The sequence below is a fragment of the Nerophis ophidion genome, linkage group LG08 (genome assembly GCF_033978795.1).
Source record: "Nerophis ophidion isolate RoL-2023_Sa linkage group LG08, RoL_Noph_v1.0, whole genome shotgun sequence".
Lineage (NCBI taxonomy): Eukaryota > Metazoa > Chordata > Actinopteri > Syngnathiformes > Syngnathidae > Nerophis > Nerophis ophidion.
In genome coordinates this window covers 30226347-30296200 of record NC_084618.1, presented here as the reverse complement: position 1 = coordinate 30296200, position 69854 = coordinate 30226347, and the positions used below count along the sequence as shown (strand labels likewise).

The window sequence follows — 69854 nt, the reverse complement described above, 5'->3', positions numbered from 1 at the left end:
AAGTCTTTTGAATTTATTTTAAAAATTTTGTTCTGGAAAATCTAGAAGAAATAATGATTTGTCTTTGTTAGAAATATAGCTTGGTCCTATTTGTTATATATTCTAACAAAATGCAAATTGGATTTTAACCTATTTAAAACATGTCATCAAAATTCTAAAATTAATCTCAATCAGGAAAAAATACTAATGATATTCCATAACTTCTTTTTTAAATTTTTTCAAAAAGATACGAATTAGCAAGTGTTTCGCTTCTTTTTTTTGGTTGAATTTTGAATTTTAAAGAGTCGAAATCGAAGATAAACTATGTTTCAAAATAAAATTTTCATTTTTTTTCTTGTTTTCTCCTCTTTTAAACCGTTCAATTAAGTGTTTTTTTCATCATTTATTCCCTACAAAAAACCTTCCGTAAAAGGAAAAAATGTACGACGGAATGACAGACAGAAATACCCATTTTATATATATATATATATATATATATATATATATATATATATATATATATATATATATATTAAAGGTAAATTGAGCAAATTGGCTATTTCTGGCAATTTATTTAAGTGTGTATCAAACTGGTAGCCCTTCACGTTAATCAGTACCCAAGAAGTAGCTCTTGGTTTTAAAAAGGTTGGTGACCCCTGGTCTGGACTATTCATTGTTTTTGTAGCTGTTGTTTTGAGAAATGTTAAAAAATAATAATAATAATGCACTTTGTGAAAGTCAAAGTATAGTATTTCCCATAGTTTTAAGAGGGATCAGGATTATCTCATGGAGAGCATGTCCCAAATTCCAAGGTGTTTTGAGGCATGTAAAAAAAAAAAAAGCACTTTGTGACTTCAATAATAAACATGGCAGAGCCATGTTGGCATTTTTTTCCGTAACTGGAGTTGAAGTTGCCTGTGATGAGGCGGCGACTTGTCCAGGGTGTATCCGCCTTCCGCCCGAATGCAGCTGAGATAGGCTCCAGTTGCACGTTTATAAAGCATACAGAGCCACGGTACTGCATCCTAGATGTAGCGCTGGGATTATGTCACCATAAAGTGTTGTTGCCACAGCGTCATGTTGTGTTGTGTTGTGCAGCGTTGCGTAGTCGCCCATACCTGCGGCACCTTTCCACGTCGGGATCCAGCCTGTGAAACTGCAGTCCTCCGTGTCTCAGTGCGTCCTCCGGGTTGGCGAAAGCCTTCCGCGACAAAAAACAAGAACATTGAGCGTTGCGTGTGCAAGTCCCGCATGTACTCTTGGGGTCCCACTCACCTTCTTTCGCAGCCGCACTTGTCCCGTGATGACGGCCATGGCGTACATCTTCAACACCAGCAGCACCGCGTAGAAAACAAAGCAGGAGAAAACGTCGTTCCTGATCATCGTGACTGCCGCTGTCCAAAAGTCAGAGAGAAGAAGTGGAAGAGTGAGCTCATAGGAGGGAGGGGAGCTGATATTTGTAGGCTGAGCCTCCACCCACTTGAGTCAAAAGGATGATGGCACCAAAGCGTTCATTCATAGTCTGCTTCTTCTCTCACATGTGAAATGTCCAAACACGCATCACTCGGGCCCTCTGGCTGAAGCTCGGCTCTTTAAAAAAAACTTTTTTTGCTTTGCTCAGCTGCCTTACACATCCTAAAGTCTGGACTTTTAGTCAGCATTACGGACGCCAAATACTCCCGATTGCCTTTCATTTCTTTCATTGAAGACTAGAAATTGTCTTCCCAAGACCTCAAGTTGCCCGAAATATTCGCAAAAACATTAATGGGGCCCTAATATGCACAACCAGCTTTTCTTACCTGTTGGTACCTGTTTTTGTGTACTTGGGATCTGCATAAGTAGGCTGACCATATTCTGAAATCCTAAAAAGAGGACACATATATGCGTGCCAAGGCGGGCAGCACGCCAAGGCCGGGACTAGGTGAAAATTTGCCAATGATACTTGAACTTGCTTTATAAATAATATATTTATTTAAATAAAGCATTTTTTCCTCCTCTGTTGACAGTATAACAAAATAAGTCACACTTATAATATGTAACATTCACAGAATTAGTAAAAGTACAGAGGTAGCAATATTCAAAATAACCTCTTGTATATAATATACACAAATAATGCCTCAAAACAGGTTAATTATATTTAAACAAAAAACAGGTAACAGTCCATTCTTTAAAATGTCTCTTCTCAGTTTAGTGGACCATTCTAATGTAAAAAAAATATAAATAATGCCTCAAAACATTTGAAACAAAAACAGATGTTCTCAGAGAATACACCATACACTTCTTAGTTTGTCTTGTATTTATTGCACAAGATGTATTTAAGTCACCCAACAGCTCCAATGTGCGTCTATTTCCTTTTCCCGGCAAAACTCGAACCAACACTTCCTGTCAACAGGAAGTCCCGCCCCCCAGCCAAAGCCATTGGCTAACACCCCATAGCCAGCCATTACAATATTTACAGCTAAAATTTACCAACTCGAGTAATATATATATACGGTAACTTAAACCTGGAAGTACATTGAAAATACACGCAACCCTAATTCCAAATGCCGGAGAATTGAGGCATTTAAAAAAAAACGCCCGGACACCCCTGCAAAAGAGGACATGTCCGGGGAAAAGAGGACGTATGGTCAGCCTAGCATAAGTCCCAAAAATGTGAATTCATTGCGGGGAAATGTATCAATCAATCAATGTTTACTTATATAGCCCTAAATCACTAGTGTCTCAAAGGGCTGCACAAACCACCACGACATCCTCGGTAGGCCCACGCAAGGAAAACTCACACCCAGTGGGACATCGGTGACAATAATGACCCAGTGGGACGTCGGTGACAATGATGACTATGAGAACCTTGGAGAGGAGGAAAGCAATGGATGTCGAGCGGGTCTAACATGATACTGTGAAAGTTCAATCCACAATGGATCCAACACAGTCGCGAGAGTCCAGTCCAAAGCGGATCCAACACAGCAGCGAGAGTCCCGTTCACAGCGGAGCCAGCAGGAAACCATCCCAAGCGGAGGCGGATCAGCATCGCAGAGATGTCCCCAGCCGATACACAGGCAAGCAGTACATGGCCACCGGATCGGACCGGACCCCCTCCACAAGGGAGAGTGGGACATAGAAGAAAAAGGAAAGAAACGGCAGATCAACTGGTCTAAAAAGGGAGTCTATTTAAAGGCTAGAGTATACAAATGAGTTTTAAGGTGAGACTTAAATGCTTCTACTGAGGTGGCATCTCGAACTGTATAAAACAATCTTGCCTTTCTTCTAACTTTCTCCAAACAGTCCGTTTGGAATTTTGTTAAAGTGTGACGTCGTCATCCATATATGGTAGACATTTACCCAAACATCTTTGCGCGAGTCTGTCTTTTTTTATTTATGTAAATACATCGTGATGCAAACCCAATGAAGGAAAAGGTTTCCTTGTTTGTTTTAACCAGAACAAGTCACACACACATTTTCAGCCTCAAATTAAGTAAAAAGTTATTTTACTTTAAATTTCTTATGATTCGTGTCAATGTGCCTTCAACTGTGAAGAAGTAGCAAACTTTCACAAAAAGATGGATTTTCTGGAAAAAAATACTTTTAATGGCAGAGTGACTATTTATGGCAATGGAGGTTATAAATGTGTGAATAATATGCTGGCAATGTTAACTCGTGTTGTTGCATAGCTAACTTATTTTACTGTAAGACAATAGAATCCCATCCTCTGGCAAAAATAAGAATGAACATGGGATTTGTGGAGGAAAAAACATTGTCTATGACGATAACATGAACATTTTGTCAACTGAAGACTTTAAATTGCCTTAAATGTTTGCAAAAACACTTTGGATATGTTCCGTACGGACTCCTAAATTGTTTGCGATGTTTGAAAAGACGTACGTAGACATGCACGGAATAGGTGCATCGGATATTTGTAGACTACACTGTCTTGACGTTGACAATAACATTCATGTCCATCCAACTGAAGACTGTATGTTGCAAAACTAAATTGTTTTTTGGGTGTTTAAAAAGACGTACTAGTGTACGAAACGGATACAAAGGAGTCATTAAAGAGACTACACTGCAACGTTTACGAAAAGACATATATTAGGTGGGTTGAATTGTCTCTGATGTTTGCGAAAATGAGGACAATATTTTCCCTGAAGACTTAAAAAACATACAGATATTAACAAAACAAGTACATTGGATTCGTAGAAGACGGCAAACTATCTTTGATATTTACAGAAACCCATTTATTATAATAATAATGATAATGGATTAGATATATACAGCACTTTTCTAGACATTCAGAGTTAGCAGAACTGTTTTTAATGTTTACGAAAACGAGTATGATATACTGACAGAAGACTTACAAAAACGTACAGCGGTTTACGAAACAAGTACATGGGATTCGTATTATTCGTAGAAATTTGCACTCGTATGTTTACGAAATGTTCACTAAAGATTGTTTCCGATGTTTAAAAACACGACACGTGATTAATTTAAGATGGCAAAACACAGTCTTTGATTTTTTTATGAAAATACGTACTAAAAGTTTTACAAAAACATACAGATGTTCATGAAACCAGTACATGGGATTTGTAAAAGACTGCGTGGTATCTTTGACATTTATGAAAACAGGTGCGAAGACTTTCCAAAAATAATAACATAAGAATTGTTAGAGACTCAGTATTTACAAAAGCACGTACACTCGGGTTGTTGAAGACTCTACATGTACGAAAACCCGTACAGTTACGTTCATGAAACACTAAATTGTCTTCAGTGTTTAGAAAAACACGTACGTTAGGTCTGTGAAAGACTAAATTGTCTTTACTGTTTACGAAAAAACGTATGTCACGTTCATAAGACTAAATTGTCTTTAATGTTTACGAAAACATGTACGTTAGGTTTGTGAAAGACTAAATTGTCTTTACTGTTTATGAAAACACGTACTTTACGTTCGATAAAGACTAAATTGTCTTTATTGTTTACGAAAATATGTATTTTAGGTTCGTGAAAGACTAAATTGTCTCTAATGTTTACGAAAACACGAACATTAGGCTCGTTAAAAACTAAATTGTCTTTACTGTTTACGAAAACAGGTACGTTAGGTTCGTGAAAGACTAAATTGTCTTTACTGTTTACGAAAATACATACGTTAGGTTTGTTAAAGACTAAATTGTCTTTAATATTTACGAAAACACGAACGTTATGCCGTGAAAGACTAAATTGTCTTTAATGTTTACGAAAACACGAACCTTAAGCTCATTAAAGACTAAATTGTCTTTACTGTTTCCGAAAACACGTACATTAGGTTCATTAAAGACTAAATTTTTTTAATATTTACGAAAACACATACTTTAGGTTAGTTAAATACTGAATTGTCTTTACTGTTTACGAAAACACATACGTTAAGTTCGTTAAAGATTTAATTGTCTTTACTGTTTACGAAAACACATACTTTAGGTTAGTTAAATACTGAAATGTCTTTACTGTTTACGAAAACACATACGTTAAGTTCATTAAAGATTGAATTGTATTTACTGTTTACGAAAATACGTACGTTAGTTTTCGCTAAAGTATACATTGTCTTTAATGTTTCCGAAAACATATACATTAGGTTCGTTAAAGACTATTGTCTTTAATGTTTATGAAAACACGTATGTTAGGGTCGTTGAAAACTAAATAGTCTTTAGTGTTTACGAAAACACGTACGTTAGGTTCGTTAAAGACTAAATTGTCTTTAATGTTTACAAAAACACAAATGTAAGATTCATTTAGGACTTCATCTGTGTGAGCACGAATCGTTTCTACGTCAATCTCCTGATTGACAGTTGATAAGTCCTGCCTCTAGCTCAAAGTCCCCTGGGATAAACTCCAGCATCTCATAATTCTAAGTAGGATAAATGTCGCTGTATCAAACAATGAATAAATTGTTCAAATTGCCGTGAAAATCTACTTATTTCATGAAGTTCGACAAACTTTCACTCTTGCATAATTTGACTCACATTGGAGGTGACTGTTTTGACTTCCGTTGCTTTTTTTTTTCAGCCTTTCGTTTGCCTCATTGGCAACATGATAGACTGCTGGCAAAATATGGGCGTTTGTGGTTTGTGTGTGTGTTTGTGGTTTGTGTGTGTATGCTGTTGCAACACCAAGAAATGTTCCACTGTGTTGACTTTACAAGCCAGTCATCTCTAAGTCATCACTTAAAAAAACGTCACATAAATGATTAAGACTATCTCTCATCTCCTCGTCTAGTGGATATATTGATTCAAAATGAATTGAAAACAAGTAACAACATGTAAACACAATTGTTAAAAAAAAAAAAAAATCCTTATGGTTTTATTTTGAAAAGGTTCTCAAAAAAGGAAGTGATATGTTGAAACACTCATTGAATCATGCTTGATGACTGCTGTTTGAAGGTGAGCAATATTTTGCACCGTTATACAATTTAATAAATCAGAAACTGCTAACATACTTCTTTATCTCTTTTTTTCAACCAAAAATGCTTTTCTCTGATTAGGGGGTACTTGAATTAAAAAAATGTTCACAGGGGGTAAATCACTGAAAAAAGGTTAAAAACCACTGCTCTAGAAGACCTGTATAAGAGACACTGCAGCAGGAGAGAACACAGCATCCTCAGGGACTCATCCCACCCAAGTCACCACTGGCTTAAACTTTTGCCCTCAGACAGGCGTTAAAAGACTATCAAAGCAAGGACAAATAGACTGAAAAAAAAGTTTCTATCCTAGAGCTGTTATTGTTCTAAACTCTGCACTTACCTGAACACTGACCATTTTATTAAAGGGGAACATTACCACCAGACCTATGTAAGCATCAATATATACTTTGATGTTGCAGAAAAAAGACCATATATTTTTTTAACCGATTTCCAAACTCTAAATGGGTGAATTTTGGTGAATTAAACGCCTTTCTGTTTATGCCTCTCTGAGCGATGACGTCAGACGTGACGTCACATCGGTATTCAAAGCCATTTTTCCCTACACATCAGACGCATCGAGTCAAATCAGCTCTGTATTTTTCCGTTTTTTCGACTGTTTTCTCGATATCTTGGAAACATCATGCCTCGTCGGTGATCAGGGACGGATTCAAGTTGATATATGTAGAATGTGCATCGATTAGCACGGCATGCTAATTGCATGTGGACTGGATCATTTCTCGTCTGAGAAAAAGCCCAAATTTGGACTTCGGAATGCAAAAGTGACAGCCCTATCCTTGACTCCATGTTTAATTTAAATCAGTTGTTTTTCGAGACACTTTCACATGAACATGTCCTTACCTGGTCAGGTTGTGTTGAACTGATAGTTTTGGCTTCTCAAGGACAGGATAGACACTTTTTTTTTTTAACTTGTAGTCCTCCAGGAACTGCAGTCCTGTATAATGACGCTCGCTTGCAATAAAGCAACTTTTTGTGAAACGATGCATCACCGATGTATCTTTTGATCCAGCCACACTGCCGTGTCACCCTTCTGTCTGAACTAGGATGACAAGACCCAAAATACACATCAGTACGTTGGCATACAAAAAATAAAATGTTTCCAGTGACTTTGAATGGACAGTAATTAAAGTCTGTAACCCTATGATAAGATGCTGAAATGGTCAGTTTTCAAATCCAATAGATTTCAGTAGTCCAAGAGGTGGGAAAAAGATGGTGATGCCATGTCAGAATGATGATTGCAAAAAAGCCATAAAGGTTAGAAACCAAGCTTTTAGAAACTGAAGGAAGCATTGTAACCAAGACAGAATATAATAAAAGATCAATGAAAGAAAATAATGAATTACGAGACCATTTGTCTCATGAATTGGTGAGGCGATACAACTAAGAAGTGTGCACAAAAAAAAGTTGGACTTACTCGGAAAAAAGGTTGCAGATATTCAAAACAGTGGTAGTCCTTGGGACCAAGCTCACAGCCAGCACAAAGAGGAAATACCAAGGAGTCAAGAAAAACCTAGAAAGTGAACTCCAGTCGATACAGATTTGACTGCATGAACCTCAAAAGAGATTTAAACACAAGTGGGTTTTCAGCACCAGCAACAGTTATGTTTTGCAACTACCTTAAAAGCATTGATTGTTGTACCTAACTGTTTTAATAAGATATGGAGTTAAGGAGAAATGCCGGCCTGTTGGAATAGCGCCCTGATTCAGGAAGCAGGGCAAAGACACAGCAGATGCAGGAAACTATCGACCAATAGCACTTCTCACTTAGACAAATGGATGGAAAAAGAAACTGTCAACCAACATAATTACTTGTGTAACCCACCTGGTTCAGACCAGGACTCAAACCTAGGTCTTCTGGCATGAAACGAGTGCACTATCAACCTGGTAACCAGCAGTGCTCTTTAAAGTTGTCAGAGAGTGAGGTATACCAACGTACCCATGGCCAAGCCATACCAGCTGGCATCCGTTACTCCCCCTCTCATACTTGCCAACCTTGACACCTCCGATTTCGGGAGGTGGGGGGTGGGTCAGAGGCGTGATTTGGGGGCGGGGTTGGGGCAGGGGGCCTGGTTAAGAGGAGAGTATATTTACAGCCAATTCACCAACTCGAGTATTTCATATATATATGACATACTTAACTTTCAGTGAATTCTAGCTATATATATTTATTTCATTATATATATATATATATAAAAGAAATTGTTGAATTTCAGACAGCACCTATCAAATACACAATAATAAAAAAAGTTGTTCTAACTGTACTGTGCTTGCTGGTTACTAAAAAAAAAACAACACTTACCTTTCACTATTTGAGTAACGTCACTTCCGAGTTTCCAGAAGATGGCGCCAGTATGTGTTTTGCCCTGCCGTCTCTCGCTGTCAGCTCTGTTGGTTTTTGTGTTGTTTGCGTTTATTTTCATCTCTGTCAGCTCACAGCTTGAGTATGACCGCCAAACACTGTTGGATCTTTGCCCTTTTCCCACTGATATGATCAACCTCGACGTTGGTTTTTCGACGTCCCAGTCAGCTTTTTCACCTGGCCAAATTCCTGCCTTCCTTTCCCTTCTCGTGGCTCCTCTCCCCCGCCACCAGCGAGCTGTGTGTCAGGCCCCACCTGGATTAGTTGCGACCTTGGACGTGCTGGCCCCCGCCAGGTTGGGTCTTGTGTACGCAAGATCTTTGACAAAATGGTTATCCTGAAGGATTTCTTCACTTCCCGCGGACTTGACTTCCTGTGTGTGACGGAAACATGGCTGAAAGCCGGTGAGTCCGCCCCTCTTATGGTGTCGTGGCTGCGCCATAATCAAATAATGATGGTGACAGAGGACACTTGATGAAATACCAAACCATTTAATCACCAGATACAAGAGGACATCCTGTTGACATTTCAAAATAAATGTGTGAAATAATGATTGACGGGACCTAAAGTGACAGCAGCTGCTCTCCACTATGCTAACGAGCATCTTTTGCTAATTATCAAGAATCAAACTATTAGATCTGTAAGCCTTTTCACAATATTGCTCGGGGGACATTTAAGATATGCTTTAATAAATTAAAGTTGTTGGACGTAATGTCGCTAAAGTCCAACGTTCTCATAAAGTGATCATAGTGGAGTGCTAATTCTAGTGTGCTAGCATCATGGATTTCACCTTTTGTGTCTCAATTTAAAATGCTACCTAGGTAGTGGTTCATTATTTAAAATGCTGCTAATCCGTACAACTACAGCTCATAAATATATTTAGACGGACAGTAGACCTATTATCAGCTTATTATGACTTGAAAACCTTTGACTTTGTTCTACCTATTTGCTTTGTAAACAATGCACTGTGTAGCTCTTGTGTTAACACTGAACGGACGGCGAACATACAGTAAGCTCGTATTCATCCAAAAAGTCTCCCTCGTGACGTTTTATCGTCATCCCGGGCAATGTTCCGTCCATACGCGCATATTCCAACAGGTTTTACGGCATAGCGGTGCCGTGGACCTCAACAGGAGTGACTCAGAAGTTGAAATCAGCCAATTCAAAGAAGCAAAGCCTGCGTTCATCCTGTTGGTGAAATGAGCAGCATGCTTTTTCTTTTCAACTGCGCGTGAAAATGCACACTCGCACGCATGCTTGGTGCTTTCTTATGCACTCGCGAGACATTCCAGACGTGGTGTGCATTTCAAGTTTTGGCTCCAGGTGTGCAGGCTGTGTTGTCGGAGCAGGTTGCTAGGCAGGCCAACAACAAGTAAGTTGTCTCTGGTAAGGAAAGGCGGACAGAGCGTCAGGTGACATCTACATAAAACACCAGCTTGAACTTCACTTCCATAACAAAAAAAGTGCCGGGTGGTCCAGTGGTTTGCAGAATACAGCGCTGCTCCATCCACTCACGGCCAAGAGGTGCAAATTCCTCAGCTGTCTGCGAGGGCAAACGGTGGAAAGGAGCTGCCAGGATAAGGGAGGAATTAAAGTTAGGAAGGAAAAGAGTTGCAGCTGTTTAAATAATACGAGCGAGCAGCCCCATTATTCTTTTTCTTATTCTTGGCCACATGTTTAAAGAACTGACGTCAACAATGGAAAGATTTTAAGACCAGGACTTCCAGTAAATGCTTTCCCACCAGCGGCTGGGAGGCCAACACACTGACGACTAAGTACACACGTACACTACTACTTAAGTTACCGAACTTTATTCTCTTAAGTCATACTTTTTTCTCAGAATGTTATTATTTTGTGGGTTTCCGCAACTTTAGTGTCATAAACCTAAATCATATGTTGTTTCTACAAAATGTATGGTTTTTTTCCTCACTGATCTTTATTCCATTGATTATATAAATATTCAACTTTATTCAGACGTTTTTCCTGCTAATATTGCAAATTCCAACCATCCATCCATTTTCTAGAGCTTAATTTAAACTGTTTTGTTCAATAAAACTTTGTCAAAATTACCTTTTTTGTCAAATGATTGATTTCTACAAAGTAATGAAAACTTACTTTTATTCTTTTATGTTATTCTTATATCATTATATTCTTGTATTATAATTTCCCCACAAAATTAAGGTTTTTTTTGTAAAACATTCTACTTTATTTTGGATCAAATCTGCTGCGGAACGGGGTGTGTCAGGACCAGCCTCGAAGACAGCGACAAGTGCGTAGATGGCCCAGGTGGGCCCTGTTATCTAATCACCTGTCACCCTTTATTGGCAGCAGCCAGGAGGAGGGGAGTAGTTGGAGTTGCTGCTGAGCAGACACAGAAAAGACTTGTTGCTGGAAAGCAAAAGTCTCGCACCTTGTGAAAATAAAAATAAAACAGTGTTATACTCTGAATTCCTGGCAGTGTGTGGTGTGAAGAACCCACTGGAGGGCAACCTCTACATTTGGCGCCCAACAAGTCAGACCAACCAAGGAGATGGAAGCAGAATCCCTGACGGCTTTTTCGAGCGTTCTCTCGGAGGTGACAGTGGCCAGCTGTCAATAGCTGGAGGCAGTCTGCCAACAAGTGGCCCAGCAGAAGCAAATCCTGCAGGCGCTGGCGGACCAGATCGGAGCAGCACCGCAAACATCAGCGGCCGTCTCCATGCAGCGCATGAGGGAAGAAGAGGACCCCCATGCCTTCATAGACATTTTTGTGGCCAGACCGGAGGCATGTGCAAGGCCGAAAGAGAAGTGAGGAGTGCGACTCTTGCCACTGCTGGCGGGGAAGGCGCAGCAACGGGCGCTTAGCCTACCGGCGGCCTCCCGCGTGAACTTCCCGGACCTGAGGAGGGCGGTGCTGGTCCGGACCGGTTGCACCGCTGAGGACCACCACAGAGGACTGCCCGTTCGTGCTCTGGCAGCAACTCCGAGACGCAGCGACACGTTGGCTGCAGCCAAGAGAGGGCGACGACCATGTGATGGAGCGGCTGGTCACGAAGCAGTTTTTGGAGGTGATCCTAGCACAGACGGCGGCCTGGGTCCATTACCCTATGTCCTGGCCGCAGCAGTGACCACCTGGCGGTGCAAGGGAGACGACCGTGGAGGCAGCAGAGTAGCCAGCACCAACACGAGCGAGAGCGCAGAGGGAGGAGGCGGGGCCGCAGGTTCCGCGGCGCAGCGCAACTGACTCTTTTGTGAGTGCTTCCTCACAGGTTCCAGCTTGTTGGGTGCCAAATGTTGCCCTCCGGTGGATACTTCAGACCACCACACACTGCCAGGAATTCAGGGTATATTACTGTTTTATTTTGTTCTCACAAGGTGGGAGACTTTTGCTCTCTAGCAACAAGTCTTTTCTGCCTCTGCTCAGCAGCACCTCCAACTCGAACTACTCCTCTCCTCCCGGCTGCTGCCAATAAAGGCCGACAGATAACAAGGCCTACCTGGGCCATCTACGCACCTGTCGCTGGACGATCCTGACACACCCCGTTCCGCGGCAGGCCTGCAGGCCACGCCCCCCCCTCCACACTGTTATTTTCATAAAATTTTAACTTTTTTTTTTTCTTAATATTTTAAAATTAGAAATATATTCAAAGATGACTTTATTCTCGTAAAACAACATTTTTCTTCTGGGTACAATTATGGATTTTTACAACTTTTTTCTCGTTATGTTCATACAATTTCAACAAAAGTGACATTTTATTTTCATTCACTTTTCTCATATTATTAATTTCTTCTGATGAAAATAATTATTATTCTTAGAAAGCTTTCAACTTTATTTAGATACAATTTAAAACATAAATAAATAAATGGGTTGTACTTATATAGCGCTTTTCTACCTTCAAGGTACTCAAAGCGCTTTGACACTACTTCCACATTTACCCATTCACACACTGATGGAGGGAGCTGCCATGCAAGGCGCCAACCAGCACCCATCAGGAGCAAGGGTGAAGTGTCTTGCTCAGGACACAACGGACGTGACGAGGTTGGTTCTAGGTGGGATTTGAACCAGTGACCCTCGGGTTGCGCACGGCCACTCTCCCACTGCACCACATCCTCCTTATATTACAATATAGTTGCATAAAATCCGAATATTGCCAAACTTTTTTCTCAATAAAGTTACAAATGTATTTTCCTAAAACGAAAAATCTATTGTAAAATTATGTATTTTTAAGTCTCGTAATATTTCTCAAGAAAACTGATTTTTTTATATATAAAAGTGAGATTGTTTTTTTCTAACATCAACATGTTCTTATTATATTTTTCCAATTTTTTTAAATCATTGTGGAGGGAGAGTGTGATCACCATGCCCGCAGGAGCAAAAGTCACCGCCGCTGTCAATGGTGTTGAGGGTGGAGCACCATCGGATAGGGGCATGTGCTGACGGCGAGACAGGTGATTAGATTTCACAGGTGGTATGTGGTAATCTAATCATCTGTTGTCTTTAACAGTGAGCAGCCAGGAGCAGAGAGGAAGAGCGGATACGGACGTGACTGAGAGGTCATGTTCTGCTGGAAAAAACTTTTGATTTAAAACTATATGTACATTAAAACCTTGTTAAACCTGCACGCTTGGCTCTTGTGCCGTGTCCACAGTGGAGCTGCAAGGAAGCGACTTCCACAGTCATGATTTCATACTTGTGTATGTAGCTTCATCCAATACTTTTTTCTTTACAATATTCCAACTTAATTACATTATTTCCTTTGATTTTTGATTTCAAAGGAAGGCAAAATTAGGGTTTTTGCATTTTCAGTTTTGTAATAATCATCTTAATTCATAAATTTCTTTAAGGGATTGTGATTTTGTTACTTTACTCGTGTATGATTTACATGTTGTTCTCATAAGTTATGACTTTCAAAAAATAAAATTCAATTCTTGACGTTAAGTTTTTTTCCACAATACATTTAACTTAATTCCTGTAATAGTTTTAGATTACTGTCATAAAAGCTGTTTATTTCCTCAGTAAAGCTCAATGGAATTTGTTCAACGGAAAAGTGTTTCTTCTAACCTTCTGTGATGTCAAAGCGCTCTGGTCTCAGCTTCTATTTTCCTCTCTCCATGAAGACTGTCGGGGTCGGGCAGGGCCACCGTTTGCCTGACAGCAATTTCAGGCCCTCCGCCGTAAATAGCTAACAAGTACTGCCAGGTCTCCTCTGAAATCTGACCGTAGTCTGCACCTGGTGGGGGATGCACACATTTTAAGGTCTTCTCTGTGGGTTGTGTGTCCATGAGGCTCACCTTGCTTGAGCTGAACGTGTCCTGCCTTCATGACGCCTATCTTACTATTGTCGATAGGACCAGGCGGCTCTGCGCGGACAAAAAGTGCGATGGTAGACAGCAAGGATGACACGGTGCGTTTGTGTGCGCCATCTTACCGCTGTCTTTGCCTTTGACAAAGCTCTCCCACTCGCGGAACCACTGCATGCTGATGCAGAGGATGACGGTGGGCGCCTCGTCGGCCTGGAACTCTTTGTTCAGCTGCGCACAAAAAGAACACCTGGAAAGTCACACTCGTTTCTCACACAAGCAAACCTACACTTTTACCTTAATGAATGTGTCTATTTCCGTTTTTCTGCGTTTAGCCAGCGCCTCGAGCTCCACCTGGCAGATGGCGCACATGTACAGGTGGTTGACTGCAGGCCCGCCTCCAAATCTGACAACACAAACCGTATGTAATGCTTTATATTGTAACTCAATATTTGAAGTAAAACCATGTGTAAAACCATTGTTAATGTGTTTGATAAATGAGAGGAATATTATAAGGTTAGAACAGGGGTCGGCAACCCAAAGTATTGAAAGAGCCATATTGGACCAAAAATACAAAAACTAATCTGTCTGGACCCGCAAAAAATGAAAAGCCCTATATACAGTACGTCTTATAATGACATGAGGCAAATGTCTATACTGACAATAATAGCCTACTATCAAAATTACAATGTGTCGCAGGCTGAACCAAATCTTCGTTGACAGAAAAGTTGAAATTTAATATTCATTCTACACATTTTTACAACTTTAAAACCCTTAGTAAATTACTGACTTTTTAACGGCTAAACTATAGATGTGTGTGTCCGAGTTCAGGCTGTCTTCTTCTAATGGATTTATTACAATCTTTGGCAAGCTAAGTAATGTTTGCTGTAGTCTGGAACAACATGGCACAAAAACAACTTTCTGAAATGCGGCCAATATTACATACAGATAATGTGTCATGGGACATGCAAATATAAATTATATACAAAGAGGATAAACGTAAAGGATATTAAATGAGCTATAATATACCTACACATGAGGCATAATGATGCATTATGTTCATACAGCTACCCTAAATAGCATGGATTGGCTTGTAGTCATGCACTAACCCAATAGGCCTGATTAGCACTCCCCACAAGTCAATAACGTCAACAGAGGTCACCTTTGTACATTCACGCACGGAATAAAATGTTTGGTGGACAAAATGAGAAAGATGGATTGGAAGATTTTGTCCTAAAAAAAAAAAAACATTCTAAAACAAAATAATTATTTTCCCCCATCATTTTCCATACTCAATCCTTTTTTAAAAATGCTCCAGGGAGCCACTAGGGTCGCACTAAAGAGCCGCGGGTTGCGGCTTGAGATTATTTAAAATAGAAATAGAACCTGTGAACCCTTCGGCCCCAAAACGGGCATTACATGTGTTCCTTATTTTTTAGTTTATTTTCAATAACATTTTATTGTAGTTTTAATTGCAGCATTGTTATTATTGGATACAAACAAAATATGCACACATTCTCATAAGGACTATTTTGGTACCATTGACTCGCAATATAGATGCTGATTTTTAACAGACAGTAATCCTGGTATATTACTATGCTTTTTCCATGAAAATGTAATGAATCTCATTCTTGCCAATTTAAAGTCAAGAAAAGCATGTTTTGGTGCTCCTTAACCACCAGATGGCACCAGAATACCATGAGCGTAATTCTCAGAGCTTTGATGAGCGCAAATGAGTTGAACGGCCATTAAAGGGGCCCTGTAATGCAAAAACAACTTTTCTTACCTATTGGTACCTGCTGTTGTGTGTTTGGGATCTCCATAAATCCCGATAATTTAAAATCAAACCGTGGTGGAGATATTTATGATAATTTTTTGCCTTATTTTATACTTCCTGTAAATGAGCCATTTGGAATTTTCTGTCCTGTGGCATTTTTCACACAGTGAAATCAGCGAGTTTTCCATATATGGTATAGATTTACCCAAAGTGCTTTGCATGACTCCGCTGTTGTAGTCTGTGTAGTAGTTAATAAGCTCCTATCTTTTTCTCTGTCCTCTTATTGTGAGGCAAACTGCCTCGTAAATGCACATGCATCCTGTTTCCACTTGTAATACAAAGTACCGTAAAGTTCTAATTTATATCTGTCAGTAGATTCGCTATGGAAGCACTAAAAACTGCAACAAAGATGAGAGAAGACGCTTACAAAGTGGAGCCACGTAATTAAGGCCACCACAAAACGGCACATTCTGAAGGGGGATGGTCAGAAAGCTGCTTGAAGATGGTCTGTAAAACATAATCTATGCAATACTTTGACCAAAGAACCACCATTACATGTTATGTAGACCACAAGTGTTTTAAATGTAGAAAAAAAAATAATATATTGACCCGTTTAAAATCACTGAAATACAATAAAATTATCTATATTAGCATGGCAGATGTGTATAAATAACTTATGTAAACTCAATAAGCTCGTACAAATAATATTTGTTGTCTACTTGTCCACTATATCAAAGTTAACTTTGTCATGAATTATTGACCTATTCTAGGCTGTCATTACCCAACAGCAAATATTACACTCTGTAGTTTATTTTTTTTAATATCGCAATTTAGCATTTTTCTATTACAGTATTTTTTTTTTTAAATTGGTAAAAACAAACAAACATAAAACAACCCATAAAAAATTATAACGTCATATCAGTTGATAGATCTAAACTTCTTAAAATATTTCAAGCGTGGAAAGTAAAAAATGTATATATATTGTTTATAGACTAATCACACTTTTAAGAGTGAATCTCTTTTAAATCCTAGGTATAAGTGTGTATAGTCGATCTTAAAGGGGAACTGCTGTTTTTTTGGAATTTGGCATATCGTTCACAATCATTATGAAAGACATGACAAAGGATGGATATTTTTAATGCATTCCAACTAGTAAATAAAAGTCCACTTACTGCGGAGCTAATTGGAGCTCACCCATAAAATTCAATAAACAACCATTTAAAAACTGCCATCAATACTCCATTTCCATTCTGTCATTTGAATATTAACCAAGTATTAGTGATATTGCTAGTTATAAGCGCTAATGCATACAAATTACTTTTGTGTGTCCCTATGTTTGCATCATCGAGTGGTCTGCTGCTTCCTTGCTCACTTTAAATTTATTGTAGATCATAAATCATGCTTCGCACCATTATGATTCTTTGTTTAAAAAGGAATATATGAACATCCTAGCAGTCGGCATCCTAATGACAGCAGACATTGTGCAGCAAGTGATGTTTTGTTATGTTGGTTGGCTCTCATGAAGTCTGCAGTGAGTAATAAGTGATGAAGAAAAACAAAAAAGCAAACCATGCGTAAATGTATGCTTAAAATTATCAGAATACGTAAATATCAAATGCTATTATTAATGTTACTACATTACATTTATACTTACATTATGTATATAAAACCTCAATTAAGGTGTTTGGATATTATTTTAAGGGCTTTATGGGCAGAAATGGACAGCTCCCATAAGCTCCATTGTAAGCAAACTTTTGATCACATTTATTTGATATATAGAATACAAAACAAATATATTACATCCGTCGTCATGCCTCTCATAATGATTATAAACGATGGGCAGAATTCTAAAAAAAAGTGCAGTTCCCCTTAAAGATTGCACAAGGGCATTTTACAGGTGTCGACTTTTTGCCATTCACAGAGATCCTGGAATATAAAATAGCAGGGATCTGCCTAATAGATGTAAACTTGGACTCTTTTACAGATTGTGATAGCGTTGAAGCGCGTTCAAATATTTACCTGTTGTAAAGGTACTCCCACACATTCTGGGGCACGATAACGACCAGGTCGTCAATGTAGTGGTATTTAGTTGGTGGGATGCCTGCAGAAAGAGAAGGAAATATGTGGAATGTGAGGGAGAACTGTTGAGAAATGACTTTCACCAGGTAGTTGGTGAACTATAGACTTCAACTCGATTAGGAAATATTTTTAAATGAGTCATGAAATGTGAATAGGACAATGTGTAACAAAAATCTAGGATGCTCCTGTTACCTCCATGGCGACAGAGGAAGGTGTGGTTGCTGATAGGGCCGGGCTCTGCGAAGGTGTTGAACTTGTTGAGCCATTCTCGGGAGATGTAAAACTGCAGCAGGCTGGGCTCCTTGGCGCTGGCCAAAGCTACCACCTTCTGCCGCTCTCTCACCGACTCCTCGCTGCTTTTCCTGCACAGAGTTCAAGAACTGATCATTTCTTTATCGTTTACAATCCTTAGGCAAGGACAGATTACATTCACAGACGCATCACAACGTTCGCGTTTCCCTTCAACAACAACAAAATTCTAATTATGGCAGACTTCATGAGAGACAACAACGACTACTTTGGGAAAAATTATGATCCAAACTTAATATTTTTAAGCCTGAATATATGGAGGATGATCTACAAGATTTAGAAGCTGAGTCCTAAACAGATCCAGCTTTAGTTGTACTTGTATAGTGCTTTTCTACCTTCAAGGTACTCAAAGCACTTTGACACTACTTCCACATGCACCCATTCATTCATACACTGATGGAGGGAGCTGCCATGCAAGGCGCTAACCAGCACCCATCAAGAGCAAGGGTAAAGTGTCTTGCCCAAGGACACAACAGCAGTGACTAGGATGGCGGAAGCGTGAATCGAACCTGCAACCCTCTAGTTGCTGACACGGCCGCTCTACCAACCGAGCTATACCGCCCCTAGTCAAACACTTAGAAGCCTCATGCAGCGGTTTTGCTAAATTCAAAACAAGATATACAAAACACAAACATAAGAAAACAATCACTTACTGTACAATGTCTGCTCTCACTGGGATGCTGACTGATGGGATGTTTATATCTTCTCGTTTAAAGGAAGAATTAATCTAAATCCTATCGCAAGTAGAAAAAAAATAGGCACCCAAACAACCGTCTTTTCGTACCTTTCTTGCCATCTCTAGGTTTACGTTGACTGTCAAGTTGAACAACTTTTCGTTTACAACGTCCTTACTTTCCAGGTGAGACGCATGATTTATTATCTAGAACTAACTTTCACCAACTCAGAGGCGATGCAGCAAAAACAGCTTTGTATGTCAATACTGTTAGCTCTCTGTGATCATGGCACCGCTAAAAATACTTTGTCCGCATTAGCGCTTAAACTAACAATATCGCAAATATTTGATTAATATTCAAGTCATGACATGTAAATAAGGGCAGCACGGTGGTACAGAGTTTAGTGCATGTGCCTTACAATACGAAGGTCCTGAGTAGTCCTGAGTTCAATCCCGGGCTCGGGATCTTTCTGTGTGGAGTTTGCATGTTTTCCCTGTGACTGCGTGGATTCCTTCCAAGTACTCCGGCTCCCTCTCACCGCCAAAAACATGCACCAGGGGATAGGTTGATTGGCAAAACAAAATTGGCCCCTGTGTGTGAATGTAAGTATGAATGTTGTCTGTCTATCCGTGTTGGCCCTGTGATGAGATAGCGACTTGTTCAGGGTGTACCCCACCTTCCGCCCGAATGCAGCTGAGATGGACTCCAGCACCTCCCGTGACCCCGAAAGGGACAAGCGGTATAAAATGCATGGATGGATGGACATGTAAATAAAAGTATTGTTGGCAGTTTTTGGATTTAAGATTGAGGATGATAGGCAAAATTCTAAAAAAGTGCACTTCTCATTTAAGTACAGCGGCACTATACGAGTTTGTGACGCAGCTCATACCTTGAAAAATTTGTATTGCGAATAAATAAATTTAAATATATTTATTCGGGAAAAAAAAACTAAGGCACTCCCTTCTTCAGTTAAAAATATTTAACATTTACAGCATTTTTAATGGACCTTTTAGTCGCTCCAACTCATTCCAGACATTACCTCAATTTTTAAAGTACACAAAGTGAGCTTAAAGCCAGGAATACCACCAATAGGGTGAAGTTTTTTTGTCCCTCTGATGAAGGATGAAGGCCAGATAACTAAAGCACATTGGCTACGCTAACTAACATGATTAAAAGGTCCTTTAAAATCTGCCGTAAAAAGAGAGTGCCTTAGTTTTTTTTTTGCACTTTTTGTAAATTTGTGTCCCTATTCCATAGAGTACCTCTTTTGTGATAACCTTTCCACTTGGAAGCCCTGACGTTTCTTCTTAAACCATTTTTCTATTTAATCTTCTCCCTCCCAAAACACCCCAAATTTAACATGTAACATGCCTCTTTAAAAAATAATACAAACTTTTAGATAATAAAAATTTTGTATAAAAACAACACAATAGAATGTTGTATAAACTACAGTAGTTTTATTAATTAATTTAATAATGTAGTGTTTACTTTAGAGAACAGACTTCTACAATATCACCTTTTGAGCTATTTTATCAAACACACACCATCAGCAGCTTCCCCACATTTTCATGGATAAATTTTTGCCCGTTAGGTATTCTTTGGCTCGCGTTTATCGACTCATTCTGCTTCCTTATGGTGCAGACTAGCTACACGGCTACCCAATTGGTCATGTTTTTGATATTTTCTTTCTTTAGTTCGATGAATATCATCCAATGCTTCTTCTCAGCAATGTCCTTCACACTGACTTTCTTCCTTCCATTGTTTGAAAAACAAAGTTGTCGATCGCGAGCTATAAGCTAATAGCAGCGAGTAAAACCATATAATTTGGTCGAATTTTATGGGGTTTACTGTGACATTCGCTACGATAACTAACATAACAATTAGCAGAGAGAGCGCTCATATCCCGAAAAACTCGTAGCCCGTAGTACCACTGTATGTGAGATTGTTACAAAACTGTTTATGCAAACCTGTAGAAGAGCACATAGGCTTCCGCGTTCTGCACCACAGTCTCATGAACCTCTGTGACGTACTGGTCGTCAAATTCGTACCACTGTCCGTTGATGACGTTCTGACAGTACGCTATGTAGTGTCCACCTGGATGAAAACAGAATTAAATGTGTACAAAGTAATTTATATACATGATATACATTTTCTTTTTCTTACTTCCAGCAGTGCCGTGGTGACAGATGACCGAGAGAAGGTCGTAAGTGGTGACTTGGGAAGAACTGTCTTTGGCCAGGAAGGGTCGCATGTCCAGGCCCTCCAGCGGAAAGGAAACGTGGTTGCCGATCTTGAAAGAATACATCACCTCGTGCCGGAAACGTTTCAGGTGAATGCACAGAATCTGCACCACAATGTTTAAATTAAACAAAAAGACAACAGTATGTTGAATAATGAGAGGGTAATACAGTGGAACCTCGATTTACAAACCCTGTTATTTGTATTTCTGCCTTTTGACAATTTTTTTCCATTTTACTAACTCAACATGAGCCCCAAAAAGACAACAAACCAGCGTGTTAAGAATGTTGAAATAGCTCTGGAGTAAAAAAAAAAAAAGACAATTTTTGAAAAGTACAATAATGGCACTTGCAAGTATGGAAGAATCGACACAGCAGGCTTTTCTCTCCGTGTCTGTCTGCGCCTTCTACATTAGTTCCTCGTTTGCCGATATTAATGTAAGTGGATTTCACTTTTCAGGTTTTTATTATTGTAGCAATATAGTTGTTAAAGTTAAGGATTTTATGTGATTTCTGATTGTTAGTGAGGACACCAAAGGGACCAAAACCAAAACTAGCAAAAACAAAAGTATGGTCTGGAGTGTCATGTGTCGATGTAACAATAAAAGAAGGGATCTAGTTTTCGTCTTAATGAATTGTTTCATTCACGACCTTACAGTACTCCACGTCCTAACTGCTAGCCTCAAGCATGTACACAGATTGTCCCAACATGAAGACGCACGGCAAATCGCACAAATCACAACATGCAGGGCTCAAAACAGCTCTATTTCAAGAAGAAAGCTAAAACAAAAGTAGTGAACAGAAGAAAAAAATTATAAATAACGTGATAACATCAGACAAGCAGGAATGCAGACCCATGTTTGTTTACAGCAGAAGTCACTGCTTCTTTGTCTTTTACTTCTTTTTCCGGTATGTGCTGCGCGTGTCAAAATAAAGTATTCCAATTTAAGGTGTGATTCATGAAAATGCTCGTCATAATCGGATCGTTTTTTTCAGGGTCTATGTACACAATAACCTTCTAATCCTAATTATGATCACATTAAATACATTTTCCCCCTGTACATGTAGCTAATGTTGTTTTAATGTCTTGTTCTCTCTGGGAAGTAGTGTTGTTGTTGTTTTGTTAATAAAGAGAACCATCACCCTCTTATTATGTTTGTTTGACGTATAGCACTTTATATTGTGTTCAATCCTTCAGTAAAATATGGACTTTTGTCAAGGCTGGAACCCATTATTCATATTTAAATTTTTTTTAAAGGAGAAATTTGTCTCACTATACACACCTTTTGCTTTACAACCCCTATTCGAGAATCAATCAAGTTCGTAAATGGAGGTTCCACTTTATTGTGCTTTTTAAAGGCTATCCTTGTATGTGTAGCAGTGTTGTGTTAGTAATACCATTCATTGTGTGTAAATCCATAAAGGTCCATCAAGAAAACATTTTACTGTCTAACTAAATATAGTCGCAGTGTTTTAAGACAAAAAGTACCTCTGGAAGTCGCAGGACTTTGCAATATTTCACTCCATTTCTCAACCTGCAACATTGCATTGACAATAATTCAAGGTTAAGAACTATGTTTTGGGTCATTTATTTGCTCCCTTTTCATACTCACTTCTTACATCTCTCACAGCTGTACATGTTGTCTCCTGCAAGGCGACAGGAAAGCAAAGTGTATTATCTATTATGTTGACATGTAGGGCTGTACAAACCCCGTTTCCATATGAGTTGGGCAATTGTGTTGGATGTAAATATAAACGGAATACAATCATTTGCAAATTCTTTTCAACCCATATTCAATTGAATGCACTACAATATTTGATGTTCAAACTCATAAACTTTATTATATTTTTTGCAAATAATAATTCACTTAAAATTTCATGGCTGCAACACATGCCAAAGTAGTTGGGAAAGGGCATGTTCACCACTGTGTTACATCAGCTTTTCTTTTAACAACACTCAATAAACGTTTGGGAACAGAGGAAACTAATTGTTGAAGCTTTAAAAGTGGAATTCTTTCCCATTCTTGTTTTATGTAGAGGTTCAGTCGTTCAACTGTCCGAGGTCTCCGCTGTCGTATTTTACACTTCATAATGGGCCACACATTTTCGATGGGAGACAGGTCTGGACTGCAGGCGGGCCAGGAAAGTACCCGCACTCTTTTTTTACAAAGCCACGCTGTTGTAACACGTGCTGAATGTGGCTAGGCATTGTCTTGCTGAAATAAGCAGGGGCGTCCATGAAAAAGACGGCGCTTAGATGGCAGCATATGTTGTTCCAAAACCTATATGTACCTTTCAGCATTAATGGTGCCTTCCCAGATGTGTAAGTTACCCATGCCTTGGGCACTAATGCACCCCCATACCATCACAGATGCTAGCTTTTGAACTTTGCGTCGATAACAGTCTGGATGGTTCGCTTTCCCTTTTGTCCGGATGACACAATGTCGAATATTTCCAGAAACAGTTGGAAATGTGGACTCGTCAGACCACAGAACACTTTTCCACTTTGCATCACTCCATCTAAAGATGATCTCGGGCCCAGAGAAGCCGGCGGCGTTTCTGGGCCGTCTGAGGGATCGAAGGTCACGGTCATTCATTGTTGGTTTCCGGCCATGCCGCTTACGTGGAGTGATTTCTTCGGATTTTCTGAACCTTTTGATGATATTATGGACCGTAGATGTTGAAATCCCCAAATTTCTTGCAATTGCACTTTGAGAAACGTTGTTCTTAAACTGTTTGACTATTTGCTCACGCAGTTGTGGACAAAGGGGTGTACCTCGCCCCATCCTTTTTTGTGAAAGACTGGGCCTTTTTTGGGAAGCTGTTTTTATATCCAATGATGGCACCCACCTGTTCCCAATTAGCCTGCACACCAGGGGCGTCGCCAGACATATTTCACTGGGGCACGTGCCCCACTGTTGATCTGCAGTGCCCCAGTAAAAATTTCACCAATAAAAAAAACGCTTCGGAGTTTTAAGTCTAGATAACAGCGCACATACTACTTAGTATGGTAATTGATTGCTACTGTATTCACTCCACGAAACAGTGAGCACATGGCTACTTAATATGGTAATTTATTCACGTGTGGATCGAGATTCGGTTGAGAGAGAGGGGGGGAGGGGGGGATTCGAATCACTCCGTGAGGTTGGTGACGTTAGCCAACAACAATTTGTTAATTACAATATTTTGATTTTGATTTGACTCAAACTGTAACTCCTAGATGGATATCAGAAAGTTATTCGCCCGCAGCAGAGAAGAAGCGAGGAATGAGAGATTTAAGTGAAGTCCTAGCTAGCTAGGCAACATCATTGTCTTAAGTTGATGCTAAGTTAGCTAACCTTATTCCTTGTATCAAGACCAACGTATTCATTTGCTGTACGAGCTGTCGGGGGAATTTCCAATCAACATGAAACATAATGTTGGTTATTGTCTGCTGGTTCTGCATCAATGATGATTTGGAGTAAGCATGTGTGAGTTGAGTGCTTCTCAAATGGTTTATCTTCAGGAAGAAAATTTTTTTTCCATATCATCAAGTCGTGAGCCAAATTTTTAAATCATTCAAGTTTGTTTTACAGAAAAATAGCACAGTAGACTTGTCTTGTTAATCGGTGTGACTTTGACTAAAATAATCTTGTTTTGTCACCAGAAAAATGGCTACAGCTAAAGCATCTGGTTTTGTTTCCAAAAAAAATAGTAACATTTCTGTATTTGTTTTCAGAAAGATGGCTGAAAATATCGGGTTTTGTTGCCCCATTTAGATTTTAAAAAAATATATTTCCATGTCTGTCCTGAGTCGTCCTCCAACTTGTTAGTCGGTTTGTCTTTTGCTAAAATACTCACTAATAGTCACTAGAAAAATGGCTAAAAATTTCTGGTTTTGTTGCCACAATTTGATTTTTTTCTCCCTAAACTTTTTTTTTTTCATGCACACTTCTGACTGCGACTCACTGAAAATGACACACAATCCACTTTTATGTCACAACCCACCAGTTGGGAACCACTGGTCAACTGTATAACAGTTACTGTAATATTTCCATGTCTGTCCAGAGTGATTGACCACTTTGCAAAAATGAAAAGGAGACGTTACAGTTTACTTCTCAGAAAATGATTCCATGAAGACACACAACAGTTGTTCATTTATTCTACTACTGTGGCTTTATTGTTTTGTGTATATTTTATAGTTTTATGTATCTGAAATAGGATTGACACATTGCCATAAATGGAAATTAAATAATATAAAAGAACCCAGAGATGTAAGGGTGCTTTATTTTTTGTTTTACTTTTGTAGATGTTAAATTTGCAGATGATTACTGCAATATATACTTCAAAAAGATTCATTGTGCTTCCTTTTTGCTTTTACCAGTAGCAGTTTAGAAGTCTGGAGTAAAAAAGTGCACATGTAGGTCAAATGCATTAGTTAATTTCAGGTGGTTAAAGATCCATACAACATCATCTGATATGATTTCATAGTTTAAAGCACTATTTATGTATTTTTTATGATAAATAAGTGCTAAAAATGTTTTTGCTTGCGCGCTTTGCACGCTCACATGAATTATTTGTGCCCCAGGTGTGCCCCAGTACAGTATTAGGTCTAGTGACGCCCCGCTGCACACCTGTGGGATGTTCCAAATAGGTGTTTGATGAGCATTCCTCAACTTTATCAGTATTTATTTCCACCTTTCCCAATTTCTTTGTCACGTGTTGCTGGCATCAAATTCTAAAGTTAATGATTATTTGAAAAAAAAAATGTTTATCAGTTTGAACATCAAATATGTTGTGTTTGTAGCATATTCAACTGAATATGGGTTGAAAATGATTTGCAAATCATTGTATTCCATTTATATTATATATATACCTACTCAGAGTGTCCGCCCTGAGATTGGTAGCTTGGGAGTCATACCAAAGACTATAAAAAAAATGGGACCCATTGCCTCCCTGCTTGGCACTCAGGATCAAGGGTTGGAATTTAGGGTTAAATCACCGTCAATGATTCCCGGGCGCGGCACCGCTGCTGCCCACTGCTCCCCTCACTTCCCACGGGGTGATCAAGGGGATGGGTCAAATACAGAGGACAAATTTCACCACACCTAGTGTGTGTGTGACAATCATTGGTACTTTAACTTTAACTTTATATTTATATTTACATCCACCACAATTTCCCAACTAATATGGAAATGGGGTTAGTAACAATATCAAAATTTCACAGTATGATATTCTCACTGTATTAAGGCTCATATTATAATTTTATTGCGGTGTTGTCAAAAAAAAAAAAGACTTGGTAAAAATGCCAAAATGTGTCAAATTTAGTGGCAGGATTGTTTATGATTAACACACTTAATGTAATTGAACACATATATAATGCTCAAATGTTCTAATCATATTTACTACTTTAAAAATATATTTTTAAGTGCAGAAAATTATGCGGAAACATCCAATGTAAATTTTCTAAAAGCAGTGTTGTCTACAGTGGACATTTTTCAGATGAGTTTGGAAAATGCTGTTTCTCAGCTAAGTTAACTGACACTTTTACTTTTAATATGTTCTCATAGTCATCATTGTCACTGGGTCATTATTGTCACCGATGTCCCACTGGGTGTGAGTTTTCCTTGCCCTTATGTGGGCCTACCGAGGATGTCGTAGTGGTTTGTGCAGCCCTTTGAGACACTAGTGATTTAGGGCTATATAAGTAAACATTAATTGATTGATTGAAATACCTCACAAAGTGGTGATTAGCAAAGTGGTGATTAGCATTGCTGGCTTCAAATATCTTTTCCGCGTGATGATTTACCGAGTGTCGGTTTGGAAACGCTTCAGACGAAGGTGGGGTGCTTTGCTTTGGAGTACACAGACTTTATTACTTTTGCCAAATAAGTTGTTTTCACAATAGTTTTTTTGTCAATGTGTTAGTTGAATAAATAAAAAATGTTATTTACTGATTTTGATGAAATTTTCAGTAAACGTACGCATGCCCGTGTTCCTCCCAACTTGCCGGTCCCGTGCTGCGCAGATGATTTTGGGAGATGTCGTTATTTTTCAGTCCAGCCAATGCAAAAGCGCCAGAAAAAATCTACACCCACCAAGTTTTCTTTTGATGCTGTCACACATCACAGCATTATTGTGAGGATTTTGAAACCAAATACAGTTACACCCCTATTGACATGTGAAAAACGTTAGGGTGTTCTTGACCTTTAAGTTCATCTGCAGCAAAGAAGGCAGCAAGGCAGTCCTCCAAAGTCACCATGGGACCCCAAAACCAGCTGGGGATGCACGAGACCACAAACCTATACCAAAGACAACGTCGGAACTGTTTCAGATGTCACACAGGTTATTTCAGAGGGAAAAAAAAATACAGATCTACTGACCGGCGTATGGAGTCCATGATGAAGGAGATCCATCCCTGTGAGCCGTATGTTTCAGGACACACGCCGGTTTTGACTGGCATGTTCTGATGGATGGAAGAGTGCAGCTTGGCTAAGTCCTCCTTCCCGGGAATGGGTAGGGACAGGTCTTGGAAGGTTTCCACTGTAGTAGACACCTGTGGTAGAAGTCAGGCAGTTATGGTGACCCCTTTCACGGTGAATATTATTTGCCATGAAGGTGGCGCCCCCTGGTGTTCAAGCATACAACTCACCCTGTCGCATGTCAAGCACTGGACTAGGCTGAGGATGGAGCCGTCGAAGATGTCGGAGATGACGCTGCGATAGTGCAACTGCTTCTTCTTTCTAGAGGTGAGCAGCAGTTGAGCTGAAGTGGAGAATAAAAAACATGATATGGTGTAAGCAGCTGAATAAGCACTATGCTAATGGCCGTGAGGATGAGGGGGGGAGACGGCTTTCCGCACCTTTCTTGAAGGGGTAGGAAGCTCCTGCCGAGCGTAACGGACTGGAGCGAGGCGGACCGGAGGACAGTTTGGAATGGATCTCCTGGAGGGTCCTGACGGGACTGCAGGGAGTGGAATGTGGCCGGGGCGTTGCGGCTTCGTTGTTTGGCTCTGCATAAAGAGGTTGTGAGGAATATTTTTTTTACCTTTGAGCAAAATGGCTTTTCCCTTTGTTTTGCTCGAATGATCACACCTTGTTTCTTATTAATGCACACACACATACTGTATATTATCCTCTCTAGTTTTAACAGTATCAAATTATACTAGGTGTGGGGGGCCATAGTGGAGAAGAATGTGTGTGCACTCCGCCACATGCCAAGTAAACTTTCAGTTTCGATCCCCGCCAAGGCGAAACAGCCAAGGGCGACAAAATGCATGTGAAAAGGGCGACCATTTTAGAGAAAGCTCGCTCCTCTTTCAAGCAATGCTATTGCTTACTCTTTGAAAAACAATTAATTGTTCATCTTTAATTTTAGTCACCTCTCATTGTTTTAGACAGCCTGAGAACTAAAAAATCTGGGTGGACCCTTCTTTCAATAATGTCAAAGTGCACATGACTTTCAATGCAAGTGTTCATCAGCCAGCTTTAAAGCATCTTACCTGAGCTCTTGTTTGCAACTGTTGGACTTGACAAGTTGTTCTCTTGGGTTTGGCTGTCAGTATTTGGCGCCACCCTGCACTCCTCCTCCTCGCCTCTCTCGGGAAGGTCATCCTCAACTGCGGTGTCCACATCTGCGTCCTCGTCCATTTCCTGCGAGGCTCCACGGAGAGGCGAGCCAGACACCCTTCTCTCCTTCAGCCTCTCCTTCTCTGAGATCGCCCCGCCAACGGGACCATCCCCCGCCCCTGAAGGCAGGCGGACGCCGTCGTACTCGTCCTGTGCCTGCAGGTCGCCGTCTCCGGTGCCTCCCACCTCTCCCCGATCGCTGCTGGAGCCTGAGTCGCAGGACAGGAAGTCGTCCTCGGCCGGGGAGCGGTCACCGTCCAGCCTCTCCTCGCCGTCGCTGCTCTCGCTGCTGGTGCCGCAGTCACTCAGCGGCTCCTTGAGCTCCTCATGAAGCTGATCCATCAGGCAGCGCAGGAACTCCTGTGTGTCCTTTTGTACAATTACAACAAAACAAGACAGGATTATGTGCAACTGTTCTAAAGCAACACAAATAAATACATGTTGTATACTGTATGTGTATATATATATACATATACATATATCTATATATATATATACATATACATATATATATATATATATATATATATATATATATATATATATATATATAAATTTGTACGTATTCTTACAAACCCTGTTTCCATATGAGTTGGGTAATTGTGTTAGATGTAAATACAAATGGAAAACAATGATTTGCAAATTCTTTTCAACCCATATTCAAAAAAAAAGATAATTGATGTTAAAACTCAAAAAAAAAATTTTTTTTGCAAATAAAAATTATCTTAGAATTTCATGGCTGCAACACGTGCCAAAGTAGTTGGGAAAGGGCATGTTCACCACTGTGTTACATCACATTTTATTTTAACAACACTCTATAAATGTTTGGGAACTGACAAAACTAATTGTTGAAGCTTTGAAAGTGGAATTATTTACCATTCTTACTTGATGTACAGCTTAAGTTGTTCAAGAGTCCCGGGTCTTGTTGTCGTATTTTACGATTCATAATGCGCCACACATTTTCAATGGGAGACAGGTCTGGACTGCAGGCGGGCCAGGAAAGTACCCACACTCTTTTACTACGAAGCCACGCTGTTGTAACACGTGGCTTGGCATTGTTTTGCTGAAATAAACAGGAGCATCCATGATAATGTTGCCTGGATGACAACATATGTTGCTCCAAAACCTGTATTGACCATTCAGCATTAATGGTGCCTTCACAGATGTGTAAGTTACCCATGCCTTGGGCACTAATACACCCCCATACCATCACAGATGCTGGCTTTTGAACTTTGCGTCTTTAACTATCCGGATGGTTATTTTCCTCTTTGTGCCGGTGGACACCAAGTCCACAGTTTCCAAATATAATTTGAAATGTGGACTCGTCAGACCACAGAACACTTCCACTTTGCATCAGTCCATCTTAGATGAGCTCGGGCCCAGCGAAGCCGGCGGAGTTCGTAGGGGTTGTTGATAAATGGCTTTGGCTTTGCATAGTAGCGTTTTAACTTGCACTTACAGATGTAGCAACCAACTGTAGTTACTGACAGTGGTTTTATGAAGTGTTCCTGAGCCCATGTGGTGATATCTTTTACACACTGATGTCGGTTTTTGATGCAGTACGGCCTGAGCGATCAAAGGTCTGTAATATCATCGCTTACAGGCAGTGATTTATCCAGATTCTCTGAACCTTTTGATGATTTTACGGACCGTAGATGGTAAAATTCCTAAATTCCTTGCAATAGCTCGTTGAGAAATGTTGTTCTAAAACTGTTTGACAATTTGTTTACAAATTGGTGACCCTCACCCCATCTTTGTTTGTGAATTACTTTACATTTCATGGAAGCTGCTTATATACCCAATCATGGCACCCACCTGTTCCAAATTAGCCTGCACACCTGTGGGATGTTCCAAATAAGTGTTTGATGAGCATTCTTCAACTTTATCAGTACTTATTGCCACATTTCCCAACTTCTTTGTCACGTGTTGCTGGCATCAAATTCTAAAGTTAATGATTATTTGCAACAAAAAAAATGTTTATCAGTTTTAACATCAAATATGTTGTCTTTGTAGCATATTCCACTGAATATGGATTTGAAAATGATTTGCAAATCATTGTATTCCGTTTATATTTACATCTAACACAATTTCCTAACTCATATAGGAACTGGGTTTGTATATGCATATATAAACATATATTACATACATGTATATGCATATATTTACGTTATATAGCAGGGGTAGGGAACCCATGGCTCGCGAGCCAGATGTGGCTCTTTTGATGACTGCATCTGGCTCTCAGGATTAATCTTAGCTGACATTAGGTATCACGTTAAGTAATTAATAATTCCACTGGTAATCACTGTGTTAAAAATAATGTTCAAAATATGAAACATTCTCATGCATTATAATCTATTCTTCCGTTTTTTACCACACCTGTTCAAGAAGTCGCATTAATGGTAAGTAGTATTGTATTTATTATTATTTAGCTTCAGAATAACAATGTTACTAAAAAGAATAAAAGACTTATTGTACCCTAAAAATGCTGGTCTTACTTAAAATTGCACGCATTAAGTTGTATTCAGTGTTAAAAAAAAATATTATATGGCTCTTACGGAAATATATTTTAACATATTTGGCTTTCATGGCTCTCTCAGCCAAGAAGGTTCCTTACCCCTGGTATATAGACATACATAGACATACATACTTGAGTAAGATCGGACTGATAAAAATACCGACCACACGTTTTAATTCAAAACTCACTTTTTTTTTATCAAAACAAAGTGAATACAACATAATAAATAAACAAAAGTAAACAACTATTTACTGCTCTTTTACACACACACACACGTGTGTATATATATATATATATATATATATATCAATCAATCATATATATATATGTATATGTGTGCATGTCTGTATGTATATATATATACACAGTGTATATGTATGTATGTATGTATGTATGTATAATATGTAAATAAAATGCATTTCACTATATATATAGATATATATATATATTTATATACAGTGTATATATATATATATGTCTATATATATATATACACACACACACACACACACACACACACACACACACACACACACACACACACACACACACAAACACACATACATACATATATATATATAAATATATAAACCTTTCCAAAACTTTTGATACAGCTCTTGTATTAGATCAAAATATCACAATATATTGTTTACCTAATGTTGTGGCCAGTCCATATCTACAACAGGTCACTAACTTGCTTAACTTTCAGTGCACTCAAATGTGCGGTGTAATGTAGTATTGTTGAAAAATAAAACAGAAAGGTATTTTCTTGAGGGTAGTTACCTGCTGGGTGCTTGCCCCTACCTGCTGAGCATAACCACGGAACATGGGGTTCAGCAACTTGATGCCGTTGGACAGACTGGTAGGCACCACGTAACTGGGCCTGGAAGGGCGGTGGTGGTTACAGTTTCAATACACACTTTACAGACATGGCACGTGTAAAGCTGAAGTAAACGCAAGTCCAACATTCCCAGAAAAAAAGCTGCTAAGAATATAAACACTGACTGACACTATGAATTAGGGAACACAAGTGAGTGACTAATCGCTACGTGTTTCGGTGAGTGACCATATTACGATGCATATGATAATTTATTGATGTATAAGTTAAGGATGTTTCTTTCAGGGTTTTTATGCTGATCATCCATGAGTAAAATTGGGCTGATAAAAATACCGACCACACGTTTTAATTCAAAACTCACTTTTTTTTTCAAAACAAAGTGAATACAACATAATAAATAAACAAAAGTAAAAACTACAATCATTTGATTGTTGCCCTTTAAGTTGTCCTCTGTCCAGGGAATACTTCCCAAGTTTGTAAAAACAAAAACAAAATTGTGAGAAAAAAAAAAATCAACCTATCAATCATAGTACTCTAACTCGTAATAATCTACTTGTTATTTTATGTTAATGTCTGCTTATTTTCTACTTTGTCACGCAGTTATTTATTGGTGTAGTTCGCAGCTATCTTAGCGGCTAGCTGGGCAATTAACATGCTTGCTCCTGACTGGCTCTTGTGTATCACATGTTTAGTCTCATACTCTGGTGAAAATAATACTTAAAATACTAAGAAATGCAGTTTATTTGCCGTAACAGAGGTGATTATTACTAGCTTAAGGGAGCGGCTCCACACTGCATGGAGACACATAATTAGCTGCTAGCCACTTGTCAGCCGGGGGGCTAACGATAAATACAGAGGGGCTGGGCATTAATTGGCAATGGCAATCACATACTTTTTCACGGTGGTCACTCGTTTGACAAATCCCGAGTAGTATCCTGATTGAGGTACAATTTTTTAAGATGTGTTAATGAAATGTACCAATAAAAACCCTCACCCCTAATTAAAACCTGCCTGTTACACTCTGCAGTTGACTAAAGTTCTCTCTCTATTAATAATCAACCGTTTATTACCGTTTTTTATGCCAGAGTTCTGACATGAGTTTCTGGTAGCTTTTGCAAAGAGCGGGCTTCTTGTCGGTCCGGACCAGACCCCCGCAATCCAGGAAGAACTGAGTGAGAGGAGGACTGCTCGGAAACGTCAGGACAGGAATCAGAACCTTGTCAAACGGAGGTGTGTTGCGGCAAAAGCGACCTCACCAGTTGGACAGCGCTTGAAGAGCAGCATTCATGTAGCAGGAGTTCCCAATATTTTTCATCCCTGTTAGACCTGAAAAATGTCAAGGGAAAACACGATCAATGTGATGTTGCTTGGGAGAGGAAATTCTGGGAGATGGAGGCGATGTACCTCTGGGCTTAAGCTCGTCCTCCTCCGACTCTGACCCTTCGTCTTCCGCCATGGCTATTGGCACGCCTTTTAGCGGGTGACTGAGCGGCGCAGCTTCCTGGTAAAAAGTAGCATTGAGTCATTTCCGCACTCGTCACCTATCAGGGGGGCGGCGGCTTTACTTACCTGCTCTGAGGCTGCACAGTGGTGGGGGGCTGCAGGCACCAAGGCGGGCCGGGGTTCCAGGAACACTTCCCGCTCGCACACATAGCACCAGATCCTGAAAGTGGTCAGGTTCACGGTCAGGTTGTGCTTTTTAGCCTGAAAAAAAGACAGAATATTACATTTTACACGCTAGACTCAAGAAGGGGGGAGAGGCTTACCTGAGCATGCAGCGTGCTGTGGTCAGAGTAGGACTCTCCGCAGCCAACATAAGGGCAGTCATTCTATGGAGCAAAAATAGTGATTTACAAAACAATAATGCATTTATTTAAAGCTATGCATGTTGTAAGGCTGCACAAAGAAGATCGCTATTTACACGAACCCAAAATAAATTTTCGAAAGTGCAGTGGAACCTCAATTCACGAAGTCCTTTATTTTGCAAACTTTTCGATTATGAACTTTTGGCCACAGCCAAATGTGTCTCCGTCACATTCATTCAGGATGTGTGGCTCAGATGGTCGAGCGAGGAGTCCAGAAACTCGCCATTGTGTCTGTAGGCAACACACTTTCCCCACCTTGCTCCCACTGCCACCCACAATGACTTATATGAAGTTGGCGACCTCTCCTTGTTCAAATCTCCCCAAAATAGTCCAGCTGGTTTGTGCTGCAAAAATATTAGTTTGTGCATTTATGGGCTTTAATTTATTTACGTTTTATGTTTTTTACGGTTATTATTCATAACCAGCCCTTCAACCATGTCAAAATCTCCCCAAACTTGTCCCAATCGTTTGTGCTGGTTTGTCCTGCAAAAATGTTCAGTCTAATTTGGTTATTAACGTTTTATAGTTATGCTTTATAAGTGTTATTCATCATAACCAACTCATCCACCATGTCCAAATCTCCCCAAACTTGACCCCTTTGTTTGTGCTTGCATTTGTGCTGCAAACATTTTTGGTATAACTATTATAGTTTTTAAAAAGAAGGGGGGAATTGCTGTGGAGTTAAAAAAAAAAAAAAAAAAGACCATTTGGGTGTCAAGTATGGAAGAATGGACGAAGCAGGATTCATACCAAAGCAAATTTTAATTGTGATGAGACTATACTTTTTGGGAAAAAATATGCCAAAGCAGACTTATTTCATAGCAAAGAAGAAGGCACTCGTCGTCTCTTTCAGCACACACACACCATCTATTTCTCTCTCTGTCTGTCTGCTTTGTTCTTGTTAGCTCATTTTAAGTGGATTTTGCTTTTTTAAATGGGAAAGGATAGATATTTATTGTCATTGCACAAGTACAACAACATTTCATAAATGTTTGTTATTGTAGCAAGATAGTTGTTAAAGTTAATGATTTTTTTTAGATTTCTGATCATTTCTGAAGGCACCAAGGGCACGTGTTGGCAGAGCAGCACAGACAGAGGAAAGCAGATTGTTGTTGTTTTGGCTTGTTAATAAGGAAAGTTTATCCTTCACCTCCTTGTTTGGTTTGTTTGGGAGCACTTTACATTGTGTTCAAAGTGTTAAAACTCTCACTAAAGTATGGAGTATCGTTGAAACTGGAACCCATTATTCATATTTACATTGTTTCTTGTGGCGAAATTTGCTTCACTATACAAACTTTTCGATTTATAATAATCACTGTTCAAGAATCAATTAAATTCGTAAATCGAGGTTCCACTGTATGTGCAAACACACTACTCTGAATTTTCCTTAAAGCAGAACAGGGTAATGAGCGGTTTAATAATAATGTAAATAAATAATATGTTTAAAAGAAATGGTTAAAGTATGTGCGTCGCTTTTTCCCCAATATTACCTGAAGACAGGCCCAGAGGTTTGGCCCCCCGACACCACATGATTGGCAGGTGCCCTGCAGGAAAAGACATACAGTACTCAGTAATGGTGTTTTCCTGACATGAAAAAAACATTTTGTGTATATTGTTTTCGAGAATGACAGCTTCTAGAAGAGGGGTTTCCCAAACGTTTTGTCTCCAGGGGCCACAGTGAAGATGTGTCAATGGGTCACGGGCCAAACATTGCGATTTTAAGTAGGGGTGTCCCGATAAAACTTTTTCACATTACAAATATTAGAGCTTGGAAAATTGGCCCAGACCGATATTGATCCGTTACAATATCACCAGGAAGCATACAAACACAATACACTTGTATTAAAGTTAAAGTGCCAATGATTGTCTCACACACACTAGGTGCGGTGAAATTATCCTCTGCATTTGACCTATCCCCACAGGGGAGCAGTGAGCAGCAGCGGTGGCCGTGCCTGGGAATCATTTGGTGATTTAACCCCCAACTTCAACCCTTGATGCTGAGTGCCAAGCAGGGAGGTAATGGGTCCCATTTTTATCATCTTTGGGATGACTCTAACCACAAGTCCACTGAGCAGGTTTTATTATTATTACTCTGTGGTGTGTAATATTAGAAAAGGCTTGGTCAAGTGAAAAGAGTAAAACAGGGTTGATATAAAAAACAATAACCTATTTATTATTAACCAACTGGAATGTACTTATGCTGTTTTTTAAGTTGAAGTGGAGGGGTAATTGCTTTTGGCCACAATAGTTCATGTGCGTTAATTGATGTGGACACGTTTGTTATGGGTACTTTCTAATCCACTTTTGCTTAAAATCATTTCAGACAAATGTCCTGTTTAAGACAGCAATATAGTTCAATAAAAGACACCTATTCCCTATGTCTAGCTTGAGTGCTACAGTGGGCTTAGCTGTTGTGTAGCTGCTAGCTCCTGGTAGCCTAGCATGATTACCTTTTGTAAATACCTTGACTAAAAGACTAGAAAGGACCTATATTGTGTGCTTATTGGAGCAGTGGTTCTCAACCTTTTTTCAGTGATGTACCCCTTGTGAAATTTTTTTAATTCAAGTACCCCCTAATCAGAGCAAAGTATTTTGGGTTGAAAAAAATAGATAAAGAAGTCAAATAAAGCACTATGTCATCAGTTTCTGATTTATTACATTTTATAACAGTGCAAAATATTGCTCATTTGTAGTGGTCTTTCTTGAACTATTTGGGAAAAAAATATATAAAGATAACTAAAAACTTGTTGAATAATAAACAAGTGATTCAGTTATAAATTAAAAAATATCTACACATAGAAGTAATCATCAACTCACAGTGCCCTATTTGGGGATTGTAATAGAGATTCATCTGGATTCATTAACTTAATTCTAAACATTTCTTCACAAAAAAAGAATTATTTAACATCAATAGACAGTCTTGTGAAATCACAATATCCCATTTTAACTAGCTAGCCACTAACATTTTTTAACAAATCATTAATTACTTTGCACCATGTTTGTACAAATAATAACTCATGTAAAATACAAAAGTTAACTCTCAAATTAAAAAAAAAAAAACATGTCACACTTTGACCTGGACACCAAATCTGTTATCTGTTTCTTTGTCAGTTAGTGGGAAGCCTGGCACTGCATGCTGTTAACTTGTGTGTTGTACTCTGGTGTGTAACTTGACACTGCAACTCTGAGTGAGTCTTGCAGATGTGCATCAGTGAGGCTTGTTCTGTGTTTGTTCTTGATGAAGTTCATGTCAGAAAAGGCTGATTCACAAAGATAAGTTGAACCAAACAGGCTCGCAACCTTCATAGCTTTTGCGCATACACCCCTGTACTTTTCTGTGTCAACAAGGCACCAAAAGTTTGGTGCAGCCTGGTGGGCTTTAAATTTTAAATTGTCAGGAAGGAAGAGGAAGGAATTTAAAAGGTAAAAGGTTATATGAGTTTAAAAATCATAAAATCATTTTTAAGTTTGTATTTTTTCCTCTAAAATTGTCTTTCTGAAAGTTATAAGAAGCAAAGTAAAAAAATAAATTAATTTATTTAAACAAGTGAAGACCAAGTCTTTAAAGTATTTTCTTAGATTTTCACATTCTATTTGAGTTTTGTCTCTCTCTTAGAATTAAAAATGTTGATCAAAGCGAGACCAGCTTGCTAGTAAATAAATACAATTTAAAAAATAGAGGCAGCTCACTGGTAAGTGCTGCTATTTGAGCAATTTTTAGAACAGGCCAGCGGGCGACTCATCTGGTCCTTACGGGCTACCTGGTGCCCACGGGCACCGCGTTGGTGACCCCTGTCCTATACCAATAACGGATGATGACACCCTAATTATGAACTTGAAACACAAACAACCAAAATGTAAATAATAAAGTTCCAACCCTTTGGCGCCCCCTGGTAACCTTACTCTTGTCAGACCCTTGTACAAACCCCGTTCCATATGAGTTGGGAAATTGTTAGATGTAAATACAAATGGAATACAATGATTTGCAAATGATTTTTAACCTGTATTCAGTTGAATATGCTACAAAGACAAGATATTTGATTATTAAACTGATAGCCTTTTTTTTTGTAAATAATCATTAACTTTAGAACTTGATGGCAGCAACACGTAACCAAGAAGTAGGGAAAGGTGGCAATATATACTGATAAAGTTGAGAAAATTTCATCAAACACTAATTTGGAACATCCCACAGGTGTGCAGGCTAATTGGGAACAGGTGGGTGCCATGATTGGGTATAAAAGGAGCTTCCATGAAATGCTAAGTAATTCACAAACAAGGATGGGGCGAGGGTCACCAACTTGTAAGCAAATTGTCGAACAGTTTTAGAACAACATTTTTACAACGAGCTATTGCAAGGAATTTAGGGATTTTACCGTCTACGGTCTGTAAAATCATCAAAAGGTTCAGAGAATCTGGAGAAATCACTGCACGTAAGCGATGATATTACGGACCTTTGATCCCTCAGGCGGTACTGCATCAAAAAGACATCGGTGTGTAAAGGATATCACCACATGGGCTCAGGAAAACTTCATAAAATCACTGTCGGTAACTACAGTTGGTTGCTACATCTGTGAGTGCAAGTTAAAACTCTACTATGCAAAGCAAAACCCATATATCAACAACACCACCGAACACCTCTGGCTTTGCTGGGCCTGAGCTAACCTAAGATGGACTGATGCAAAGTGAAAAGGTGTTTTGTGGTCTCACGAGTCCACATTTCTAATTATATTTGGAAACTGTGGACGTGGTGTCCTCCAGAACAAAGAGGAAAATAACAATCCAAAATGTTATAGGCGCAAAGTTCAAAAGCCAGCATCTGTGATGGTATGGGGGTGCATTAGTGCCCAAGGCATGGGTGACTTACACATCTGTGAAGGCACCATTAAAGCTGAAAGGTACATACAGGTCTTGGAGCAACATATGTTGTCATCCAAGCAACGTTATCATGGATGCCCCTGCTTATTTCAGCAAGACAATATGGGTTGAAAAGGATTTGCAAATCATTGTATTCCATTTATATTTAAATCTAACACAATTTCCCAACTCATATTGAAACGACGTTTGTAGTTCGCTGAGTTCCACACAAGGATCTAGGCTCGAGAGCATTGCAAACTCCTACAATATAGCAAAAAATAATGAATTAATCAGAATCGCCGGGCGGGATTTCATAGATGTGATGTAGCACCGAAACGACTGTTTTATTCAAACAACAATGGCTGCACACAGCCAGGAGTCGTGTGCTGACATTGCAACTGTTTTGTCAAATCTATCGAATTGATATAAGATAGTATATTTATTACAACTTTTTGCTCTGTCATTATCCAATATGTCGGCTGTTCTGTTTTGGATTTCCCAGCGTCGCTCTCATCAGCGTCACGGGTTGATTTTGATGTGAGTGGTTGAAGTAGCACAAGTGGTTTATCCAGTCACATACAATTATTTTTTTTAAAAGCCTACTGAAATGAAATTTTCTTATTTAAACGGGGATAGCAGGTCAATTCTATGTGTCTTACTTAATCATTTCACGATATTGCCATATTTTTGCTTAAAGGATTTAGTAGAGAACATCCACAATAAAGTTCGCAACTGGAGAAAAGCCCTGCCTTTACCGGAAGTCGCAGACGATGATGTCACACATGTGGGGGCTCCTCATATATTCACATTGATTTTAATGGGAGCCTCCAACAAAAACAGCTATTGCGACCGAGAAAACGACAATTTCCCCATTAGTTTGAGCGAGGATGATTCGTGTTTGAGAATATTGACAGCAACATACTAGGAGAAAAAAAAAAAAGTTAGAAAAATAAATAAAACGCGATTGCAATCACGTTGCATTGAGACGGATTCATATGTTTTTACAGACATTTACTCGGATAATTCTGGGAAAACCCTTATCTTTCTATTGTGTTGCTAATGTTCTAGTGAGTGTCTCGGGGGAGTCAACGGCAGCTGTACGGGAGGAAGAAGCTCAGCTGATATCCGGTAAGTGGCGACTTTTTAACCACAATTTTCTCACCGAAACCTGCTGGTTGACATGTAGTCAGGATCCATGTCCGCTCTGATCCATAGGAAAGTTTCACCTCTGTGAATTTTAAACAAGGAATCACCGTGTGTTTGTGTGGCTAAAAGCTAAATCTTCCCAACTCCGTCTTTCTACTTTGACTTCTCCAATATTAATTGGGCAAATTGCAAAAGATTCAGCAACACAGATCTCCAAAATACTGTGTAATTATGCCATTAAAGCAGACGACTTTTAGCTGTGTGTGTGCGCAGCGCTCATACTTCCTAAAAACACGTGACGTCTTCCAAGACGAAACTCCCGGGAAATTTTAAATTGTAATTTAGTAAACTAAAAAGGCCGTATTGGCATGTGTTGCAATGGTAATATTTCATCATTGATATATATACTATCAGACTGCGTGGTGGGTAGTAGTGGGTTTCAGTAGGCCTTTAAAGGCCCCGCCTTCTGAAGTACATCTCCTATTGAAAAGTCCCAGATCCTTGTGTGGAGCTCAGCGAACTACAAGGATCTGGCGAGAGTCAGGTAAGGGCCCTGGCCCGCGGGCCACACTTTGGGCTCCACCGATCTCGAACATACTGCAGAGCTCCACTGGTCATTGTAGCAAAGCGGGCATCTTCAATGTCAGTTAACACACAAAATAAAACTAAGGCCCACCTTGGATTTCAGAAGGAGCTCATCCTTGGTGACCTCTCCGATGTCGTGCAGGTGGGGACAAAGGTTCTGCTCGGCCATGTTTACTTCTGAAGCTACAGCAACAATTCACAGCACAGGCTAATGCTAGCGTTGACTGATGACAAGACACAAAAGCGAGCACGACGACTGCACATCGTGTCTGAATCCCTAAATGACGGAAACCTTTCACAAGCAGCCTCCCACTAGCAAAGTAAACAGCGAAAAAAGAAGCCACAAGAGGCTTCACTGACGACAACGATGGAGAAGAAGATACTAAAAAATGCCAGCGGCGGCCATGACAGTTTCACGCTCGCCTTGACCGAGGCATGTGACAGCTGTCACGGTGATGACAGCGTCATAGTCCCGGTAGGCAACGCACACCGGCTCCGACCGGGCAGCAACGGAGTGAACAGACAAACAACAAGAGTCCCCCAAAACAACACGTCACGCCCCCTCGTGCGTCATAGTCACAAGCGCTGCACGTCGCAGAGCTCAGCTGGGGGAGGAGTTGTCGCTGTGACGTCACGACGTAACCTTACTGTTTACGTACGTATGTTAATATCAATAGAAACTTATCACTGCAATCAAGGCAGACTTTCAATACACAAGCGTAATAAATAATATTAAAACCTACATACATTTGTAAGAAAACATTAAAGGCCTACTTAAAGGAGATTTTCTTATTTAAACGGGGATAGCATGTCCATTCTATGTGTCAAACTTGATCATTTCGCGATATCGCCATATTTTTGCTGAAAGGATTTAGTAGAGAACATCCACGATAAAGTTCGCAACTTTCGGTGTTAAGAGAAATGCCATGCCTCTACTGGAAGTCGCAGACGATGACATCACATGTTTGATGGCTTCTCACATATTCACATTGTTTTTAATGGGAGCCTCCAACAAAAAGTGCTATTCGAACCGGGAAAACGACAATTTCCCTATTAATTTGAGCGAGGATGAAAGATTCGTGTTTGACGATTTGATAGCGACGGACTAGAAAAAAAAAAAAAAAAACGCGATTGCATTGGGACGGATTCCGATGTTTTTAGACACATTTACTAGTGAAACCGATGATCTTTTCCTCTGCGTTGTGTATTGTTTATGGAAGACGACCGACACCATGGGTTTCTTCTCTGCACTTTACATATAATACAGAATACAATTGTCATCAAAAACTTTCTGCCATCGTTGAGCCCCTCTCCCGTTATCGTAGACAAAAAGGGGGGCGTATTTACATACACAGTAAAATGAAAACATACCTGATAATACAGAATACAATTGTCATCAAAAACTTTCTGCCATCGTCGAGCCCCTACACAAATACAATAATGAACAAGAAATTAATTAAGGTTCTTAACAAGACAAAATATTTTCTGTCGTCGCATGGATGCCTACCTTTCCCGTTATCGTAGAGAAAAAGGGAAGTTGGAGGGCGTGTCCAACGCATATAAAAACAGGTGTCACAGTAATTATTGCAGTAGGAGGGACAACGAGACAATGGTTCCACATTGACAAAACATCAAACAATATTCAGGAATTTACATATAACTTACATATTTTGTGTAATTATATCAATAATAAAACATTAGAAAATTTATTATTTACAAGACATAATTGACCCTGTTACACTAGGTTAATATTGTTTGTGTGGCTAAAGGCTAAAGCTTCCCAACTCCATCTTTCTACTGTAACTTTTCCAATATTAATTGAACAAATTGCAAAAGATTCAGCAACACAGATGTCCAAAAAACTGTATAATTATGCCGTTAAAGCAGACGACATTTAGCTGTGTGTGTGTGTGCAGCGCTCATACTTCCTAAAAACCTGTGACTTCTTGCGTGAACGTCATCATTACATGACGTTTCGAAGACGAAACTCCCGGGAAATTTAAAATTAATATTTAGTAAACTAAAAAGGCCGTATTGGCATGTGTTGCAATGTTAATATTTCATCATTGATATATATACTATTAGACTGCGTGATGGGTAGTAGTGGGTTTCAGTAGGCCTAATATCAATAGAAACTTATCACTGTAATCAAGGCAGACTTTCAACACATAAGCCTAATAAATAGTATTAAAACCTCAATAAATTTGTAAGAAAACATTAAGGTAACAGCGCTGAAGAACTACAATGATTTTGGTTTAATTAAACACTTGCAACACCAACGCTGATGTTTATTGTTTGTATTTTGTTTTGAAATATTTTAAAACATTTATATCATCCATCCATCCATTTTCTATCACTTATTCCCTTTGGGGTCAATGAAATTAAAAATGGCTATTGTACTGTCTTCAATAAACTGTGATGCCCATCCTGGATCAGTGGTGCCATTTTTTTTTTTTAAATACCGGAAACAATTTTTAAAAATGTATATTCTGATTCCAGGTCTGCCCTTTGCAGATCACGTTGTCAGCTCTGCAAACCTCGCGGTATTTACCTTACCCAGCAGCCCTTGCTCTTGCTCCTCCTCCTCCTTTCTGTCTGAACCTTCATGGTGGGTGCATAGTCTTCTCCACAGTGGAACTATCCTTCATGTTGTATCTGTCTGCATCCTCGTGTGTTTGTATGCTGTTACATTGATGAACTGGTCATGCGGGATGTGGTATTTAAGAATATATCGTTGTAGTACACTATAGCGTTTGTTTTTCGAACTTAGATGAAAAGCTTCCTTGGGAGTGCCGGTGCTAGTAGCTAGCTTAATGCCAATGCCGACATGCAGTGAAAAAGCGTCATTTGAGTGGATTTTCGTGTTCCAGTTTATCTTTTATTCTTTAAACATCTTTTTCATACTGAGTTGCTAAGTTGCTTACTTTTTGCAAAAGTAATTAGTCCTTTTGGGGCCATTCTACGAAATGTAAGTATATCACGTTAAGATATTGCTAAACGCACGTCCATTTTAATTTAATCAGTTTATTTGTATGACTGTTGTAAGCACAATACCAATGGGAGCAATTTGCAAAATGCGTAACTGCATTTTGCAAATTGTATAATGTGCAATGTTTTTACAAATTGCTTCCAGTTCTATATTTGAATAATGTGTGGTGCACATTTTGCAAATCAATGGGCGCAATTTGCAAAATGCACAACTGCATTTTGCAAATGTGTGTAATGCACAATCTTTTTGGCAATTTTGGAAATTGTTTCCGACTATATATTGATTGTGTTGGAAGTTTTGGCTACTAACCCTAACCCTTGATGCCATCTACACAGTGTTGGGAGACTGTTTTGCTGTTCTTCTTCTGTTCGATGTAGCTTTCTGTGCAGAATTCCGCTAATTATTGTCCAGCCGTCCTCAAACCATCCATTTCCACGGTCGCGCCATTTTCAAGCAAAATCTCGTCTCGCAATATGCAAATTGCTTGTGCACAATGGAAATGACGTATAATTTGCAAAGTGCGCGAGATTAGTGAAATGCTTACAAAATGACCCTTAACTGCAAGTGTCTTAGAAATCTTCTCAAACCAAGGAAAATGTCTGCCATTGATCCGAACGAGTAGTTCCTTTTACAGCCTTGATGCTGATATCAGAAGTATCAGGTTAGTGGTGAGGCATGGTCAATTCAATTTGTCTTTACTGTGTCCGCCCAAAGGAAAGAAGGCTTAGGGGAAGAAGGTGGCACCTGCTCCTTCGGTGGATAGGAAGCATGAGGTCAAGAAAGAAGTCAACCACCTGTCTGAGAACAAGCCAAAGAACTTCAGCTTTGGTGAGTTAAACAAAGCTGCTACTTAAATGTAAAGACTGCAAGTTGCAGATGATGTAAGCGAATATTTGCTATCATAATCTCAGTGATGACAACTTTTATCACCAAGATCGCTGATGCATGTTCTTGCATGATGCGTTCCTGCGGTTTGTTGTGGTCAGATTCCTAACATTTGCTCTCCCGCAGGCCAGGATGTGCAGCCCAAGTGTGATTTGACACGCTTTGTCAAATGGCTGTGCTACGTTCGCCTGCAGAGGCAGCGCTTGTACAAGCGCCTTAAGGTCCCCCCTGCCATCAACCAGTTCTCTCAGGCTCTCGACCGTCAGACCGGTATGTCTTGTGGGGTGGCGTTTAATATCAGGACATGCAAAGATGTTAAAAAATATTTGCTATCTTTATGCTACTGCTGACATTTCCACCAAGATCACTGATGCATCTTAACATTAACATAATCACTAATTTCCAATTGAGGATACATGTATATAAAAGTATATGTCTTTCAGCCACACAGCTGTTCAAGCTGGCCCATAAGCACAGACCATAGACCAAGCAGGAGAAAAAACAGGCTGCTGGTCCCCGCTGAGCAGAAGGCAGGCTTTCTGTTCTACGTGTAGGTGAGGAGTGACATTAAATCTGCACCAACAAACATCTGAGGTTTTGTGCTATCTTCTCCACCAGGGCTGAGCTCTCTGACTAAAAACTGTATCATGATACAGTTCCACCCATATATGACCTGTCAAATATAAGGACCAGTAGATAAATATATTAAATGGCAAAAAAAATAATGTAACTTTTCTGATTATGATCCCCTCAGCTATCAAGGCAGAAAGGAAATGTCAACATAACCATGAAAAAGAATATAAACCAAATTCTAAAATCAAAATGAACAGTAACCTTTTAAAATATAAGGTGCAAAAATAAGATATGCTTAATAAAGTGTAACAAAATAGTGCAGTGTTAAATGAACCAGAAAAGCCTTTATTTTGAGTTGAGTTTGAGTTTATTTCGAACATGCAAGCATACAACAAGATACATCACAATTTCTAGTATCTCTTTTCAACATGTTCGAAAAGGAGTAGGAAGAAGCAGAGTTTATTTAATCCTACCCCTTTTCTTTACATAACACTTGCTAAAACTTTTGTTCACTTCCTGTTCTCAATGTATTCACAATGTATACTCCTTGTACTTCTAATGTATATACTTGTTCTTATGCTATCTGAACTCACCATGTTCTCTGCTGGCTGTACATATCCTACTGTAAGACCTACACTGTTTCAATGTCCATTTCTCTGTTGATGACTGAAGTTCTGATATCAACCAAAGCTCCCCACCCACCCCCCGGATTGTAAATAATGTAAATAATTCAATGTACATACTATGATGATTAACTTGTGTGATGACTGTATTATGTTGATAGTATATATTTGTACCATGAATTGATTAACGTGGACCCCGACTTAAACAAGTTGAAAAACTTATTCGGGTGTTACCATATAGTGGTCAATTGTACGGAATATGTACTGTACTGTGCAATCTACTAATAAAAGTATCAATCAATCAAAACCTTAAGTAATAAGTAATCACGATAAAAATAAATAAATAATTGATGAAGCAAGTTTTATTCCATACGATGAGATAAGTAAGATTATTTTGAGAATGAATGGGTGAGTAAAATCTGAATGTTTATCATAGTTCTTCTTTTTTGTACTTTGTAAACACTTCCAGTTTGAAGAGTTTCTTGAAGTGGATCATATTAGTACATTATTTGATTGCTTTGCTTAATCCATTCCATAATTTAATTCCACATACTGATATACTGAAGGTCTTAAGTGTTGTACGTGCATACAAATGTTTTAAATTACATTTTTCTCTAAGATTATATTTCTCTTCTTTTGTTGAGAAGAATTGTTCTATATTCTTGGGAAGCAGGTTATAGTTTGCTTTGTGTATAATCTTAGCTGTTTGCAATTCCACTATGTCGTGGAATTTCAGTATCTTTGATTCAATGAATAAAGGGTTTGTATGTTCTCTATACCCAACATTATGTATTATTCTAACTGATCTTTTTTGTAACACTGTTAGTGAATGAAGTGTACTTTTGTTATTATTTCCCCATATTTCTACAAAGTAACTCAGATATGGTAACACTAGTGAGCAGTAGAGAATATGAAGTGATTTTTGGTCTAGAACATACTTGGCTTTATTCATTGTTGACGTATTTCTTGCTACTTTATGTTGTATATTTTTTACATGAGATTTCCAGTTTAATTTAGCATCAATCATTATACCTAGAAATTTGGTTTCATTTACTCTTTCAATTTCTATTCCGTCTATTTGTATTTGTGTTTTACTTTCTTTTCTACTGTTACCAAATAGCATTATTTTAGTTTTACTGAGATTCAATGATAGTCTGTTTTTGTCAAACCATTTTTTTAATTTGTTCATTTCTTCTGTTATTATTTGTATTATCTTCTGAGTGTTCTCTCCTGAACAAAACGCTGTTGTATCATCCCCAAATAATACTAACTGTAAATCTCTTGTAACTTTACAAATGTCATTTATATAGAGATTGAATAATTTAGGTCCTAGTATTGATCCCTGAGGTACACCACAGGAAATATTTAGCATTGTGGAAGTGTGTTCGCCTAGCTTCAAGTATTGTTTCCTGTTCGTTAGATAACTTCTTATCCAATTTAAGACTAACCCTCTGATGCCATATCGTTCTAGTTTTTTTATTAAAATATTGTGATTAATTGTGTCAAATGCTTTAGTTAGATCCATAAACACTGCTGCCGCACTTTTTTCTTACTATCTATTGCATTGGTAATTTCTTCTGTGATTTCAATTAAAGCCATTGAAGTTGAAACATTAGCTCTGTATCAATATTGGTTATCTTCGAGTATACTATTTTTATTTATGAAACTCTAATCTGTTATTGAACAGTTTTTCGATGATTTTAGAAAATTATGGAAGTAAAGAAACAGGTCTATAATTTGTAAATAATGTTTATCTCCAGTCTTATAAATTGGTGCAACTTTAGCTATTTTCATTTTGTTTGGAAATGTACCTGTTTGAAATGATAGGTTACTAATATACATTAATGGTCCTGAGATCTCATCAGTAACCTTTTTTATCGTATCCATATCAATTCCGTTACAATCAGTTGAAGTCTTTGATTTACATTTTTTCACAATTTTAACTATTTCCTCCTGTATCACATTACTGAGGAACATGGAGTTGGGATTTCGCTCTTTGGTATCATAATAGTCCTCAATTGAAACTGGGTCTGGAATCCTTTCTTCCAATTTTGGGCCAATATTTACAAAGTAGTTATTAAAGCTTTCAACTACTTCCTTTATGTTGATTATGTTTATTTCCTGTCCAATAATTCACTGTAATATTCTTTTCTACATGATCGTAGTATGTTTGTTAACTTGTTTTTATACTTTTTGTTCTTAACTTCTGCCTCTGTAGTCCTTTGTACTATAAATTTTCTATATAGTGTATTCTTCTTACAAGCATTTTTTAATCCTTTTGTCATCCATGGTTGATTATTCTTTCTCTGTTTACTACTGAGTTGTCTCCATGGGCAATGTTTGTCATAAAGTATTATGAACTTGTTTAAGAAATGTTCATATGCTTCATCAACCTCTTCTTCATTGTACACATTGTCCCAATCTTGCTTTTGTAGCTCCATTTTGAAATCAATCATCCTCTTCTCTGTGCACAGTCTTTGAAATGTCCTTTTGTCTTCCATGTTCTTTTTGCAGTTTCCATCATATATTGTAAAAACTGGCAGATGATCACTAACGTCGGTTATTAGTAAACCACTTGTAGTGTTATCAAAATCATTAGTAAAAATATTATCAATAAGCGTAGCACAGTGTCCTGTGATTCTGCTTGGCTTTGTGATTTTAGGATATAAACTGATGCTGTACATTGTATCAATGAAGTCATCAATAAACTTTTGCTTATTAGGGTTCAATAAGTCAATATTAAAGTCACCGCATTAGAAAATTATTTTTTTTACCATTGTCCATGTAAGTTGCCTTGATCCACTCTTCAAATGTTTCTATACTTGACTAAGGTGATCGGTATATACAACTGATGAGTATGTTTTTGCTATTTTCCTGACATATTTCAATGGTAATACATTCTGAGATATTATCTATAGCAAATGACATGTTTTTTACCACTTTGTAGTTCAGGTTCTTCATCACATACACAGCTACTCCTCCATTTTTGTTGGTTCTGTTAATATAGTTTAGTTCATATCCTTCCAGATCAAAATCTATTCCTTTTTTATCATCAATCCATGTTTCTGTAACGGCGATCACTTTGAAGGGTTCGTTGATGTGTTCCAAAAAGTTCTTAATATTGTGGTATTACTCTTGCTTCTGGACCTCCATTCAGCTTGATGTAGATTTTACAGTTGGCGCTCCAAGTTCCCTGGATTTTTCCCTGCTTTCTCAAGTCGCGTGCTTTCTTGGCGATTCCAGCATTACGTTTAGTGAGATGCTCATTCATGTACACATTTGTTCCCTTCAGCTTCTTTCCCTGTCTCAGCAATGCCATTTTAGATTTTCTGTTTACGAATTTCACGAGCACAACTGGAGTGGCGTTGTTGTCTCTTCTGTTCAGTGGGATGCATGTTTCGATGGTATTAATGTCGATTTCAATTTCCTTTGATTGCAGAAAGTTGACCAGTTGCTGTTCTGCCGAGAAAAGATGCATTTCATCTGGTTCACCTACATTATTTACAGCCTTCGCATAGGATCTTGGTTTAATTCGATGCCCTGTCACGATGATATCATTCATTCGTTTATCCTGCTCCATTTCATCTATGATATTCCACAGCATGTAGTTGTCTTCTTGAAGGGTCTTCATTTGTTGGCACATATCAGAGACTTCATTTTTTCTGGTGATGATTTGAGTTTGCAGACTTTCAATATTTTGCTGCAGACTTTTCACATCTTGTTTGTGTTCTTCCAATGCTTTTTTCAGCTCTCTTTTTATTTCTTTAACTTCTTCTTTCATTTCTATCCAACCTTCTTTTAATTCATGGAGTATTTTTACTAGTGCTCCTTGTTCCCCATCATGTCCTGTGTCCAGTCTCAAATCTTGGTCCCAGTTGTGTCCTGTGTCGGCTGACACCGAAGATTTCGGGCTTTCCGTCTTCCCTTTAGCTTTTGGCATAGCGGCAGATCGATGACGTCAGTGCCTCTTGTGTCTTAAATGGCAGTTACTTTAGCAACTTGCAGCACGTTTAACTTGGTTGTCCCGACAATGCGAACCTTGTGTTGTTCAGAAATCAATTTGAGGTGTTAGTCTGTCAACTTATAACACTCTGCGATGTTGGAAGCACTTTAAAACAGCGGTAAACTCGCCGTTGTTTTTGGTTGCTAGGCAACCGCTTATTTTGAATTTTATTTTGGATAATTGAATACAAATCACAGTGAATTCAAAACAGGTGTTTTGTTTATTTGATCAAAAAACTAGTTTGAAATGACACTGCATCTTCAAGGTATCCGCGGATCCTTAAAAAGTCTCAAATTCATGTATCTAAAATTAAGGCCTTAAAAAGTATTAAATTTATTTAAAAAAAAATGGCCCCACAATTTAAGACCATTTTAGGAATTTCTAATAAATGAGTGAGCTGAAATCACTCACTTTTACTCACTCAGACGTGCCCCGAAAAAAAAAAAACTGGCCCCACAATTTAAGACCATTTTAGGAATTTCTTTTTTTTCGTGGCACGTCTGAGTGAGTAAAAGTGGGTGATTTCAGCTCACTCATTTTTTCTTTGTATCTCTTCAAAAGATACAAAGAAAAAATAAGTGAGCTGGAAAAAAACAGAGGCAAAACTTGTGAATGAGAACAGCCAGCTGAAGCTAAACTGAGGCTCATTTGAGTGTGTGTTCAGTGTTTTGTTGTTGATGTCATAATTCTGTTTTGCACTATTATTGACGAAATGTAATTTATTTTTACCCTCACCTCAGTTATTATGTTTTTACTGGTATTGGTGTCGGTTTGTTTGTTTTGGATGTCAAAGTTTTTGGATCTCTCAAGAGTTTTGATAAGCTGTTTGGCGGAGTGGTGCTTATCAGTTTGTTTATTAATAAACATACAAAAAGTAAACTTGACTGATTGTCATTGAGGTTGTAGTACAGTGGGATCCCCAACCATCGCTTATATTTATAGATTTTTTATTTTTTTCGGTCTTAAATTTCATTCAAGGTGGCATTAAAAATGTCTTAAAAAGTCTTAAATTTGAATTGCTGAAACTTGCAGATACCCTGATCTTACTTTTAGCAGAATTCAAATTTATATAATGTTCCTTTTAGACTAGATAGAAATAGTACTTTATGGGATCATTTTCAAAGAACCAGATTCAGAGCTTCCCCCAGAAGAAATTCTTAGTGATAAAAAATAATTATGTTAACAAAAATGTAGTATTGCGAATTGCGTGCAAGCAAGTCTCCAACATTGAGATTATTAAAGTGTAAACTTAAAACTTCTTTCTTGAATAAAATACTTATGCATATAAAAATGTCGCCAATATATTGTATCCAAATCAAGTAAAACATTGAGGATTATACAGTAAGTAGATAAAGAGGCTTTTTCATTCGCACACCTTGGCAATGTGCCGTGACTGCTCTGCATTGTGCTTTTTCCTCAACATCCATGGTGGTATCATACATAACTGGTGTAAATGACTCCACCATAGTAAGCTTCTTTTTAGCTCATAGTCTGTTAGTTGTGGTCCCGTTCGCCTCGTAAAAATGTGTTTCCCGTACTCTATTGGAGCCTCCGGTTTTAGATGCAGAAAAGAGGTTTGTTGAGCTACTGTCATTTTTAAACACATTTTGCACTGTGCATTTATTGGTTCCACTTAGGGCTGGGCGATATATCGCGGGTTTGTCTCTGTGCGATATAGAAAATTACTATCTTGATATTCGAGTGTACATTCTCACGCAGTTGCTTTTAGCTGAGGGCATTACACTGCAGGCTCTTCTCACTCCTTCTTGTGTCTCCTTCTCACAGACAGCAAGCGCACAAACTTACACACGTCACATACTGCCACGTCATACGTCACATACATATACGCCCTCACGGAGCAGAGAGGTAGCAGACTGGGTAACGTTAGCTCTGATGCTAGCGAAGCCATGCGTGGTAATACGAGAGAAAGAAGGTGCGAATTAAGGAAAAATAAGTTCCCAAGAATAACAGCAGGGGCTACATCATGTGGCGGTGGTTCGGCTTCAAGCGGGACGCTGTCGACTAGACCACTTTAATTTGTTAAGTGTGGGGAACAAGCGTTGCTACCAAAAAGTAGCATTACTGGTAATATGTAGCATCATTTGAAAAGTCACCTGCTAATAACTTTAATACATACAGTTTTGGTCAATTGACGTAGTTGTGATTTCCTTTTCTGCATGAAAGTTTAAAATGAGCATACATTAATGCGCTATGAACAAGAATGTTTTAATGTAGACAGATAGAATCATCATACAGCTGTGATTATATCTATCAAGTGTTAATTCAAGACTAAGGCAAAATATAGAGATATATATCTCGTATTGCGATATGGCCTAAAGATATTAAAAAAAGGCCATATCGCCCAGCCCTAGTTCCACTTCTGTTGCAGCTAAACCAAAGTAACCTACATTGCTTGGTTACCTGAGAGCGAGTGCCTTTGATCATGCAACCAACCCTGTCTCACAACTTCCGATTTCTTCCGTCCATCAAAGAAGAGAAAAAAATTATTAAACAAATGTTTTGATATTTCATGGTAAATGCCAAAATCGTGATCAGGATTAAAATTCGATTAATTGTGCAGCCCTAGTAAAGGATGTTAGACTTACATTATATTTTGCAGCAAAATGGATCGCTGTTTTCCATGAAAATCTGCCCTGTGGTCAAAAAGCACAAAGTAAACATAGGTAGTGTTGTGTGGACAGAGTCATGTTGTTGTACTGAAGTGGCTTGTATGAGATAATTACTTTCATTCATTGATCTGACACATGTATCACACTTGACCGCTTTCTCAAAGTTTTTATCTTATTTTCCATGTGTCAACAGTGTCACCTCTGTGGTGGAAAGCAAGAAGGCCCAGCTGGTAGTCATCGCTCACGACGTAGACCATTGAGGTAAAATGTTATTACCGGTAAATGTCACTCGTCTTTTGGATGAATGGTCACTGGCAATGATGTTTGAATTTCTTCACCTGAATCTTCTATGTTGATCAAAACATGAGCTTTTTAACCCTGAGCTACTGGCCAGCATGTCCACATGAAGACTCAACATCACACTTGACCTCCTTCACAAAGGTTTTCTTTTATTTTCCAGATGTTGACACCATCACTTCCCTGGTGGATAGCAAGAAGGCCCAGCTGATAATCATCGCCCACGACATAGACCCCACTGAGGTAAAATGTTATTAAATGTCACTCGTCTTTTGGAGGAATGATCACTGCAATGATGTTTGAATTTCTTCACCTGAATCTTCTATGTTGATCAAAACATACAAGCTTTTTAACCCTGAGCACAAGACCACTTTATATAATATTTAACACTGCAGATGTTGGCAATGCTGACCTGACGTTTCCCTGCCTTTTCCAGCTGGTGGTCTTCCTGCCAGCTTTGTGCCGCAAGATGGGTGTCATGAAGGGCAAAGCTCGCCTGGCCAAGCTGGTGCACAGGAAAACGTGCACCTCCGTGGCCTTCACACAGACCAACCCGTAAGAATGCACGTCTTTTTGCTTCCCTTCATGTATTTTAATAAGCTAATGGAACATTTGTTCCTTCCAGAGAGGACAGAGGTGCACTTGCCAAGCTTGTGCAAGCAATCAAGATCAACTGCGATAGTAATGAAGAGGTGAGCTTTTATTCTGCTGACTCTTAATGAAAATGGAAAATTAATGTCAGTGTTGAGCTGACAAAATCTTATTAAAATTTGATTAATTGTGCAGCCCTAGTAAAAGATGTTATACTTAAATTACATGTTATATAGCGAAAATTATCGTTTTTTTCTCTGATAATGTGCCCTGTGGTCAAAAGGCATGAAGTAAACAGGTTGCATGGACAAAGCCTCATGTTGCACTCAAGTGGCTTGTATGCGATGATTACTTGAATTTCTTCACCTGACAGATGTTTTTAGCTTTTCAATCCTGAGCTACTTGCCAGCATGTCCACAAAGACTCAACATCACACTTGACCTCCCTCACAAATGTTTTTTTATTTTCCAGGTGTCACTACTGTCACATCCTTGGTGGAGAGCAAGAAAGCCCAGCTGGTAGTCATTGCCCACGACGTAGACCTCATTGAGGTAAAACTTGTTAAATGTCACTCGTCTTTTGGAGGAACGATCACTGCAATGAAGTTTGAATTTCTTCACCTGAATCTTCTATGTTGATCAAAACATATGAGCTTTTTAACTCTGAGCAAGAGACCATTTTAAATAACTATAACACTGCGGGTGTTCGGTATGCTGACCTGGCGTTTCTTTGCCTTTTCCAGCTGGTAGTTTTCCTGCCCGCTCTGTGCCGCAAGATGGGTGTCCCTTACTGCATCGTGAAGAGCAAAGCTCGCCTTGGCAAGCTGGTGCACAGGAAAACGTGCACCTCCGTGGCCTTCACACAGACCAACCCGTAAGCACGCATGTCTTTGCTTCCTGTCATGTCTTAATAAGCTAACATTACATTTCTTCCTTCCAGAGAGGATAAAGGTGCACTTGCCAAGCTTGTGGAAGCAATCAAGACCAACTACAACAAAAGATATGAAGAGGTGAGCTTTTATTCTGCTGACTCTTAATGAAAATGGAGAATGAACATCTCGGGTGGGCCCCATTCTGCGTTTGCACATTGGGCAAGAGCTGTGTACAGCGTCCAGTTTTTATTTTGACCTCCACAGTTATCTGCCCAAAAGAGTATGCAAGGGGAAGAATCAAGAACAAAACATTTAATGAAGGTGCTTGCAACGTCCTGGGCCAATCTTCCAAATATCCCCTCGTGCCATAATATCACATAATCAGGTTGACCGTCGGCCCCCATTCGTGCAAATGTCTCATTAAAGACAATAAGGCGACTGACAAAGAAGCTTCGATTGGTCCCTTGAGATACTAGGTTTTTCTGTTGTATCTATGCGGTTATGTGGTAGTTGCTGGCTCCTGCCATGCGCGTAACAGCTTACTTACGGAACAAATTACAATATCGCGTACACTAATGTAAAGCATATCACCTAGGAACTCCAAAATTATTATCAGCTCAGTTTTGACCAAAACTGAGTTACTGGGTTTTGCCTTTGGACGGGAGAGGTTGTGTTTAAACCTACTATTGCATGAGCTAACCTTTTTTGTTCAAGGCATAAATCCAGTGCGTAAAAGTAGTTAAATAGGAAAGGATACGGCTGGAGGGTTATGGCCAAAATAAGATTATTTTTAACAGTGTTGAAATTACGATTTTATTATGTGAGACATTTTTATTGCCCTTTTTATTTTAAACGATGTGTTACTGGGTGTCAATTTCAAAATGGGATTTAATTAAAATAGTTTTACCAATTATAAAATACAAATTACAAAAGGGAAAACTAAAAGTAAATATGCCATTGCAGAGTGCGATCATAAAGTGCAAACTAGTGAAAAATGACATTATGCCCAAAAGACACACACAAGGAACACTGTATTGCTCACAGTTTATAGAACATCCATTAATTCATCCCTTTTATTTTACTGCTTGTCTTTGTTAAATGAAACAGTATGACATCTGTTATTTATGCTTGTCTTTGACATCTGTTTATGTGTGTCTTTGAGAGGTGGATGGATATGGAGTCCCTTGGTGCACGGTTAATGTTAGGCTAGTCTCTACGTGGGGGCTTTGCCCAGTGGCGGGCAGCCCGCTCTGTGAGCAACATACATAAATGTATTGGGATTATTGGCTTCGAGTTGAGGAAATAATGGAAGTGTTTTTAATCCTTAACCTGTGACTGCAACTCAATTTGTCAATTTTCCCAAATATTTTTGGGAGCTACAGGTGGCCGGCTGATCAACTGTCACGACAGCCACCCACTCACTCACTCTTACTCGCTCTCACATGAGTCTGTCTTTCGGGTGGCCTTGGAGGATGATTGTGAAAATGCTTAAATTGATATGCAGCGAAGCCTGCTTGTTAAATGTTTATATCACTGACAAAATCTAATTAAAATTTGATTAATTGTGCAGCCCTAGTAAAATATGTTATACTTAAATTACATGTTATATAGCAACAATGATCGCTTTTTTCTGTGATAATGTGCCCTGTGGTCAAAAGGCATGAAGTAAACCGGTTGTGTGGACAAAGCCTCATGTTGCACTGAAGTGGCTTGTATGCGATGATTACTTGAATTTCTTCACCTGACAGATGTTGATGTTTTTAGCTTTTTAACCCTGAGCTACTGGCCAGCATGTCCACGAAGACTCAACATCACACTTGACCTCCCTCACAAATGTACTTTTATTTTCCAGGTGTCAACACTGTCACATCCCTGGTGGAGAGTAAGAAAGCCCAGCTGGTAGTCATCGCCCACGACGTAGACCCCATTGAGGTAAAACTTGCTAAATGTCACTCGTCTTTTAGAGGAACGATCACTGCAATGATGTTTGAATTTCTTCACCTGAATCTTCTATGTTGATCAAAACATATGAGCTTTTTAACCCTGAGCAAGAGACCATTTTAAATAACTATTTAACACTGTGGGTGTTTAGTATGCTGACCTGGCGTTTCTTTGCCTTTTCCAGCTGGTGGTTTTCCTGCCCGCTCTGTGCCGCAAGATGGGTGTCCCTTACTGCATCGTGAAGGGCAAAGCTCGCCTTGGCAAGCTGGTGCACAGGAAAACGTGCACCTCCGTGGCCTTCACACAGACCAACCCGTAAGCACGCATGTCTTTGCTTCCTGTCATGTCTTAATAAGCTAACGTAACATTTCTTCCTTCCAAAGAGGATAAAGGTGCACTTGCCAAGCTTGTGGAAGCAATCAAGACCAACTACAACGAAAGATATGAAGAGGTGAGCTTTTATTCTGCTGACTCTTAATTAAAATGGAGAATGAACATAAGTGTTGAGCACTTTGTTTTTGATAACTTCTTCTGTAGATCCGTCACTGGGGAGGCAACATCTTGGGGCCCAAATCCACCGCTCGCGTCGCCAAGCTGGAGAGGGCAAAGGCCAAGGAGCTGGCAAGCAAGCTTGGCTAAATTGTTTGGAATAAAAAAATTATGTTCTAAAAGACGGCTTGTATGTCATATTTGCTTTGGTAGGTTGATCAAACGGAGAATATTTTTTGTTGTTTGACACTTAAAGCGTTGTGGTAGATAACTGGAGTGCTCCCATAGTTTTACAAGATGACCATGTAATCAACAAAATATACGCATTGTTGAGAAGATTATGATTTCCCTCATCAGTTAAACAGGAATATAGAAACCATAGCATTCATTTTTGAATCCTCAGTTGTCAATCCCGTGTGTACATGTATGATAGTCATGCATGTTTGCACAAGACTAAGTGCCTTTAAATTTCCCCTGAATAGTAATTTTATACCAAATTGAAACTCTAATTCTGGCAAATATGCATCGGTTTCCTTCAACTGTCTTCTAAAACAGATTTTTACCTCCAAGCCCAACTTTTTGACTACAAAAGCGGCTGGGGGCACACTCAACACTGAATTAGTAATTTTATTCTTGATTTTAATCATTCAATAATATCAGGATAAACTGTCCAATTATATGAAATGTCAAAGATTATCAAGACTCACAGGCTGATTACAAATGTGAAAACTGATAAATATACTGTATAAGAAGGGACTCATGGAAAAATGTGCATACTATATAAAGTGCTAAAATAACCGAATTCTAACTACAAATGTTTCTAGGAATAATTTTATTTGTAATTAAATAAAATTGCAAATGAAAATACAGATTTACATGTTTTTTATTTGTGCTATTTTATGAAAACTAACAAGCCATTTACCATGAATTGATAAGTGGACCCCGACTTAAACAAGTAGAAAATTTTTTGGGGGTGTTACCATTTGGTTGTCAATTGTACGGAATATGTACTGTACTGTGCAATCTACTAATAAAAGTGTCTATTAATCAATCAGCTCCAGACATTGATTTTGTCATTACTGCCACAAGTGGTATAAAAGTGTATTACAACTGAGTACCGCTGCGACTCATACGGACCATTGCTGAGAAATAAATATTTTTTAGGCGGCCCTATGGAGTTTGCTCGCAGCCCAACAAAGAACCCAGCTCTATGATTGATGTAGTTTATGGTTAATTGTTTTTATTTTCAGCTTGTGACACACTGCACCTTTAATTATTTAGGGTTTTTTAATTAAACATATAATATATTTTATGGGGCAGTGGCCTATTTTAAGTGCAGGGAGAACCAGATAATGAGTCAAACAATACTGAAGCAGTAAAACATAATGGAACACAGAGCAACACCTCACATGTGTGGGCCACTAAGAAAAAAAAACATGACCAATTAAAACTTTGCGTTTGTTTCAGCTCACAAGTGACAACTCATACGACCTGAAATAAGAAGATTTGTGTGACATTTGACACCACACCATAGACATCCATCTATCCATTAATTACTGCTTGTCCCGTGGGGGGAAAAATTATATTAAATCCCCAAATAAGGTCAATGTTATTTTCCTGTTTACTATTTGGCCCATTACTATAAAAGCAGGTTTCATATTCCCTTCTGCACACCTATTGGTTTAAAAAAAAAAAAAAAAAGTTTTTTTTCTATTAACCATAGTTTTCTGCAGGCAAAAAATGTTTTACTTTTTTAATCCAGCAGGTAGCACCATTATCAGTGGCCTGGTGCAGTAGGTTGGGAGTTCGAACCCCGGCTGAGTCATAGCAAAGACCATAAAAATGGGACCCATTATCTCCCTGCTTGGCACTCAGCATCAAGGGTTTTTGATTGATTGATTGATTGAAACTTTTATTAGTAGATTGCACAATTCAGTACATATTCCGTACAATTGACCACTAAATGGTAACACCTGAATAAGTTTTTCAACTTGTTTAAGTTGGGGTCCACGTAAAGTAATTCATGGTTTGGAAGTGGGGGTTAAATCAGTGCTGCTCACTGCTCCCCTCACCTCCTAGGGGGTGATCAAGGGTGATGGGTCAAATGCAGAGAATAATTTCGCCACACCTCGTGTGTGTGTGACAATCACTGGTACTTTAACTTTAAAGGCATACTGAAATGAGATTTTCTTATTTAAACGGGAATAGCAAGTCCATTCTATGTGTCATACATGATCATTTCGCGATATTGCCATATTTTTGCTGAAAGGATTTAGTAGAGAACATCGACGATAAAGTTCGCAACTTTTGGTCGCTAATAGAAAAGCCCTGCCTTTACCAAAAGTATGTGCGCGTGACGTCGCGAGTTGCAGGGCTACGGACTGCGTGGTCGGTAGTAGTCTGATAGTTTATATATCAATGATGAAATATTAACATTGCTACACATGCCAATACGGCCTTTTTAGTTTACTAAATTGCAATATTGAATTTCCCGCGAGATTCTTGTTGAAAACGTCGCGGAATGATCACGCGTACGCGTGACGTCAAGGACTGTAAGGAAATATTTGCGCTGCACCACTCGCGGCTATAAGTCGTCTGCTTTAATCGCATAATTACACAGTATTTTGGACATCTGTGTTGCTGAATCTTTTGCAGTTTGTTCATTTAATAATGGAGACTATAAAGAACAATGTTGTTGGTGGAAAGCAGTGGATTGCAGCTGTCTTTAGCACCGAGACACAGCCGGTGTTTCTTTGTTTGTTGTGAAGTAGAGCGATCAAGCGAACATGTTTTCTCTACGTCAACCAGCATGTTTTTGGATGGGGAAATTGTGATATATATCTTACCGTAGACATCAGTGGATGATTTGTCGTCCTACAGCAGCTGTCAAAAAAGGCAGCTGTGAGCTTGGCTCCTCGGCTTCTCTCTGAGACACTGCGTGTTCACCGCAGCCATCCGAACGCGAGGTATGTCTTTACTATCTTTAAAATCTCACTAAACACTATTAAAACAATAAGCAGATAAGGGATCTTCCAGAATTATCCTAGTAAATGTGTCTAATTACATCTGAAACGCTCACACTGCCGCCGCCCGGAGCCGTTGTTTTTTTTTGTTTTGTTTTTTTCTAGTCCTTCACTATCAATATCCTAATTCAGGAATCTTTCATCCTTGCTCAAATTAATGGGGAAATTGTCGCTTCCTCGGTCCGAATTCCTCTTACTGCTGGTGGCTCCCGTTATAAACAATGTGAATGTGTGGAGCCCTGCAACTCGTGACGTCACGCGCACATACTTCCGGTAAAGGCAGGGCTTTTTTATTAGCGACCAAATGTTGCGAACTTTATCGTCGATGTTCTCTACTAAATCCTTTCAGCAAAAATATGGCAATATCGCGAAATGATCAAGTATGACACATAGAATGGACCTGCTATTCCCATTTCAATAAGAAAATCTAATTTCAGTAGGCCTTTAAATGCCAAAGCGTGCCACAAGCTCACTGAGGCGTCATTTACCTATCACTCGTATCAGGCATGGTAATTGATGTATTTTTCTGTAAGTACTTATTTGTTGTCTGCAAATACAGTTATATTGTGTTATGAATAATGTTCTACCAATTGTTTAAAACATAACACATTTTTTCGTATACAGAAAACGGGGGAGGAGCTGTCACTGTGACGTCACGCCGAACTGTAGTCAGCTGGAGGCGTGTCTTAATGAAATTAAAAAATGGATGTCCGCTAATTTTTTGCAACTCAACTCAACGCCAAAAAAACTGAAATGCTGATTATCAGTCCCGCTAGACACCGACCTCTATTTAATAATACAACTGTAACATTTGACAACCAAATAATTAAACAAGGAATCTGGGTATTATCTTCGACCCAACTCTCTCCTTTGAGTCACACATTAAAAGTGTTACTAAAACGGCCTTCTTTCATCTCCGTAATATCGCTAAAATTCGCTCCATTTTGTCCACTAACGACGCGGGGATCATTATCCATGCGTTTGTTACGTCTCGTCTCGACTACTGTAACGTATTATTTTCGGGTCTCCCCATGTCTAGCGTTAAACGATTACAGTTGGTACAAAATGCGGCTGCAAGAGTTTTGACAAGAACGAGAAAGTTTGATCATATTACGCCGATACCGGCTCACCTGTACTGGCTGCCTGTGCACTTAAGATGTGACTTTAAGGTTTTAGTACTTACGTATAAAATACTACACGGTGTAGCTCCAGCCTATCTTGCCGATTGTATTGTACCATATGTCCCGGCAAGAAATCTGCGTTCAAAGGACTCTGGCTTATTGGGGATTCCTAAAGCCCCAAAAAAGTCTGCGGGCTATAGAGCGTTTTCCGTTCGGGCTCCAGTACTCTGGAATGCCCTCCCGGTAGCAGTTCGAGATGTTACCTCAGTAGAAGCATTTAAGTCTCACCTTAAAACTCATTTGTATACTCTAGCCTTTAAATAGACCTCCTTTTTAGACCAGTTGATCTGCCGCTTCTTTTCTTTTTCTCCTCTGTCCCCCCCTTCCTTGTGGAGGAGGACCGGTCTGACGGCCATGGATGAAGTACTAGCTGTTCAGAGTCAGGACCCAGGATGGACCGCTCGCCTGTGTATCGGTTGGGGACATCTCTACGCTGCTGATCCGACTCCGCTTGGGATGGTTTCCTGTGGACGGGACTCTCGCTGCTGTCTTGGATCCGCTTTGAACTGAACTCTCGCGACTGTGTTGGAGCCACTATGGATTGAACTTTCACAGTATCATGTTAGACCCGCTTGACATCCATTGCTTTCGGTCCCCTGGAGGAGGATTGCCCACATATGAGGTCCTCTTCAAGGTTCTCATAGTCATCATTGTCACTGGCGTCCCACTGGGTGTGAGTTCTCCTTGCCCACTGGGTGTGAGTTTTCCTTGCCCTTATGTGGGTTCTTCCGAGGATGTCGTAGTCGTAGTGGTTTGTACAGTCCTTTGAGACATTTGTGATTTAGGGCTATATAAATAAACATTGATTGATTGATTGACGTAACCTTACTGTTTCCAAACATATCATATCATATAACATATCATTTATTAAACAGTGTACGTGTGTTATCAATAGAAACTTATCACCGTAATCAAGACAGACTTTCAACACACATAAGCCTAATAATTAGTATTACACAGTGTATCCAAAATATTGTAAAAAAACAAACATTAAGGCAACAACGGTGAAGAACTACAATGATTTCGGTTTAAATAAACACTTACAACCCCAACGCTGATGTTTATTGTTTGTATTTAGTTTTTAATTATTTTGAGAATGGCTATCCTACTATTTTCATATTATGTCACGTCTATCCAGGATCAGCGATGTAATTTTTTTGAAGTACCGGAAACAAATTGTAAACATATGAATAATCTGATTCTAGATCTGCCCTTTGCAGATCACGTTGCCAGGCTGCAAACCTCGCGGTATTTACGTTACCCAGCAGCCCTTGCTCCTCCTTTCTGCCTGAACCAACATGGTGGGTGCATAGTCTTCTTCACAGTGGAACTACCTTTCATGTTGTATCTGTCTGCATCCTCGTGTCCGTGTGTGTTTTTATGCTGTTACATTGATCAACTGGCCATGCAGAATGTGTTCTTTAGAAATGTGTCGTTATTGTTCGCCATAGCGTTTGTTTTTGGACCTTAGATGAAACGCCTCTGAGGTAGTGCCGGTGCTAGTAGCCAGCACTGCGGCCGCTAGCTTAAATGCTAATGCCGACATGCGGTGAAAATGCGTCATTTGAGTGGATATTCGCTTTCCTGTTTTGTCTTGCCTTCTCTAAATATTGACGGTACGTTTGTCTTAACTGTAATAGTTATCGTTAAGTTGTTGACTGGTACATGAATCACTTCTTAATAGTATGACGAGGCCTCACGTAGTTTTCATACGGAATTGCTCAGTCCCTTACTATTTGCAAAAGTTAGCCGTCCTGTTGGGGCCTCAGATTTCAAAGAAATGTCAAACAAGTTAAAGTATATGCTTAACGCACATCCATTTTCATTCTGTTTAATTGTATGTGCCTCAGGAGGCTTCACAAACTATAAGATCCACTGTACAAGTGTAATGTCATTGATCTAATTGAGTAGTTCCTTACAGCCTCGATGCTGATTGAAGTATTGGGAGGGTTGTGATGAGGCCTGTTAACTAAAATGTGTCTTGACTGTGTCAGCCCAAAGGAAAGAAGGCTAAGGGGAAGAAGGTGGCACCTGCCCCTTCGGTGGCCAAGAAGCATGAGACCAAGAAAGAAGTCAACCACCTCTCTGAGAAGAAGCCAAAGAACTTTGGCATTGGTGAGTTAAACAATAATGTTACTTGGTATAATGACTACAAGTTGCAGATGATGTCAGCGAATATTTGCTATCATAATCCCAGTGATGACAACTATTATCACCAAGATCTCTGATGCATGTTCTTGCATGATGCGTTCCTGCAGTTTGTTGTGGTCGGACTCCTAACATTTGCTCTCCCGCAGGCCAGGATATTCAGCCCAAGCGTGATTTGACACGCTTTGTAAAATGGCCGCGCTACGTTCGTCTGCAGAGGCAGCGCTCCATCTTGTACAAGCGCCTAAAGGTCCCCCCTGCCATCAACCAGTTCTCTCAGGCTCTCGACCGTCAGACCGGTATGTCTTGTGGGGTGGTGTTTGATATCAGGACATGCAAAGGATGTGAAAGAATATTTGCTATCTTAATGCTACTGCTGACATTTCCACCAATATCACTGATGCATCTTAACATCAACATATTCAGTAATTTCCAATTGTGGATACATGTATATAAAATTATGTTGGTTTCAGCCACACAGCTGTTCAAGCTGGCCCATAAGTACAGACCAGAGACCAAGCAGGAGAAGAAACAGAGGCTGCTGGCCCGCGCTGAGCAGAAGGCAGCCGGAAAGGGTGATACACCAACCAAGAGGCCCCCCGTTCTCCGTGCAGGTGAGCAGTGTGAGACATTAAATCTGCAACAACAAATATCTGAGGCTTTGTCCACACATGTGCTACATTCTCCACTGGGGCCAGGGTCCATGGCTGAAAACTGATGTGTTTTTATATGACCTGTCAAAAATAAAGGCCAGTAATAAAAACATCAAATGGCCATAAAATGGTAAATTTAGAGCTTCTTCTGTAGTGATTAAAATATTTCTGTTAACAAAAATGTAGCTTTGCAAATTTCATGTAAACAAAATAGTTTCCAACATTGAGATTTTTTAAGTATAATCTTAATACTTCTGTAAATAAAAATGATGCATTATACATTGTATCCCAATAAATCAAGTAAAAACATTGAGGGTTATACATAAGGGTGTAACGGTACACATAAATTTCGGTTCGGTACGTACCTCGGTTTAGAGGTCACGGTTCGGTTCATTTTCGTTACAGTAAGAAAAAAACAAAATATAAATTTTTGGGGTATTTACCAAATTTGTAAACAATGGCTTGATCCTTTTAACATTGGGAACACTATAATTATTCTGGCCATGTTAATCCACATTAAACTGCCTCAAGTTGTTGCTTAGATTAAGTAAAATGACACAACTTTTCTTCTACATATTAAAAGTGCAACATTAAACAGTTTCAAGTCCACTCATCATGCTTAATTTATTACAGCATTGGGGAAGCCTGTAGTTAATTTTTATTATGTAAATGTTATATTTTTATCAACATGTGATAGCATGGACCCTGCCATTCAAAACGAGGCTGCTACATTACTAATGATTAATGTAACTATAGCTGAAAGTTCATCCCTGACCACCATGGAGTTTATATAGGCTTTATGATGCACTTAAATTATTTTATACACTATCAGAGACAGAAACTCTTTATGTAATATGTCCTTTTTTTTGCTGCTTTAACACACCTCAATCAACACTGTCCGTATAACACACACACACACAGACAACGCAAAATGAGTTAACGTTTCGCTAAAAGCTAACCAGCCTTCGTTTAAAGCCAGGACTGCGAGTGAGCTGAGCTACAGTTTGTTTCTAGAAGGTCAACGGGCTCATAGTGATGTTTAGAAAGTAGTTGACTTGGAATATAATTTGGGGAGAGTGAGTTGCTCCCCTGCTAAAGACCTATCTGCTCGACATAGACACTGAAACCCTGACGACATGTGCTCTGAATACGCATTGCTGATTGGCTTTGTATGTAACCAATCAGATGGTTGTGTAGGCGGGACAATGCTGGGTTGCAGGGTGCTGTGTACAGACACAAGAGGCAGAACGGAGCGGAGCAGCTTGTTAAGACTTTAGCATAGGCGGCTACTTCATATGTAGGTGTTGAACTCGTTCGGTATTCCTGCGCACAGAACCGAAACCCCCGTACCGAAACGGTTCAATTCAAATACACGTACCGTTACACCCCTAGTTATACAGTAAGCAGATAAACAGGCTTTTTCATTTGCACATCTTGGCGATGTGCAGTGACTGCTTTAGTGGTCGCTTTGCATTGTGCTTTTTTCCTCAACATACATAGTATTATAATGAATAACTGCTTTAAATGAGTCCACCTTAGTAAGCTGCTTTTTTAGCTCGTAGTCTTTGTTGCGGTCTTGTTCGCCTCGTAAAAAGTTGCTTTTCCCATACTCGGTCGGAGGCTCCGGTTTCAGATTCTGAAATAAGTTTGTTGTGCTGCTTTTTTTTCAACAAACTTTACACTGCAGTTATTGGTTCCACACCTGTAACAGCTAAACCATTGAAAACATCTCGCTGTCGTTAGCATAAGTTGTGTTTTGCTTGTGCCTCTAAAGTAGGGGGATGGCGCAAGCTTCTGGTGGACAAAGAGCAAAAAAAGAAAAAAATGTTTTGTCTTTTTTTTTGTAAATTGCCTGCATCAAAAAACTGATATTGCCTAGGCTAAGTTGGTGTGATATTTGCAGTCTTGGTGGAGACAAGCGCTTTGCATAATTAACAGACCATAATTGACACAAAAAATCCATAAAACAGCCGAGGTGACATTTCTTGTTTTATCAACAATCTTTGCTCTCTGCAGCACTAATTTTTAGTTTGAATTCTCATTCAAGAATCAACTGGGAAACCAGGTGGCGCAACAAACTTAAGTTAATACTGTTACCAGAGAACAAGTGCCTTTGTCATGCAACCAACATTGTCTCACAGCTTCCGGTTTCTTCCATCACAGAGAAAATATAATTCAACACATATATGTTTATAGTGATATATATATTGATATGGTTTTACCGTCCAGCTCGATTCTCCACTATGGAAGAGCTATGCATTTGAGGTGTTTGTACATCTGCAATCATTACAAAGCGTTTGACACTCATCGCACCCAGTTGTGCCTTGGCTAGAAGTAGCAGAGGCCCTGTCTGATTTTATACATGCGCACCTGTAGTGTAGTCATAAAATGATTGTGTGCGTTTAATAATATAAATCAAAAGCAAATACTCATAATCAAGGGTTCTTAATGCAACTCATCCACTCGGTTGGTAGAGCGGCCGTGCCAGCAACTTGAGGGTTGCAGGTTTGATCCCCGCTTCCGCCTTCCTAGTCAATGCCGTTGTGCCCTTGGGCAAGACACTTTACCCACCTGCTCCCAATGCCACCCACACTGGTTTAATTGTAACTTAGATATTGGGTTTCACTATGTAAAGCGCTTTGAGTCACTTGAGGAAAAAGCGCTATATAAATATAATTCACTTCACTAGAGAGGCCCACTCAAATAACACTGAATTTGTAATCATAGCCTTGAATTTATTCATGTTCAATATTTGTGTAAAGCCTACTTCGTTTACAGCCTTGTCAAATTATATAATATATGTAAAATTATTTAAAGCTATGTGCTAATCAGTTATTTATTCAGCATATAAACCTTAGTCTAAGGTCAGGCTGATCAAAAAGAGTATGAATCAAATATACTGCATAAGAAGGGACTCATAAAATCTGATGAAAAATAAATCTACATAATTTATTGCATTAAAATAAACTACATTAATGAATGTTTAATAACTGAACTGTCAATAAAAATACAAATGAAAATACGGCCTTGCCATTTCAGTCATAATTTTTGCGCTTTAGAAACTCCTGACCAGACTTTTTCCTGTTGTCATTGCTACAAGTGGTTGAAAAGTGTATTACAAAATAATTTAGGTGGTCCTCGAGGGCAGTGGTTCTCAAAAGGGGGTACTTGAAGGTATGCCAAAGGGTACGTGAGATTTAAAAAAAAAATAGTCTAAAAATAGCAATTCAAAAATCCTTTATCAATTCATTTATTAGGGGTGGGCAAATTAATGCGTTAATTACGAGTTAACTCATCAATCTATTAACGCCGACAATTATTTTATCGCGTATTTGCGTATGTTGTTTACATGCTTTTATTTTGTTAACGCCTTTTCTTATAAAGATGGCGGCGCCCGGACGGGCTTCGGCGTGGAGGGGCTCTTGGTAAAGATGGAACATTTGGCAAAAATACCGGACAATTCTGCAAATTTCATGGCTGGCTTACAGCGTGGTCACTCCGGGATCACTTACGACCGCCAGACAATTCTGAATGTGGATAGATCGGGCCGTTTTGGACTGAATGACGCGTGCTTGCTAGACCGGCTAGCTAGCATGGGAATACTTTGCCGGCTACATCCAGCGGCCTGTGAAGCAGCGGAGTATATGTGTTGTCCGTCTATTCATGAATAATGCAGACGAGGCGTGTTGGCTGAGTTCTTAACGTTTACTTTCAGAGCGTGCATATCACAACATACAAGATGCCGTCATGGCGACACACAACCTTTACCGGGCTACCGCGCATGCTCGTCACTCCTGTTGCATGCTGGGTAGGGTAGTTCTTTTTCTCCCTGGCTCATAACATCACAATATAGTACAATGTATATGATGCGTTCAGTTTATCAAAGCACCAAGCCAACAATCGGAAAATTCCCATCATATCGATTCCTAGATATGGTCATAATTATTTTAAGTGCACTACGCATAATAAACACAACATTATTAATATTTCTACTACGGATAATTTAATTAAAAAATTCCCTAAAACAGCCCACTACCTATAATATAGGTTTTTTTAAACATAAGATCCCTAATAAAAAAAAATGTTCCTGCTGTTACCTCAGAAATTGCCTGTTCGGATGTTATGGTTGTGGCTCAGAGATTTGTATGTAGATTATATTTATTTTCCATAACAAACAGGATAACTTAAATACCCTGGCAGTGGAAATAAGCTTAAATGTTTGTATTTACATTTTTTGAATTGATTTTCATAAAATATGCTATTTAACTGCTACTGTTTAACAAGTACTGATTTGAATTGTGTTTGCACAACAAATGTTTTGGCGCTTTTGTTCATGTGGGAGAATATTCCAATAAAGGTGCACTACACACTACTTTTGAATTCATTATTGGGCTTTGCGTATACAATGCAGTTAATCGCGATTAATCGGAGAAAAAGTGCGATTAACTTCGATTAAAATTTTTAATCGTTGCCCAGCCCTAATATTTATTGAATAATACTTCAACAAAATATAAGTGTAAGTTCATAAACTGTAAAAAGAAATGCAACAATGCAATATTCAGTGTTGACAGCTAGATTTTTTGTGGACATGTTCCATAAATATTGATGTAAAAGATATCTTTTTTTGTGAAGAAAAGTTTAGAATTAAGTTCCTGAATCCAGATGGATCTCTATTACAATCACCAAAGAGGGCACTTTAAGTTGATGATTACTTCTATGTGTAGTAATCTTTATAATTGAATCACATGTTTACTTTTCAACAAATTTTTTGATAATTGTATATCTTTTTTTCAAAATAGTTCAAGAAAAAACACTACAAATGAGCAATATTTTGCACTGTTAAACAACTTAATGAATCAGAAACTGCTGTATTTTACTTCATCTTTTTTTCGCCCAAAAATGCTTTGCTCTGATTAGAGGGTACTTGAATAAAAAAAATGTTCACAAGGGGTACATCACTGAAAAAAGGTTGAGAACCACTGCTCTAGGGGGTATTTGCGGCCCACCACTATGGTTAAACACTGTTCCAAATAATACCAATGTGAGACACAGCGTTCGTGTACGCAATGAAGACATCATGCCCTCCTCGAACAACAAATTTAACAGCGACAACCTTTTTAAAACCAATCTATCTTGATGCTGTCTTAAAAAGATCTACAAAGTCATCAAACGTATAGATGTTTTCTTGAGCTTTCATTTTCTTGCCAATTGAGCCATGGATTGAATCTGCTCTCATGAACGCGTGCCCTTCTTCCAGATATTTTATCACAATCTCGGGTGGGCCCCATTCTGCGTTTGCACATTGGGCAAGAGCTGTGTACAGCGTCCAGTTTTTATTTTGACCTCCACAGTTATCTGCCCAAAAGAGTATGCAAGGGGAAGAATCAAGAACAAAACATTTAATGAAGGTGCTTGCAACGTCCTGGGCCAATCTTCCAAATATCCCCTCGTGCCATAATATCACATAATCAGGTTGACCGTCGGCCCCCATTCGTGCAAATGTCTCATTAAAGACAATAAGGCGACTGACAAAGAAGCTTCGATTGGTCCCTTGAGATACTAGGTTTTTCTGTTGTATCTATGCGGTTATGTGGTAGTTGCTGGCTCCTGCCATGCGCGTAACAGCTTACTTACGGAACAAATTACAATATCGCGTACACTAATGTAAAGCATATCACCTAGGAACTCCAAAATTATTATCAGCTCAGTTTTGACCAAAACTGAGTTACTGGGTTTTGCCTTTGGACGGGAGAGGTTGTGTTTAAACCTACTATTGCATGAGCTAACCTTTTTTGTTCAAGGCATAAATCCAGTGCGTAAAAGTAGTTAAATAGGAAAGGATACGGATGGAGGGTTATGGCCAAAATAAGATTATTTTTAACAGTGTTGAAATTACGATTTTATTATGTGAGACATTTTTATTGCCCTTTTTATTTTAAACGATGTGTTACTGGGTGTCAATTTCAAAATGGGATTTAATTAAAATAGTTTTACCAATTATAAAATACAAATTACAAAAGGGAAAACTAAAAGTAAATATGCCATTGCAGAGTGCGATCATAAAGTGCAAACTAGTGAAAAATGACATTATGCCCAAAAGACACACACAAGGAACACTGTATTGCTCACAGTTTATAGAACATCCATTAATTCATCCCTTTTATTTTACTGCTTGTCTTTGTTAAATGAAACAGTATGACATCTGTTATTTATGCTTGTCTTTGACATCTGTTTATGTGTGTCTTTGAGAGGTGGATGGATATGGAGTCCCTTGGTGCACGGTTAATGTTAGGCTAGTCTCTACGTGGGGGCTTTGCCCAGTGGCGGGCAGCCCGCTCTGTGAGCAACATACATAAATGTATTGGGATTATTGGCTTCGAGTTGAGGAAATAATGGAAGTGTTTTTAATCC

The 69854-nt window shown here is 39.0% G+C and overlaps 4 protein-coding genes and 9 non-coding genes across 14 annotated transcripts in view; 11 read left to right on the top strand and 2 right to left on the bottom strand.

The window, feature by feature from the left end:
* The window catches only part of ptges (prostaglandin E synthase), a 3849-nt gene extending 2426 nt beyond the window's left edge, over positions 1 to 1423 (bottom strand). Inside the window, exons 1-2 of the mRNA XM_061908269.1 lie at positions 1255 to 1423; positions 1098 to 1180 (exon numbers count right to left, since the gene is read on the bottom strand). Of these exons, the coding sequence (XP_061764253.1) occupies positions 1098 to 1180; positions 1255 to 1362 (191 nt within the window). The 5' untranslated portion in view covers positions 1363 to 1423. The remainder of the gene's footprint in view (positions 1 to 1097; positions 1181 to 1254) is intronic.
* Positions 1424 to 9255: 7832 nt separating this feature from the next.
* Positions 9256 to 41131, bottom strand: usp20 (ubiquitin specific peptidase 20). Of its 2 annotated transcripts, none has more exons than XM_061908266.1 (24): positions 40638 to 41131; positions 35452 to 35505; positions 33863 to 33925; positions 33666 to 33800; positions 33501 to 33597; positions 33353 to 33422; positions 33167 to 33280; positions 32042 to 32141; positions 28617 to 29112; positions 27978 to 28127; positions 27768 to 27880; positions 27499 to 27671; positions 27323 to 27417; positions 22750 to 22783; positions 22626 to 22671; positions 21063 to 21243; positions 20867 to 20993; positions 18109 to 18278; positions 17857 to 17938; positions 14358 to 14466; positions 14189 to 14291; positions 14052 to 14120; positions 13822 to 13990; positions 9256 to 10349 (listed from the first exon to the last, which is right to left on the bottom strand). In XM_061908266.1, exons 1-23 carry the CDS (start codon positions 40713 to 40715, stop codon positions 13833 to 13835), a joined length of 2817 nt encoding a protein of 938 aa, XP_061764250.1. In that variant the 5' UTR covers positions 40716 to 41131; the 3' UTR covers positions 9256 to 10349; positions 13822 to 13832. The 2 variants fall into 2 exon arrangements, with proteins under 2 accessions (XP_061764250.1, XP_061764251.1); XM_061908267.1 differs by having other exon boundaries at positions 32063 to 32141.
* A 3114-nt stretch (positions 41132 to 44245) lies between these two features.
* Positions 44246 to 56620, top strand: LOC133557156 (large ribosomal subunit protein eL8-like; the record flags this gene model as incomplete). The annotated part of the gene is given in 6 exon segments (XM_061907401.1): positions 44246 to 44363; positions 44547 to 44690; positions 44864 to 44974; positions 55861 to 55940; positions 56134 to 56400; positions 56487 to 56620. Coding segments are annotated over 6 exon segments (822 nt in total), but the record flags the coding sequence as incomplete, so codon positions are not given.
* Positions 44407 to 44481, top strand: LOC133558480 (small nucleolar RNA SNORD24). The gene has a single exon (XR_009807962.1). It is a non-coding gene; the product is annotated as a small nucleolar RNA SNORD24 (small nucleolar RNA).
* On the top strand, positions 44726 to 44795 carry LOC133558484 (small nucleolar RNA SNORD24). The gene has a single exon (XR_009807965.1). It is a non-coding gene; the product is annotated as a small nucleolar RNA SNORD24 (small nucleolar RNA).
* On the top strand, positions 52562 to 52636 carry LOC133558473 (small nucleolar RNA SNORD36). Its single transcript, XR_009807955.1, has one exon. It is a non-coding gene; the product is annotated as a small nucleolar RNA SNORD36 (small nucleolar RNA).
* Positions 52834 to 52910, top strand: LOC133558476 (small nucleolar RNA SNORD36). Its single transcript, XR_009807958.1, has one exon. It is a non-coding gene; the product is annotated as a small nucleolar RNA SNORD36 (small nucleolar RNA).
* LOC133558477 (small nucleolar RNA SNORD36) lies at positions 53732 to 53808 on the top strand. The gene has a single exon (XR_009807959.1). It is a non-coding gene; the product is annotated as a small nucleolar RNA SNORD36 (small nucleolar RNA).
* On the top strand, positions 55719 to 55791 carry LOC133558479 (small nucleolar RNA SNORD36). Its single transcript, XR_009807961.1, has one exon. It is a non-coding gene; the product is annotated as a small nucleolar RNA SNORD36 (small nucleolar RNA).
* On the top strand, positions 55984 to 56060 carry LOC133558475 (small nucleolar RNA SNORD36). The gene has a single exon (XR_009807957.1). It is a non-coding gene; the product is annotated as a small nucleolar RNA SNORD36 (small nucleolar RNA).
* A 5972-nt stretch (positions 56621 to 62592) lies between the features above and the next one.
* The window catches only part of LOC133557631 (large ribosomal subunit protein eL8), an 8553-nt gene continuing 1291 nt past the window's right edge, over positions 62593 to 69854 (top strand). Inside the window, exons 1-3 of the mRNA XM_061908265.1 lie at positions 62593 to 62757; positions 62940 to 63089; positions 63264 to 63404. The gene's annotated coding sequence lies outside the window, so the exon portion shown is untranslated. The remainder of the gene's footprint in view (positions 62758 to 62939; positions 63090 to 63263; positions 63405 to 69854) is intronic.
* On the top strand, positions 62800 to 62874 carry LOC133558481 (small nucleolar RNA SNORD24). Its single transcript, XR_009807963.1, has one exon. It is a non-coding gene; the product is annotated as a small nucleolar RNA SNORD24 (small nucleolar RNA).
* LOC133558482 (small nucleolar RNA SNORD24) lies at positions 63125 to 63195 on the top strand. The gene has a single exon (XR_009807964.1). It is a non-coding gene; the product is annotated as a small nucleolar RNA SNORD24 (small nucleolar RNA).

Coding starts and splice junctions, on each gene's coding strand:
- usp20 (XM_061908266.1), bottom strand. CDS start 40,715: ATGGCCGAGCAGAACCTTTGTCCCCACCTGCACGACATCGGAGAGGTC. Junction 28,128..28,616: donor AGTTGCAAACAAGAGCTCAG/GTAAGATGCTTT, acceptor CTCTTTATGCAG/AGCCAAACAACGAAGCCGCA. Junction 13,991..14,051: donor ACACGTTCAGCTCAAGCAAG/GTGAGCCTCATG, acceptor ATCCCCCACCAG/GTGCAGACTACGGTCAGATT.